This window comes from Musa acuminata, chromosome BXJ1-1 (genome assembly GCF_036884655.1).
Source record: "Musa acuminata AAA Group cultivar baxijiao chromosome BXJ1-1, Cavendish_Baxijiao_AAA, whole genome shotgun sequence".
NCBI classification, from domain to species: domain Eukaryota; kingdom Viridiplantae; phylum Streptophyta; class Magnoliopsida; order Zingiberales; family Musaceae; genus Musa; species Musa acuminata.
The window spans coordinates 34680914-34741861 of NC_088327.1; the positions used below are offsets into that span (position 1 = coordinate 34680914).

General features: G+C 36.0%; 2 protein-coding genes across 2 annotated transcripts in view; both read left to right on the plus strand.

Annotated features, from left to right (window-relative positions):
- LOC135581027 (beta-arabinofuranosyltransferase RAY1-like) overlaps positions 1–2204 on the plus strand; it is a 4295-nt gene extending 2091 nt beyond the window's left edge. Inside the window, exons 4-6 of the mRNA XM_065190473.1 lie at positions 1–34; positions 188–434; positions 968–2204. The exon at positions 1–34 is cut by the window's left edge and continues 794 nt beyond it. Coding sequence (XP_065046545.1) covers positions 1–34; positions 188–434; positions 968–1419 — 733 coding nt within the window. The 3' untranslated portion in view covers positions 1420–2204. The remainder of the gene's footprint in view (positions 35–187; positions 435–967) is intronic.
- A 40252-nt stretch (positions 2205–42456) lies between these two features.
- On the plus strand, positions 42457–60708 carry LOC104000077 (MA3 DOMAIN-CONTAINING TRANSLATION REGULATORY FACTOR 1). Its single transcript, XM_009422028.3, has 4 exons — positions 42457–42714; positions 42804–43052; positions 58391–58485; positions 58620–60708. Exons 2-4 carry the CDS (start codon positions 42827–42829, stop codon positions 60390–60392), a joined length of 2094 nt encoding a protein of 697 aa, XP_009420303.2. The 5' UTR covers positions 42457–42714; positions 42804–42826; the 3' UTR covers positions 60393–60708.
- The last annotated feature ends 240 nt before the right edge of the window (positions 60709–60948 follow it).

A 60948-nucleotide genomic window follows, 5' to 3' on the forward strand; every position in this document is an offset into this window, starting at 1 on the left:
TGATTCTGAAATTTACCATTTCTCGATATTGCAGGTATCTTGTCTCCATTCCTTTTTAATGTACTTTTGATGCTTACATCTTCCATTTCTTTCTTATGAGAAAAAACTTGTAATTTAAATCACAGTTCAGACAGATCATTATCAGTTCTTTTCTTATGCTTATTGCTGCAATGTTTCTGTGTTACAGGGACTACCAGTCTTCAAGAACCCACAGGCTCCAACCAATATCAGCTTCAATGATTGCCACTTTGGCACTGAGTGCTTTCGAAGAGTGACAAAAGTGAAATCCAGAATAGTTCTGCAGATTTTAAAACTGGGATATAATGTGCTAATGAGTGATGTTGATGTCTATTGGTTTAATAATCCATTGCCATTCCTTGTGTCATTTGGTCCTGGTACACTGGTGGCACAGTCTGATGAATATAATGAGACAGGTAGGTCTTTGATTGTCGAACTGCACGCATGAGTGAAGTCTTATGTCCTAACTTAACCTCTATGAAATGTTAGTTATGCAGTTTGGTAATTCATTGCTTTATGGTGTTGTGATGAATATGTGGATTAGTAAAGATCCTTGATTGATTAGCATCTTGTCATGCATCTTTTACATTAACATTTGTTGGAAGAGAATTATTATGTGGTTGCAGATTTATATTATTGACATGCAGATGTGCATTTCATTCTACTCGATCCAAGGATTGCATTATGGTTTATTAAAGCTAAATTTGATTTTCATCAAGTACACATGGTAACAACAGGATATTCTGTTCTTGTTAGTGGAATATAGAATTTATATCATGATACTTCGATTTTAAGTTGACGATAGCAGATTATATGATAGCGTCATTTGCTAAGAAATAGCTACTTAAGGATATGATTATTTGAATCCTTATTTTGAAATTTTATGTTTTATTTTATAGCCATGAAAGATTTTTCTTAAATTCTGCCTTCATTTATTTGTATATGGCAGGGCCTATAAACTTGCCACGGCGTTTAAATTCTGGTTTCTACTTTGCTCGCTCTGAGATGTCAACAATTGCTGCATTTGAGATGGTGGTGAAGCATGCATCTGCCTCAGGACTATCTGAACAACCAAGTTTCTATGATGTTCTATGTGGGGAAGGCGGTGTCAATCGCATGGGTGATGATAAGTGTCAAGAGCCCAATACAAATCTGACTGTGATTTTCCTGGACAGGAACCTATTTCCAAATGGAGCTTACAGAGGCCTATGGGAAAAACATGATGTTAGGTCTTCCTGTATGAAGTTGGGATGCTTAATACTTCATAACAATTGGATCAGTGGAAGGAAGAAAAAATTAGAACGTCAAGTGTTCTCTGGCCTTTGGGACTATGATCCTAGCTTGAGGATGTGCCTGCAGAAATGGCAAATCCCAAATCAGCTAATATTTCTCGATCACTAGTCTGATATATAAAAAAAGATCATGATTATACTGCAGCATGATTTTTCTTTTCTGGTAAATGATCATGCTGCATCAAGTTAAACAAAAATCGAGGTTCTTCTCATGGCTTTACTTAAGGTTCATTTGTACAAACTTTGCTGAGCTTTGCTGCTGTATCAGGGTGAGAATTGCTAGATGAACTTGGATATTTTGCCAGCTTCATCTTTGACTTCAATGATTCATTTACCTGAAGCATATCATCAAGATTTCATGGAGGATGATCTATGCTATCAGCATTTGAACTTTCACCAGTAATATTTTGTTTACACCGAACAGCGGAAACAGTCATGAAGTACCGTGACAATTACTGGCAGCAGGCTATCTTTTTGCATCTCTCTTAGTAATTACTTCATTATCGAGGACAAAACTACTCCAATGAAGGGTTGCCCGTGTAGTAGAAGGAAGAAATTGCTAGAAAGCTGGACATAACAAGAAGGTAGGAAAATTGTTAACACTACCTATTTTTTCACTGATGATATGGAGCTTGTGCTGTTACATCAATATCTTTATAGACAGTAATAATCAGATTGATTGTGCCGGAGAATACACTCATTGCATTTATGAATGCTGATGATAATGAGTTGATGTGCAAACCTAAGTAATTACTGCATCATCAGCATACAAATCTTAACATGCCAATGAGTTGTACGAGTGACAGTATTTTGTCAATCATTAACTTTTTACATGAAATTGATTTGTATAAAACATAGTATTTGAAAAGGTTTTTGTGGATGATAATTTCTTGATTGATGTGGGTTTGACCAACTCTTATCATGCCAAACGACATTCCATGACAGGTGTTTGAAACTAAGGTGAAAGAAAATGATGCTACCTATCCTCTATCTTAAAACCTTTTATCTCGCTTGTTGCAAAAATCGCTGATTTCATATAGGATTTTCTTTTGTCACCATGCAAAATTATCAGTTCATATTCTTTTCATATTTTAGGCACTCTCATAGACTGTTTATAATGGGATTGGGTAGAAAATAAAAAGGGTGATTTTTCTGGAAAAGCTCCAAGTTTTGGATTTTTTTCAAATAGCTCTATCGTTTCTATATTTTTCAATGTGAGCTCTTCCCCTTATGAAAAGACCAAAAAATACCCCTAAACAATAATTTTATGGCAAAATCTAGTTTGCTCTAAACTGATCCAATATTTTTTAATAGATTTGATAATATTTTAGGATGGAGTTATAGTCTTTTTCATTTACAGTATTTTTTTAATAAAGTTATAATTTTTTTTATTAATGAATACACCATAATTGAATGACATCTCATTTTTTAATTATCATTCACTCATAATAAATGATTATAAAATATTCTAAAGTTTTTAAAAATATTAGACCTAAATTTAAGATAAAATGAACAAAATTATAATTTTCATTATAGTTCACTTTGAAATATGTCAAGGCCTTCACAATTTCATCCTAAATCATTCCATTTCACATATTGATAATTTTATTATATCTCCAAACATATAGTAAAATTGATATTTATTGTTCATGAAAATTTTAATTAATTGAAATTGAGTTACATTGTTTTGGTTTTGTAACAAAGCATTGTAAGTCCACTAAAAATATTTTAACTAAAATATTTTGTCATCATTCTCCAATAAATTAAATAAATATAATAAGATTTTTAAAATTATAGTTTAAGGTTATGTAAAAATATAAGCACTTGTCATCCATTATTTTGAAAAATATTAAAATATTCTTAATTTTTATTTAAAATTACTTAATATCTCTCAAATAAAATATTTTTTGAAATCTTAATACATACAGCAAGGTTAATAATTATTGTTTATAAGAATTTGAATTAATTAAGATTAAGCAAGAGTGTTTTTGAATTGAGTTACAGTATTTTTTTTAATAGCGTTACAATGTATTTAGTAATCTATTAAAATAAAGACCTATTTAGAAGCTGAAATATCAAAAAACAATACATAGATCCATCATGTTTTGGTGGAATGAGAAAAAATAAAAAATAAAAAACTAAATTATTTTGATTTAAAAAATAAAATTATCAAAAAAATCTCTAAATTAGAAATTTTGTTATAGATGTCCATATGGTCAAAATTGAAAGCTTTCTTGAAAATTTGATAGCATTTAGATTATTCCTTGAGGTTGATACTCTAATTTTGAAATCAAACTAGAATCAAGGTATTATATATGATACCTGGATAATGAGAAATGAAATTTGAAGAGCTTAACACTTTTGGAACGAAGATAAATAGATTCATCAAGTTTAAAATCACAAAGAGATATAAAAACTCACTATTCTAAGGATAATTAAACAAGAATACATAACTTTAAAAAAAAAAACTCACCACTTAAGGAAATATCCAAGAGATACAAAGACTAAACCTACTCTATGATAAACCAAAGAGATACAGAGTTAAAAAAAAAAACTTAAAGAGTTTCTACAAATACAATCAGATTCTGCTCCTCATTATCCCAGTATCAATTTAGTATCAGAGCTAAAAGCTAGAGATCATAAGACGAAATGGAAAAGATGTAGTTAGTAAAGATAGTGGTTATGAAAATGATGTTAAATCCTTGAGATTGCAGCTACAAAGATTGTTACATAGTCTACAAGGGAGTTGGGAGGATATCGAGTAAGGTATAGAGACCAAGATAAGTAGCAAAACAAATATAACCCAAAGTTAGATATTCCAAAGTTTGAAGGTAAAATCAATATTAATGACTTTATTGATTGGTTTAACATGGTGAAAAAAATGTTTGAGTTTCATGAACCACCAAAACAAAAGAAAATAAAGCTTGTAGCACTCAAACTCGAAAGGAATATTATTTTTTTAGTGGGAAAACCTAAATAAGCAAAGAGAATGTGAGGGGAAGAGTAACATCGTAATGAGAGAAAATAAAAAGGGAGTTGAAGATAAAATACTTGCTTAACAACTATAGATAAGAGATCTTTTTCAAAACTTATGATTTCAAGTAAAAAAATCTTAGTGTGGAGGAGTACACAGTAGAGTATGATAATCTCATGTTAAAAGGAGAGCTCGTGGAACTAAAGGAGCAAATCATTGCAAGATATTTAGGAGGTCTGAAATATAAGATTGCTAAAGTGGTACAACTCTAGCCATATTAGTCTTTGAATGATATGAGCGAGTTAACTTTAAAAGTTGAGAAGCAATATAAATTTAAAAAGGATTCTCAATACGGGCCAAAAGAAGGTTATATAAGAGGAGGAAATTCTAAGCATACTCTCCAAAGTAAGGTGGTGTCAAAGGTGCAAGACAAGGGTGAAGGATCTGTTAGCAACAAACAAACACCTAATTTTTCTATACCAAGTAGTCGAAAATACTTCAAATGTTAAGGTTTTGGGCATATTACTTCAGATTGTCCAAATAGGAGGATTATTACTTTGGTTGAAGATCATAGTGATGGAGAAGGAGATGAAGCCAGTAACGAACTAGAATATGATGATGATGATAAGGAAGAGGTGACTTATGCTAATCATGCTATGTCTATTATGGTATAACGTAGCTTAAAAGTATCTTATGTAGCTGAGGTTGAAAGTTAGGTGAGAAAAAATATTTTTCACACCTAATGCACTTCTCACGACAAGGTGTGCTTAGTGATTACTGATAGTGGTAGCTTTAAGAATGTGGTATTTGCAGAGATGGTGTTAGGACCATTTCGACACTAAGAGGAGGGGTGAATTAGTGCTTTCGTAAAATTTTTGATGGTTTGAAAAATTTTATTCGATTCAAAATAAATCTCATTCAATGAAAACCGATATTGAGTACGCTTGACTTAAACTAAGTGCAAAGTGCAGTGAGCAATAAAATTAGTAAGCAATAGAGATAAATAGCAAAGAAGAGAGCACACCAGATTTATAGTGCTATGGTCATCGTGACTTACATTCACTCTCGATTCCTCCTCTATCGAGGCCACCGACTTCCACTATCGATATTCTTTCAATGGATGATGATCAACTACCCTCTTACAACCCTTTTCTCCTTTTCTCAAGTTTAGGAGATAACATTTACAAGCCACTCACTCTTCTCTTAAACTAAAACTGAAACTTAGAGCTAGAGGGGGATTCTTAAGGAATTATAGCAGAGTTTTCATACTATTTTTGTTCAAGATCTTGTCTTAACCGAGCAGGGATGAGTGGGGTATCTATAGACTCCAAATGGATTCAAATTTGGAGCCAAAATGGTCTCATCCTAGGTCTTTGGGGTACTGGTGATACCACCGCTAATATTGGGTAGTACCACTGCTTGCAGATTAATATTGGGCGATACCACCGCCCAATCTGGTGGTACCACCACCTGACAGCCTTGGAGACTAGGCTCTTAGAGACTGAGCGATTATATTGTCTGGTTTGGTGGTGTCACCGCCTAACCCAACTTTTAGATCACTGAATGGGCTACCTAATGGGCCCAATCTGCCCTAGATCAGGCCCAATGGGCTCTTAATTGAGTTAACCTAATTACGTTCAAAACTAACTCAATTATAACCTAGACTACTTCAATCAAGGCATAATTGATTACAATCATGAATCATATGTTGTCTGACATGTCGTCCGACCCTTCGGCGCTTCATCTGACCCTTCGACGCTTTATCCAACCTTTCGGTACTCTCCTTCAATGTATCCCAATCGGCATGTTGACCTCCGCAACATCCGATATCCTTGGTATAATTTCTGATCTTTTTAGCCCGATGCCTAAACTCATGGCACGAAGCCTTCTATTGACACATCGACCAGTCCTCTAGCCCAACGTCTAATCTTCTTATATGTTCCATTTTGGCCTAACATTTGATTCCATTACTTTAATTGATTTATCCTTCCCTTATTGAAGCTAGTCATGTGTCACTTAAATGCACATTAGATTATAACTTTATAAATTAGTTTTATCATCAAAATTCGAGATTCAACCATCTCTCCCTTTTTTATAATGATAATCAATTAATGATAGAGTTTAACTAAACTCCCCCTATCAATATACCATATTGATAGAACCTTTGGATTCATAAGTATTTCATCATTGCATACAAAATTTTAAACCATCATAATAATTTTGAAATATAAAATTTCATCGTACCGTACATGATCATCATCATAATTTCTCCCCCTTTGTCATAAAAAAAAAAGGAGAAAAGTTCAATTAGCAATATTTTGAAACATGCAAGCTAGCAATAATTTTGAGTTGTGTAAGTTAGCAATTTTTGCTATTCTTGAGATATCCAAGCTAGCAAATTCTTTCTTCTCTTTTGAGAAGTGCAAGCTAACAAGTTTTGCCTTTCTTTGCAATCTAATAATTTTACCTTTCTTGAGATGTGTAAGTTTAGCAATTTTTGTTATTCTTGAGATGTGCAAGCTAGCAAATTCTTTCTTCTCTTTTGAGAAGTGCAAGCTAGCATGTTTTTCCTTTCTTTGCAAGCTAGCAATGTTCCCTTTCTTGAGATGTTCAAGTTTAGTGATTTTTGCTTCTTCTTGAAGTGTGCAAGTTAGTAATTCTTTCTCCTTGAAATATGCAAGCTAGCAATTTTGTCTTTCTTTACGATGTGCAAGCTAGCAAGACTTTCTCCTCCTTTGTCATTGTTAAAAAGAATGAAAGAATACAATAGTACAAAATCTTTTTTTTTTACATCAATGATTTAATAATATAATGAGATACACAAATCATAAATGCAAGACAATTATATTTAATAAAATTCAAGTTATAAACATTAAGAAGTCTAGTGATATATCATGGTTTATCTCTTCTTTAGCAAATACCAAGAAGAATTGTAGGAGAACAATTAATGAAAAATCTTGATTCATATAAAATTTCAAGTTATAATTTTTAAAAATTAAAAGAAACATAGGAGAACTTGATTCATGCATAAGAAATCTCAAGTCATCAAGATCATGATTCATAAAAAAATAAATCTCAATTCATAAATATCAAGGTCATAGTTTGTTTGCATAAGTCTCTTCTTTAGTAAATGGTAAGAAGAAATAATCAAAGATAGATAAGATTTTGATTCTTATAAAAGATACCTCAAGTAAAGAAAACAAAAGAAAGTTCATGATTTGGTTGAAAAAATCTCATTCAAATTTAATTTGTCAACTCCAAACTCATCATCAAAGTCACTTTTCTTACATTTAGAAAATTCATTAAAAATAATATACATTGGTTCCTATGAGATTAAAAATAGTTAAAATTCTTTAGTTTCAATTTGTGTGATTGATTTTCTATTAGCATGTCCTAGTCTTCGATACAAAAGCATTGCATTAACGTTTAAAATCGAAAAGCAATATTAAAATCATCAAGATCAATAGATTATTGTTTGTGTAACCATAAACCATCTTCGATCAAAAGATTTATTATAAAAAAATCATCAAGTTTCAATCATGATCTTTCCTTTATTATTTTTTGTTGTAGTAATATATTTTTCTTCTTTTAAGTGAATCTAACTCTTCATAATTTAGTATAAGGAGTTAACATGCAATTGTCATGCTTAATTTTTTTAATTTTTTAAAATCAAAAGAAAGAAAAGCATGATTTTTATTTTGCATTTTATATTTCTTACTAATTTAAAAACAATTCATGAAATATATCAATTAATTTCATAATAAAGTAAAAGGGTTTTGGTTGAATCACTTACCTCATTGTCAAAAGCCATCAAAAGGTAGTTCGCCACTCATCCCATATCACATTGAGTGCTTTTTTCTTCTTTAATAGCTTCTTTGATGATTTATAGCATGTTTTTATGTCATTTTTAGGTTCATTTTTTAAATTAGTCTTTTTCATGAAATTTTTAAACTTTTTTGTCAAAAGTTCTATCTCATTATCACTTAAGCTTTCGCTCAAGTGATCTTCTTTTGTTCTCAGCGCCAAATCCTTAGGACTATCCAAATAAGGTGTGCAGGTTATTTAGATCCATTTATGAACTAAAGCAAGCTTTCTGAAGTTAGAACATAAGATTTGATGAGGCAATCAGATCTTATAACTTCATGAAGAACGAAGATAAGCCTTGTGTTTATAGGAAGGTAAGTAGGAGCGCTATCACCTTCTTGGTATTATATGTGGATAAAATCCTGATAATTGGGAATGACATAGAAATGCTATCCATAGTAAAGGTTTAGTTATCTGAACACTTCTCCATGAAGGACTTAGAGGAAGCATCATATATCTTGGGGATTCAGATCTATAGAGATAGATCCAAGAGGATGATTAGCTTATCTTAGTCCAGGTACATAGACATCATTGTCTAAAGGTTTGGCATGAAAAATTTCAAAAGATGTCTCATACTGATGAAACATAGGATATCGCTTTCTATGAGTATGTCCCCAAATACTCCTGAAGAAAGGGCGAACATGGATAGGATACTCTATACCTCAACAATAGGGCCTATCATATATCTATGTACCAGGCCTGATATAGCGTATGCTCTAAATGTCACGAGCATATATCAGGCGAATCCAAGCTTGGAGCACTAGAAAGCAGTAAAGTATATCCTTAAGTACTTAAGAATGACTAAGGATCTTTTGTTAGTATATGGAGGTAGTAGCCTCAGGGTTGAAGGCTACACAGACTCGAGTTTCTAGTTTGATGTCGATGATAGCAAGTCGAATTCGGGGTATGTGTACACACTAAATGGAGGAGCAGTATGCTAGAAGAATTTCAAGCAAGATACTACTACTAACTCGACTACAAAGGCAGAGTACATTATTGTAGTGGAGGCAGCAAAGGAGGGAGTCTGGATAAAGAAGTTCATCATAGATATAGGAGTTGTGTTGGGTAGCGAGGAGTCAATTCCCTTATATTGGGCCAACTACAAGGCGCTCAAATAAGAGAACCCAGGTCTCATCAGAAGTGTTCTAAGGAGGTTCCAACTTATCAGAGAGATCATAGTCCGAGAAGATGTAGTAGTGGAAAGAGTTCCATCCGAAGATAACATCATAGATCTACTAACAAAGCCATTGTCTCATATTGTCTTTGAGCATCACAGGGGTCTGATGGGGATCAGACACATAGTTGATTGACTTTAGGTCAAGTGAGAGATTGCTAGTTATAGATGTCCTAGAAGCCAATCACGTGAGTGATAGCACGTGTGACTTGACACTCAATCTTTTTGCTTAGTATTATTTATCATTTTATTACTTTATATTGCTTATTGCTTGAATATATTATGATGTTCATGGATCTGTGCAATGGGAATCGGATCATGATGAGATCACGATAATGAGACTAATTCGCCTTTAAACACAAATACTAAATAATCCCGGTCATAGGTTACTTGAGAGGGATATTGAGATAACCGGATAGACTGGTGTGCTGTATACCCATTCATATGATGGATGCAACTTGTCTCATAGCTACTCATATGGGGATACTAGGGAATAGTACAAGTGCTCATTAAAGAATGAGTTCATTTATTAATCTGCTTATGAAATACTGGATGGTTAATGATGCCTTATTGTCAGACAGTAATTCTGTAGTCCCAGTGGTGTATCTGGTCCTTAGACTTGAGACACCAAGGATCCTATATAAGTACTTCATTCTTTGATTCTGGACTTATAGGTTTGGAGGTTCTAGATCTAGTACAACCGGTCATCGGGAGTGGTAGCCAACCTTACAAGGACTATTGAGTGTCGATAGAGGATCATCCACTCTCGGTGTCATGAGAGGAATATCCCATGTGTTCTTGCTCAGACAAATCTCTGGCCATGGTCATTCGAATTGAGAGAGAAAAAGTTCTCTGGGATATTTAGAGTGAGACTTGAGCAGAAACCATATGGGTTTGATAGCACTATACTCGGTATATAGTCTCTGGGATATTAAATGGATGAGGGACTATAGGTATATGATAACTGAGGACAAATATGTCCAATGGATTGAATTCTCCTGTATCATCTAGGGATTGCGACGTAGTGGCCTAGTACGTCCGTAGTCGATAAGTCGAGTAAATTATTATGGAGATAATAATTCATTAAGCTACAAGGAGTTCTGATAGGTATGACTCACGATCAGCTCAATATTGGCCTAGAGAGTCATACATATATGGTAGGTGTTGCGATGAGTAGAGGTTCAAATATAAGATATCTATCGGAGCCCCTATCTTATTGGATATCCAATAAGCCCTTGAATTATTAGATCCTATGGATGGGATCAAATAAGAGCCAACGAGAGATTATTGGATAAATATCCTAATCTAAGAGGCTTGGGTAGTTGGATGTGTTAGGATCAAGAGTGGCACTAAGAGGGGGGGCGTGAATTAGTGGAGTGAAAAAATTACGTTGATTTGAAAATCTTCGTACGATGAAATTTGATTCTGACGAAAACCATTTCGTTTTGCTTGAATATGTAGAGAAGAGGGGATTAGATAGTTTATAATAAAGTAAAGTTTAATGCAGTAAAAAGATTAAGCAGTAAGGAATGAACACACCAAAATTTATAATGGTTCAGTCGTTGTGACCTACATCCACTTTTGATTCCTCCTCCGTCAAGGTCACCGATGTCCACTAATGGTCTTCCTTCAATAGGCGAAGACTAACCACATCTTTATAGTGCTTTCTTCTTTTCACGAGTTTAGGAGATAACCCTTACTAGCCTCACACCTCTTCTTGGATAATTACAAAGCTAAATAGAGGGAGGAGGAGGACTCTTCTCAAATTTACAACACTTTTAGCACCCCAACACTTAGAGTTTTTTTTCACACTTTGATTGCACTTTATCACTCTTTCATGCAGAAAAGGGTGGGGTATTTATAGGCCTCAATGACTTCAAAATTAGAGCAAAAAAGTGTCTCATCCTGGATTTCCGGGGTACTGGGTGGTACCACCGCCTGACACTCTGACATTGGGGGGTACCACCGCCCAATCTGGTAGTACCACCACTTGATAAAGTCTCGGATATGGAGCTCTAGTAGTACCACCACTTGATAGGGTAGTACCACCACCCAGACCACCTGGGAGATCATTCCTTTGGTGGTTCCACCGCCCTAGTTTGGTGGTGCCACCGCCATATAAGGTCTAGCAACCTTGTTGGGTCTTGAATCTGGCCCAAACCAGTCCAATTACGGGCCCAATTGGCCCCTAACTGAGTTATTAGGATTACCTCCTAAACCTAACCCTAATTATATGCTAACTATGATTCTTAAGGCATACACTAAGCAAAACAAATCCGGTTAGTTTAGGTTTCTTTCGACGAGCTTCCGACGATCTTTCGGCGAACTTCCGACGATCTCTTGATATTGTTCCAACAGACTCTCGGCAAGCTCCTGGACTTCACGATGATTTTCTTGGCAAGTTCTGATGAGCTTCTTTGGTAAGCTCCTAGACTTCTTGGTCAATTCTGGCAGAACTTCCGACGAACTCTCGAACTTCCGACAAAATCTCAATCTTGACTCTAGCACTTCGTTTTGCTTTATGCCTTGATTGCTATTGTACTTAATTCTGCATACTTTTCTCAACATATAGATTTGATCAAATAATTTACCAATTGATTTCAGTATCAAAATTTGAGATCCAACAATCTCCCCATTTTTTATGATGACAATCAATTGATGACGGAGTTAACCTTAACTCCCCCTCTCTATATGTCATACTTAAGAAAAGACATTCTTGAATTCAAAGCTTTTAAATTCAAGCATCAAACCGATAAGTTATATGCATTTAAATTTATCGACATACATATCATGATACCAATTATGATTTACCATCTCAAAATATGATACCACATATTTATCACAATTCAAATGATGTTAAGGCATGACATCCATTTTTAAGTCAAATGATGATAGACAATGATAATTTGTAAGTATGATATGAATTTCAAATATAAAATTTAGCAAGATGATAATTCTTGATAAAGGATGATAATTCATCATTCCGAGGCATGATATCAATTGTAAATAGCTTGATAAATCCGATACCTCATCATAATGATAAACATTTATCATTTTGATACAAAATCAAGCATGATTTTAAGAATAAACAATTTCAAGTATCCATGCCACATTACGATAGAAATTAATCATACATTTTGATATTTTTCAAGTATTTACGATGTATTTGACAAAATAAGTCATATTTTAAGCATTCACAATACATTCAAGCATTTATGATAAGATACATTTTACATATTATTTCAAACATTCATAATGCCAATTTATCATCAATTTGCCACATTTCTCTCCCTTTGTCATCAACAAAAAGGAGAACATTCAATAAGGCAAGTGTTTAAAAAGAACTATTCAAGTAAGTTCAACACTAATTTATTCAAGTTAACCAAAAATGAGAAGTTAAGCAAAAACTTTGTATGATAACTACTTTTGGATAAGCTTACATTTTTACTTTGGATATGCAAGCAAAAACTTTACGCAAAAGCTTTTTTGTTCTTCTTGAGATATCCAAGTTTCTTTGTTCCTTTGTCATAAAAATAAGAAGAAGAGGAAAAAGGGTAAGGAAGGAATTCATCAAGAACCAAATTCATGAAAGGATTTGAACCAAGTTAAATGAAAATAAATGAGTTTCATTGAATCCGGCTTCTAGTTCAACAAGGAGAAGGGATTCATGAAAAGGATCAAGATATCTATACGAAATCAAATCTCAATTCTTACAAGTGATCATCACATACTAAAAATTCATAAAATTCTTATTTCATAAGAAGAGTAAGAAAGAATTCATGGGAAAGGAATATTATATGAAGGAAAAAAAATGATGAATAAAACTTTATAAATCAAATCTGTTTCTCATTAAAAATTCACAATAATGAAATCCGTGAGAGATTTATTTGTCAATGAATTCCATGAATGAAGGGACTAAGTGTATTAAAAATTATTAAGTGATGGAGCAAGGGTATAAATTTGATACCAAGTAAATTGATATTCCGGATTTCATGAAAGCTTTAAAGAATTAAGAAAGTTTAGAAAATATGTACAACAAACTCATGCATTCGGACAATTTAACATTTCTAACTTTGAAAAATCACATGAGAATCAAGTTGTAAATACCAAAAGTCAAATCTTTTCATTTTGTAGATATCACGAGAAAAAAAAACGTTCTTGATTTAAAAAGAAAACTAAGAAATTTGAAGAATGTATCAAGGAATTTATACATTCAAAAGATTTATCATGTCTAATTCTTAGAGTGATGTAAGCTTTAAACCATCAACATAAAGTGCATAAGCATATGACGTCATAGAATGTAAGAAGTATAGTATATCAAAGAGTATAACTCATCATGGTACTTTTTAGTTCCCTACTCACTTTTATCAGCAAAAGAGAATACATAACCTATTCAGGTGGTGGTAAATCAAAATGCCTAAACAAAGTATTCAATTGCCGATGAATTTGCTATGTCTCAGTTAATATTTGATCTTGACATAGTTCAATTCGATCCAATCGAGTCACTATTAGATCAGCAGATGATGAGGGTGCTTGCTCTATTGAAAGTGCTACCTTAAGGGGACTAGTAGGAAGAGAATGACTGTCCCGTGTTTCTGGTTCTGGTTCAAGTGAGGGAGGTTCAATCCTCCTAGGTAATCTAGTCCAAATTTCATTTCTTACTACGTATCTTAATCTCCTTAATAGGTTTCCATTGATAATATTGAATCGATCTAGTTTTAAGGTTTCTTCATCAGATGGAATAGAATAACTATGTTATGTGCACACTTTAGTCTAGTGATTAAACCACCATAAGGAAGCATCATATCTTTTGTTGATAGTTTAATCATGTTTTTTTTTATCAGATATCCAAAATAGTTGTCGTGTCTTATCATAATCCAATACAATGTTCCTAATTCCATTTAACTAACTTCATCATGATGGTGTTGTTTTGGAAGTAGGATACTTATCACTATATGATGTAGTAATTTTGTGCTAAAGGGTAGCAAATGTTCATAATTTTTTGAAATGATGGAAAGATTTGGGTTATCAAAGATAGTTCCTAATGCCTCAGAATACGTAACCCCAACTGATTCTTCATCCCATAGCCCTCTAAAGTAACAATCTCTTTTTTTCTCAGGAATTCCTATAATGTTGCAATTTACACTATCCGTGATGGTTATGTGATGCCCTAAGAGATAAGTAGACACCCTATCGTTTTCATCTACTTGCAAGTTATTGTAAAACAACCGAACAAGTCTAGAATAAGTGAGTTCACTTATTTGGAGGATTGGAAGGGCATTTAAGTTGACAAATCATTAAATTGGTTCTAAATTACCCAATTCTTCTAAATCTACATAATTTCCCTTATGAATACTTCTAGATTCAAAGGTTGGAAATTTAAGAGCATGTTGGGGGGAATCAAAGAGTGTAGAGTCATAGGTTTAATCTCCTTTTCTCTTTCCTTTGTCCCTTAAGGATCTATCAATAAATTGAGAGAAAATTTTTAAGAATTATCCTTGTAGTGATCTCTTGAAAAGTTGAGATTGATCCTTAGATTTGTAGAAGAGAAGGGTTTTCTTCGGTTTCTAGAGGAAGAGCAAGGAGAATAAGAGGTGGTGAAGGGTTTAGAGGTGTGGGGAAGAGGTCTAGGAAGGCTTGGGGGCGGTTCTACCATCGGCCCTAAAAGCCCTTTCATAGGGTAAAGTTGTGGGTGGTGGTACCGCCAGTTGGGCGGTGCTACTGCCTATGGGTAGTGTGCTTTGGCAGTGCCACTGCTAGTCCAACGGTGCTACCGCTAATGCACAACCTTCAACCCATTTTCAAGCTGCAATTTTACCTTTCAACCTAGCAGCTATATTTAGTATTCCAGTCATCACTTTGTGCTTAAGGAAAGTGCAAGCTTTGTAGTACTTTTGCAGGTCAATACTTTTCTATCTATATGTACTAATGATTCAATCATACAAACCATAAATATCAGAAAATTCAAGTCACAAACATCAAGAAATAGTTTATTCATATAACTCCTTTCCTTAGTTAAAGCAGGGCAGAATCAGGTGAAAGAATCAAGATTTGTATTGAAGAATATCTTCGAGAAATAAGCAGATTATTTTATGTTTGGTACATCTCAAGTTGTAGATGGCGACATATCGTCTCAATAAATCCAAAGTCATCATCACTTTTTTGTGAAAAGCAATGTAGATGGTTTCCTAAGTATGCTCTAGTATTAAAAAATTATGCATCATCATTTAAAATTAAAAACCAAACAAAAATTTTCAAGATCAAATATGTAGCACATAATTTCAAAACATATGATTTCAAATCACATCATCAAGCATGATTTCATTGAATATAAAACATCTTCATTTAAATTTATTTTGTTACCGATAGTTCTAATTCTAATGATATTTCCTTTATTGTTTTGGCTAAAGAGCTTTATGAAGTATTTTGGATCTCTGGTCATAAGCCTTGAGCATATACTATCAAACTATCATTCTTGCTCCTAGCTTGTGATAGTAGACACTTCTACAAGAAAGGGTAATTTTTAAGCAACCATTTGACCTTTGGTGCCTTATAAATCGATCTACTCAACTTATCATATTGCATTGAGTCATTTGATGTTTCTTTAGGAACTCAAATCAGTTTATGTGGACTATATATCTTAAATGAACATTTATGAATAATATGTCCAAGTTTGCAATAAAAGTTGAATTTGGTGCGGGGTGATACATGCAAGGTAGGGCCTTTTATAAAGGTGGTTGGATTTTGGTAAGAGCTACTCACAAATCCGATTCCGTCTCTTCTATGAATATGATCCTTTTTGGCAAGGATCATGTTTAAGGACTTATAACCAACCTTAAACTTTTCTAAGGTTTCTTTGAGTAGCAAGTTTTCCTTCTCAAGTGCCTATAAGTGTTTACACTTAGTGCAAGGAGGCAAAGAAGGATTATCATGCTTAAATTTTTTAAAATCAATATTTAAAAGGGCATGCTCCATTTTTAAAGAATTATACTTTTTAATCCATATTCTACATTCATCAAACAATTTATGAAAAGCACTTAAAATCTAAACGAAAGATAAATTTGCATCTAATGAACTACTTACCTCATCTTTGATGGACATTAGTGCATAGTTGGTGATTTCCTTGTTGCTTTGTTCTTCGTCTTCGGAATCGCTTGAATCATCCCACGTTGCTTTAAGCATATTCTTTTTCTTTAGTTGTTTCTTCTTCACTTGGGGACATTCGCTTTTGAAATGTCCCGATTTCTTGCATTCGTAGCATATGACTTATTTTTTCTTGGGTTCAATTTTATTTTTAATATCATTTTTAGATTTATTTTTTTTTATGAATTTTTTGAACTTTCTTGTCAAAAGTGCTAAGTCATCATCATAGTCCTCATCACTTGAATTTTCTTTCAAGTGGTCTTTATGAGTTCTTAGTGACATATCTTTTCTGTTCTTTGGAAGGTTATTCTCAAGCTCTTCTTGAGCATTACAAGTCATCTCATACGTCATTAATGACCCGATAAGTTCTTCGAGAGAAAAATTATTCAAACCATTTGCCTCTTGAATGGTCATTATTTTAGGGTCCTAACTCTTTAGAAGGGATCTCAATATTTTATTAACAAGTTCAAAGTTCGAAAAATATTTACCAAGAACTTTTAAACTATTGACGACATTCATAAAACAAGTGTACATGTCAACAATAGTTTCACTTGGCTTCATCCGAAATAATTTATAAGTATGAACTAAAAGATTTATCTTGGACTCCTTTACTCTACTAGTGCTTTCGTGAGTGATTTCGAGTGTGTGCCAAATATCAAAAGCTGCTTCACAGATAGACATTCGATTGAACTCGTTTTTATCTAAAGCATAAAACAAGGCATTCAGAGCCCTTGTATTTAAAGAGAAAGTCTTCGTCTCTAACTTATTCCAATCATTCATTGGAAGAGAAGACTTTTGAAAGCCATTTTCCGCAATGTTCCATAACTCAAAGTCCATAGAAATTAGAAAATTCCTCATTTTAGTTTTCCAATAGGTGTAATCTGTCCCATTGAACATGAGTGGACGTGTAATTGAGTGACCCTCTTGGTTGCTGGCAAATATCATTTCTCTTGGGTTTCAAACAAAACCGAGAGTGACCTTGCTCTGATACCAATTGTTAGGATCAAGAGCGGCGCTAAGAGGGGGGGGGGGGGGGGGGGGGGGGTTGAATTAGTGCAGCAAAAAAATTACGTTGATTTGAAAATCATCGTACGATGAAATTCGATTCCGACAAAAACCATTTCATTTTTATTGAATGAGTAGAGAAGAGGGGATTGGATAGTTTATAATGAAGTAAAGTTTAATGTAGTAAAGAGATTAAGTAGTAAGGAATGAACACACTAGAATTTATATTGGTTCGGTCGTTGTGACCTACATCCACTTCCAATTCCTCCTACGTTGAGGTCACCGACGTCCACTAATGGTCTTCCTTCAATAGGCGAAGACCAACCACATCTTTATAGTACTTTATCCTTTTCACGGGTTTAGGAGATAACCCTTACCAGCCTCACACCTCTTCTTGGATGATTACAAAGCTAAAGAGAGGGAGGCGAAGGACTCTTCTCACTTTTACAACACTTTTAACACCCCAACACTAAGAGTTCTTCTCACACTTTGATTGCACTTAGTTACTCTATCATGCAGAAAAGGGTGGGGTATTTATAGGCCCTAGTGGCTTTAAAATTGGAGCTAAAAAGTGTCTCATCCTAGATTTTCAAGGTACTGACGACTGCTTGACAGAGTCTCGGATACTGAGCTCTAGCAGTACCACCGCCTGGCAGGTAATAACTGCTAGTGATACCACCACCTAGACCACCTAGGAGACTATTCCCTGGGCAGTTCCACCGCCCCAATCTGGTAGTGCCAACGCTATACAGGTCCAGCAATCTGGTTAGGCCTTGAATCCGGCCCAAACCAATCCAATTATGGGCACAGTTGGCCCCTAACTGAGTTAGTGGGATTACCTCTCAAACGTAACCCTAATTACGTGCTAACTATGATTCTTAAGGCATACACTAAGCAAAATATGTCCGGTTAATTTATGTTTCTTCCGGTGAACTTCCTGTGACCTTTCAGCAATGTTCTAGTGGACTACCGATAAGCTCCTGGACTTCACGACGAATCTTCTTGGCAAGTTCCAACAAGCTTTTTTGATAAGCTCCTGGACTTATCGATCAATTCTAGCAGAACTTCCGATGAACATCTAGAATTTCAACGAACTCTCGAACTTCCAACGAAATCTCGATCTTGACTCCGACACTTCGTTTTGCTTTATGCCTTGATTGTTATCATAGTTAATACTACACACTTTTCTCAATATATAGATTTGATCAAATAATTTACTAATTGGCTTCATCATCAAGATCCGAGATTCAGTAGGATGGAGATCCAATACCCAATAGGGTAGGATCTATTAGGATTATGTTAACAGAGGACCTCTATAAATAGGAGAGAACCAATGGTTCAAAGTTTAGAACCTCCTTGGGTTGCCATCTTCTATTCTCCTCCTCCTCAAATAGTAGGCTTGGAGATTTGAGGAGCATCATCATAGCCCTACTATGTGGATAACCGCTAGAGAGGAGGATGCTTGTCCTCCTTCACCCTCTCCTAGAGATCTATAGGGATTCAGGGATATACGATCTCCCTAGGTAACACAATCTATCTCATACGTGGCTTTGAAGTTTTATGGATTTTGTGCACTAATCTTCGCATGACAATAAACACATCTTTGGAAAATTTGAGGATTTTGTTTTATATTATTCTGATGTGCATGTGATGTCGCCCCTTAGATTTCCTTACAGCCTCAAGGTTGAGGGCTATATGGACTTGAGTTTCTAGTCCGATATTGATAATAGCAAGTCTAATTTAATGTATATGTTCACTCTAAATGGAGGAGCAATATACTAGAAGAGTTCCAAGCAAGATACTACTGCTAAGTCGACTATAGAGCTAGAGTACATTACTACGGTGGAAGCAGCAAAGGAGGGAGTTTGGATAAGAAGTTTATCACACATTCGGGAGTCATACTGAGCAACGAGGAATTGATTTCCTTATATTACGACAACAACAAGGCGATTGCTCAAGCAAAAAAACCAAAGTCTCATTAAAAGTCTAAGCATGTTATGAGAAGGTTCCATCTGATCAAAGAGATCGTGGCCCAAGGAGATGTAGCAGTAGAAAGAGTACCATCTGAAGATAACATTACAGATTCACTAATGATGCCATTATCTTAAATTGTCTTTGAGCATCACAGGGGTCTGATGGGGATTAAACATGTATGTAATTGGCTTTAGGTCAAGTAGAAGATTGCTAGTCATATGTATCTTTCAAGCCAATCACATGAGTGATGACATATGTGAAATGATGCGCACTCTTTTTGCTTATTATTTATTTAACATTTTATCATTTTATCTTGCATGATTGCATATATTGTGATGTACATGGATCTGTGTAATGGGAATTAGATCATGATGAGATCACAATAATGAGACCGATTTGCCTTTAAACATAAACTCTAAATAATCTCGGATATAGGTTACTTGAGGGAAACATCGAGATTGCTAGTCATGGGTGCCCTACAAGCTAATCACGAGAGTGATGGCACGTGTGATATAATATATATTCTGTTTGCTTATTATATTATTTAGTATTTTATCACTTTATTTTGCATGCTATATATATTGTGATATCCATGGATCTATGAAATGGGAATCGGATTGTGCAGAGGTCATGATAATGAGACTGATTCGTCTTTAAACATAAACCCTAAATAATCCTGATCGTAGGTTACTTAAGAGGGACATAGAGATAACTGGACAAACTGGTGTATTATATACCCGTCTATATGATGGAAGTGGCTTACTAGTTATAGGTGTCTTGCAAGCCAATCACGTGAGTGATGGCACATGTGACTTGGCACATAGTCTTTTTACTTATTATTATTATTTGGTATTTTATCACTTTATATTATCTATTGCATGAATATATTGTGATGTTCATGGATTTATGCAATGGGAATCAAATCGTGATGAGATCACGATAATAATACTGATTCGCCTTTAAATACAAATCCTAAATAATCTCGGTCATATGTTACTCGAGAGGGACATCGAGATAACCGGATAGACTGGTGTGCTATATACCCATCCATATGATGGATGTAGTTGGTCTCATAGCTGCTCGTGTGGGGAGATTAGGGATACAATGCAGGTGCTTATTAGAGAATGAGTTCACTGATTAATCCGCTCACAAAATGTTGGATGGTTGATGATGCCTTATTGTCAGACAGTGATTCTATCATCCTAGTGGTGTATTTGGTCCTTAGACTTGAGACACCAAGGATGTCCTGTATGAGTGCTCCACTCTTTGATACCAAACTTATATGTTTGGATGTCCCAAATCTAGCACAATCGATCATCGAGAGTGGTAGTCAACCTTATGAGAGCTATTGAGTGTCGATAGAGAATCATCCATCCTTAGTGTCATGAGATGAATATCCGATGTATTCTTACTCAAATAAATCCTTAGCCAAGGTCATTCAGATTGAGAGAGAAAGAGTTCTCCGGGAGATTCCAATTAGAGCGAGACTCGAGTAGAAATTGTATGAGCTTGATAGTACCATGCATGGTATATGGTCTTTGGGGTATTAGATGGATAAGGAACTATAGATACATGGTAATTGAGGATAGATATGTCCAAAGGATTGGATTTCCTTGTATCATATGGGGATTGCGACGTAGTGGCCTAGTACGTCTGAAGTCGATGAGTCGAGTGCATTATTATGGAAATAATAATTTACTAAGCCAGAATGAGTTCTGATAGGAATGACTCATGGCCAGCTCGATAATTGGCCTAAAGGATCACACACATATGGTAGGCGTTACGACGAGTAGAGGTTCAGATATCCGCCAAACCCCCTATCTTATTGGATATCCAATAAGCCCCTGAATTATTGGATCCTATGGATAAGATCTAATAAGAGCCAATAGGAGATTATTGGATAAAGATTCACTAATCTAAGAGGTTTGGATAGTTGGACGGAGATCTAATACCCAATAGGGCAGGATCCATTAGGGTTAATTTGATAGGGGGCCTCTATAAATATGAGGGAACCAAACACTCATAGGCCAAAGATTTTCTTAGTTGCCACCTCCTATTCTCCTCTCCCCTTCTCCTCCTCAGATAGCAGGCCTGGAGATTTGAGGAGTGTTATCGCAGCCCTACTATGTGGATCACCACTAGAGATGAGGACGCTTGACCTCCTTTATCCTCTCCTAGAGATTTGTAGGGATTCAGGGATATACGATTTTTTTAGGTAACACAACTATCTCACACGTGGTTTTTAAGTTTTGCAGATTTTGTGTACTAATTTTCACATGATGACGAACACATCTTTGAAAATTTTAGGAATTTTATCTTTCTATTCTTCCGTTGCACATGTGATGTCGCTCTTAGATATCCCAACATGGCTAGTCTCATAGTTGCTTGTGTGGGGATACTAGGGATACAATGTAGGTGTTTATTGGAGAATGAGTTCACTGATTGATTAGCTTACAAAATACTGGATGGTTGATTATGCCTCATTATCAAACAAGTGATTCTATTATTCTAGTGGTGTATCTGGTCCTTAGATTTGAGACACTAAGGATGTCTTGTATGAGTACTCTATTCTTTGATACTATACTTATAGGTTTGGAAGTTCCAAATCTAGCGCAGCCGGTCATTGAGAGTAGCAACTAACCTTATAAGGGCTAGTAATTATTAATAGAGGATCATCTACTCTTGGTGTCATAAGAGGAATGTCCCATATATTATTATTTAAGCAAGTCCCTAGCTAGGGTCATTCGGATTGAGAGAGATAGAGTCCTTCAAGAGAATCCGATTAGAGCTAGACTTGAGAAGAAACCGTATAAGCCTAACAGCACCATGCTTGAAATACAATCATTGGCATATTAAATAGATGATGGACTATAGGTATATGGTAACTAAAGATAGATAGGACCAGTGGATTGGATTCCCCTGTATCGTTTGGAGACAGCGGAATAGTGGCCTAGTACGTCCATAGTCGATGAGTCGAGTGAATTATTATAAAGATAATAATTCATTGAGCCAAAAAGAGTTCTGATAGGTATAACTCACGATTAGCTCGATATTAGGCCTAGAGGGTCACACACATATGGTATGTATTGTGAAGAGTAAAGGTCCAGATATGGTTAGTTGTTAACCTTAACTCCCCCTATCAATATGCCCTATTGATAGAACCTTGAATTCAAGCTGAATTCAAGTCATTGCAAATTTCATTATGAATATTTATAACATGTCATCATGCATAACATGATCATAATTCTCCCCCTTTTTCATCAACAAAAAGGAGAAATGTAACTTTCTAGTGTTTGGATATTAGTTCAAATCATCGCATACTAAGCATAATCTTCAGTTTTATCATCATGCAAGGTAGCAATAATTTTATAATAATGTAAAACAGACAAGCTAGCAATTTTGTGATGTTTAAGAAAGCAACTCTTACTTCTTAAAATATACAAATTTGTAAATTTTGCTAGATGTGCAAGTTAACATATTTTGCTACTTGAGATATGCAAGATAGCACTTCTTTCTCCATGCAATTTGTAAGCTAGCAAATTTTTGCTTCCTTTACAATGTTTAAGCTAGCAATTTTATTTCCTTTGCAAAGTGCAAGTTTCTAAATTTTGCAAGATGAGCTAGCGATATTTCTCCCCCTTTGTCAATGTCAAAAAGAAGAATACAATGTTGTAATTCTTTTCCTTTTACAATAATTTTCAAAGCATGACAAATGTAAACAACAAAAAGGAATGTCAAAAGATCATATATCATTTTTGACAAGAAAGCATGATAGGAAAAATAATCTTGATTCAAAAAGAAGATTCAAGTTTAAAATTTGAGAAATCAAGATCATGATCCGAAAAAGAATGTATAAGGAGAGTTTATGCATCTTTTGCAATTTGGCTAAATTTAACATTCAAACTAGCAATTTTCTTTCTCCCCTTTATTGTAATCAAGGAAGAAGTAGAGTAGAAGAATACAATTTTTACATCAATACTCTGCTAATAACATGAGGTTTAAAACCACAAATACAAAGAAATTTACACATCATGTCATGAAAGATAATAATATCAAATCATGAATGCCACAAGACATTATTTATTTCATCAAATCTCTTTTTTTTATAAATGGATAAAAGAAACATAAGAGATCTTGATTCATGCATAAGAAATCTCAAGTTATAAATTTTGAAAAATGGTTCAATTGGATATATTATCTTATTATTAAAACAAATCATATGAAAAGAAATCCAAAATCATCAAAATCTTTTACATAGTCCAAGAGATTCATAGATTCATTATGATAATTTTCTTCTTTAGACGGTAAAATCATATAAGAACAAAATGATTCATATAAAATACATCTCATGTCATAAACATGAATAAATTAAGTGTTTGGTTAAATATGAAAATAAATTATCAAATCCAAAATGATCATCAAAATCACTTTTCGGATAATTTAATGAAAGCACCATAGATATATTAAAAATAGCTCAAGTTCTTTTAGTTCCAAATTTTGTGATTGATTTCATGTTCAAGTATGCCATACTTCATTATTTATAATAAAAAAAATAATATAGAAATCATAGAAATCATCAAGTTCAATAAACCCAAAACTCATTATTACTTCAAATCACCATGCATAATTATAAAATCATCAAGCATGATACCAATACTTTTTAACATTTCCATTACATCATTACATCATTATGCATCATTAAATCATTAAGCATGATTTCATTAAACATGAAGCATCTTCAATCAAAATCGAGAAACAATATGGAAATAAACAAGATACACATTATTTCTTCTTGAAAAACATACATATGATTATCATTAGATTTAAATCTAATATTTTATTCCTTTAACATAAAATATGTAATTTTTATTATCATTCTAAAATTTACTAACATGATAAGCATGATTCCTTCTTCTTTTTTTGCATTTTTATTTATTAAATATATAATTTTTAAGAAAAATAACTATTCTAAACTAATTTAAGAACAACTCATGAAAAGCAGTATGTAATTTCGAAATAAATTAAAGAAGTTTCGTTTGAGTGGTTTACTTCGTTGTAGAAAGTCGTTAAAGCATAGTTTGCCACCCCGTCTTTGTTGATTTTCTCCTCATCTTCAGAGGAGCTCGATTCATTCCAAAGTATTTTCTTCTTCTTCAATTTGTTTTTATTTTTTTATTCTTGCTTTAAGTACTTTTTAAGTTTTATTATGAGAAGTTCAAGTTTACCATCATTTGAGTTTTCGCTCGAGTGGTCTTCTTTTGTTCGATGTCCGAAATCCTTCCTGTTCTTTGGAAGGTGGTTCTCAAGTTCTTCACGTGCATTGCACATCATTTCATAAGTCATTAGAGACCCAATAAATTCTTCAAACAAAAAAGTATTCAAAATTTTTTATTCTTGTATAGTCATTATTTTCGAATCCTAATTCTTAGAAAGTGATCATAAAATCTTATTAACGAGTTCAAAATTAGAAAAGCATTTGCCAAGAGCTTTTAAACCATTGACGACATCCGTAAAATGGGTGTACATGTCAACAATGGTTTCGCTAAGTTTAATTCGAAAAAGTTTAAAATCATACAATAAAAGATTTACTTTAGACTCTTTAACTCTATTCGTGCCTTTGTGTGTGATTTCGAGAATGTGTCAAATATCGAAAGTCATTTCGCACAAAGAAACTCAATTGAATTCATTTTTATCTAAGGTGCAAAATAGAGCATTCATAGCTCTAGCATTTTAAAAAAAAGTCCTCTTCTCCAAATCATTCCAATAATTCATTGGAAGAGAAGACCTTCGAAAACCGTTTTCCACAATACTCCATAAATTTAAATCCAAAGAAAGTAAGAAAACTCTCATTCGAGTTTTCCAATGTGTGTAGTTCATCCCATTGAACAAGGGTGGATGAATGAGAGAAAATCTCTCTTAAAAGCCGAAAAGAGTCATTTCTCTTGGGTGTTAAACCAAATGAGAAATAATGAGGCTCTGATACCAACTGTTCGGAATGAGTCGACACTAAGAGGGGGGGGTAGTGAATTAGTGCAGCGGTAAAATACTTCAGTTCCGAAAATTTTTCATACAATAAAAATCGATTTCAGAAACATAACTTGAAACACATGTTCATAAATGTATTAAAGGCAGTAAGCAAGTAAAATGGTTTGCAGTAAAGTAAATGGCAACAATAGAAATGCAAACCAGAGAACACGCCAATTTTATAGTGGTTCGGTCATCGTGACCTACATCCACTCCGCCGATTCCTCTTCCGTCGAGGCCACTGGTATCCACTATCAATCTTCGTTCAATAGGCGAAGACCAACCACCTTTTACACACTCTTCTCCTTTTTCACATGTTTAGGAGACAATATTTATAAGCACTCACTCCTTCTGAACAGAATTCTAAACTTAGACTAGAGGAGGAGATTTCTCAAGTGATTGCAACAGCGTTTCTTCAGTTTTAAACTCTTTGTGCTTATGTCTTTTAACCAGGGATGAGAGGGGTATTTATAAGCTTCAAGTTGATTCAAACTTGAAGCCTAAAAATATCTCATCCCGGGTTTCCTAAGTCCGGGTGGTACCACCACCTGTGCTGGGCAGTACCACCGCTTGTTTCAGTCTGACACTGACACTGCACTAGGCGGTACCACCACCCAATCTGACAGTACCACCTCTTGGCACTAGGCCACTAGGTGGTACCACCGCCTAGACTGGCAGTACCACCGTCTAACATAGTCTCGAAGATTGTGTCATGACGGTGCTACTTCTTGGGTCACTGTTTGGGCCTTTCATTGGGCCCAATGTAATCCTTATATGGGCCCAACTAGCCCCTAATTGGGTTGACCCAAATCCAATCCCAATTACGTGCTAACTATGAATTCTAAGACATTTCCGAAGTTAAACAAGTCCGTAAGTCTAGTTTCTTCCGGTGAACTTCCGATGATCTCTCGATAATGTTCTAGCGAACTCATGGTAAGCTCCTGGACTTCATGACGATCTTCTTAGCAAGTTCCGATGAGCTTCTCTAGTAAGCTCCGAGACTTCTTGGCCGGTTCCTACAGAACTTCCGACAAACATCCAGACTTCCGACGAACTCTCAAACTTCCAACGAAATCGCGTTCTTGACTCTAAGACTTCATTTTCCTTTATGCTTTGCTATCGTAGTTAATCCTGCACATATAAAAACACACTTCGATTTAGATAATTATTACTAAAATTGAATCATATTGTCCGACATATTATTGGTCCATCGACGCTTCATCCGATTCTTCGCCGCATCGTCCTCTCTTGCAGCCTATTGCCCAATCGACCAGTTGACTCCGCAACTCCGATATCCTTAGCGCAATATCCGTTCTTCTTGGCCCGATGCCCGAATCCATGGCTCGAAGCCTTCTGTCGATATGTCGACCGATCCTCTAGCCTGACGTCCAATCTTCTGACATGTTTTCCTCCGGCCTAACATGATTTTTCCTACTTTAATTGTCTCTCCCTGTTTGAAGCATCCTGCATCACTCAAAACGTAGATTAAATCATAAACACTTATCAATTGGTTTCATCAGCAAAATACGAGACTCAACAATCTTTCCGTTTTTGATGATGACAACCAATTGATGACGGAGTTAACCTTCCCTATCAATATGCCTTATTGATGGAACCTTAAATTCAAGCTGAATTCAAGTTATTGTAAATTTCATCATGAATATTTGTAACACATTATCATGCATAACATGATCATACTTCTCTCCCTTTTTTATCAACAAAAAGGAGAAATTTAACTTTCTAGTGTTTGGATATTAGTTCAAATCATCACATACTAAGCATAATCTTCAGTTTTATCATCATGCAAGCTAGTAATAATTTTATAATATTTTAAAACATGCAAGTTAGCAATTTTGAGATGTTCAAGAAAGTAACTCTTGCTTCTGGAAATATACAAATTTATAAATTTTACTATATGTGCAAGTTAGCATATTTTGCTTCTTGAGATAAACAAGATAGCACTTCTTTCTCCATGTAATTTGCAAGCTAGCAAATTTTTGCTTCCTTTGCAATGTTTGAGCTAGCAATTTTATTTCCTTTGCAAAGTGCATGTTTTTAAATTTTGCAAGATGAGCTAGCGATATTTCTCCCCCTTTGTCAATATCAAAAAGAAGAGAAGAATACAATGTTGTAATTCTTTTCCCTTTACAATAATTTTCAAAGCATGACAAAAGTAAACAACAAAAATGAATGTCAAAAGATCATAATGAATGTCAAAAGATCATATATCTTTTTTGACAAGAAAGCATGAGAGAAAAAATAATCTTGATTCAAAAAGAAGATTCGAGTTTAAAATTTGAGAAATCAATATCATGATCCGAAAAAGAATGTATAAGGAGAGTTTATGCATCTTTTGTAATTTGGCTAAATTTAACATTCAAACTAGCAATTTTCTTTCTCCCGTTTATTGTAATCAAGGAAGAAGTAGAGTGGAAGAATACAATTTTTACATCAATACTCTACTTATAACACGAGGTTTATAACCACAAATAGAAAGGAATTTACACATCATGTCATGAAAGATAATAATATCAAATCATGAATGCCACAAGACATAATTTATTTCATCAAAACTATTTTTTTATAAATGGATAAAAGAAACATCGGAGATCTTGATTCGTGCATAAGAAATCTCAAGTTATAAATTTCAAAAAATGACTCGATTGGATATATTATCTTATTATTAAAACGAATCATATGAAAAGAAATCCAAAATCATCAAAATCTTTTACATAGTCCAAGAGATTCATAGATTTATTATGATATTTTTCTTCTTTAGACGATAAAATCATATGAGAACAAAATGATTCATATAAAATACATATCATATCATAAACATGAATAAATTAAGTGTTTGGTTAAATATGAAAACAAATTGTCAAATCCAAAATGATCATCAAAATCACTTTTCGGATCATTTAATGAAAGCACCATAGATATATTAAAAATAGCTCAAGTTCTTTTAGTTCCAAATTTTGTGATTGATTTCATGTTCAAGTCTTTCGTACAAAGGCCATGCTTCATTATTTATAATCAAAAAATAATATGAAAATCATAGAAATCAACAAGTTCAATAAACCCAAAACTCATTATTACTTTAAATCACCATGCATAATTATAAAATCGTCAAGCATATGATACCAAGACTTTTTAACATTTCCATTACATCATTACATCATTATGTATCATTAAATCATTAAGCATGATTTCATTAAACATGAAGCATCTTCAATCGAAATCGAGAAACAATATGGAAATCAACATGATACACATTATTTCTTCTTGAAAAACATACATATGATTATCATTAGATTTAAATTTAATATTTTATTCTTTTAACATAAAACATGTAATTTTCATTATTATTTTCAAAATTACTAACATGATAAGCATGATTCCTTTTTTTTTGCATTTTCATTTATTAAACATGTAATTTTCAAGAAAAATAATTATTCTAAACTAATTTAAGAACAACTCGCGAAAAGCATTATGTAATTTTGAAATAAATTAAAGAAGTTTTTTTTTAGTTGTTTACCTTGTTGTAGAAAGCCGTTAAGGCGTAGTTTGCCACCTCGCCTTTGTTGATTTTCTTCTCATCTTCAGAAGAGCTCGATTCAACCCAAAGTGCTTTCTTCTTTTTCAATTTAGTTTTATTTTTTTATTCTTGCTTTAAGTACTTTTTAAGTTTTATTGTGAGAAGTTCAAGTTCATCATCACTTGAGCTTTCGCTCGAGTGGTCTTCTTTTGTTTGATTTACGAAATCCTTCCTATTCTTTGGAAGGTGGTTCTCAAGTACTTCATGTGCATTATACATCATTTCATAGGTCATTAGAGACCCGATAAGTTCTTCGATCAAAAAAGTATTCAAATTTTTTGATTCTTGTATAGCCGTTATTTTCGAATCCCAATTCTTAGAAAGCGATCATAAAATCTTGTTAACGAGTTCAAAATTAGAAAATCATTTGCCAAGAGCTTTTAAACTATTGACGACATCCGTAAAACGGGTTTACATGTCAACAATGGTTTCGCTAGGCTTCATTTGAAAAAGTTCAAAATCATGCAATAAAAGATTAACTTTAGACTCTTTAACTCTATTCGTGCCTTCATGTGTGATTTCGAGAATGTGCCAAATATCGAAAGCCATTTTGCACAAAGAAACTTGATTGAATTCATTTTTATCTAAGGCGCAAAATAGAGCATTCATAGCTCTAGCATTTAAAAAAAAAGTCCTCTTCTCCAAATCATTCCAATGGTTCATTGAAAGAGAAGACATTCGAAAATCATTTTCCATAATACTCCATAAATTTAAATCTAAAGAAAGTAAGAAAACTCTCATTCGAGTTTCCAATGTGTGTAGTCCATCCCATTGAACAAGGGAGGACGAATGAGAAAAAGTCTATCTTGAAAGCTGAAAAGAGTCATTTCTCTTAGGTGTTAAACCAAATGAGAAATAACGAGGCTCTGATATCAACTGTTAGGAACGAGTCAGCACTAAGAGGGGGGGGGGGGGTGAATTAGTGCAGCGGTAAAATACGTCAGTTCAGAAAACTTTTCGTACGATAAAAATCGATTTTAAAAACTTAACTTGAAACATGTATTTGTAAATATATTGAAGGCAATAACAAGTAAAATGGTTTGCAGCAAAGTAAATGGCAATAATAGAAATGCAAACTAGAGAACATGACAATTTTATAGAGGTTCGGTCGTCGTGACCCACATCCACTCCGTCGATTCCTCTTCCGTCGAGGCCACCGGCATCCACTATCGATCTTCCTTCAATAGGCGAAGACCAACCACCTTTTACACCCCTCTTCTCCTTTTCATAGGTTTAGAAGACAACTTTTACAAGTACTCACTCCTCCTAAATAGAATTCTAAACTTAGACTAGAGGAGGGGATTTCTCAAGTGATTGCAACAGCGTTTCTTCACTTTTAAACTCTTTGTATTTATATCTTTTAATCACGGATGAGAGGGGTATTTATAGGCTTCAAGTTGATTCAAACTTGGAGCCTAAAAACATCTCATCCTGGGTTTCCTGAGTTCGGGCGGTGCCACTACCTATGCTGGGGGGTACCACTGCCAATGTCAGTCTGACACTGACACTACACTAGGCAGTACCATCGCTTGGCACTGGGCCACTAGGCGGTACCACCGCCTGACATAGTCTCGAAGACTGTGCCACGATGGTGCTACTTCTTAGGTCACTGTTTGGGCCTTTTATTGGGCCCAACAAAGTCCTTACATAGGCCCAATGTTCGGATCAAGAGCGGCACTAAGAGGGGGGATGAATTAGCGCAGCAAAAATCTTTTCGATTCTCATATAAAGTATTTCGTACATTCAAAGAAAATCGATTCGGAAAGATAGTAACTTTAAAATGTAAGATAGTATAAGTGTAGTGAAAGCAAGATGAGGAGAAGAAGCACTTTGCTATGAAATGATTTACAGTTAAAGAAAATTGCTCAAAACAAAATGCAAACCAAATTTAGAGTGGTTCAGTCAACGTGACCTATATTCACTTTCGACTTCCTCCTCCGATGAGGTCTCCGGCATCCACTAAAGGCCTTCCTTCAATAGGTGAAGACCGAACACCTCTTTATAGTACTTTTTCCTTTTTCCGGGTTTAGGAGATAAACCCTTATAAGTCTCACTCCTCTTTCTTGGATAGTTACAAGGCTAAGAGATGAAGGAGGAGAACTATAACTTTTACAACACTTTGACTCAAGAATTTAAGATTAAGCCAATAGGTTTCGTGCCCTTTCATGTAGAAAAGGGTGGGGTTTTTATAGGCCCCAATGACTTCAAAAATGGAGCTAAAAAGTGTCTAATCCCAGATTTCTAGGGTCCTAGCGGTACCATCGCCATTATTGGGTGGTACTACCACCTAACACCTGACACTAGACGGTACTACCGCTCAGTCTGGGCAGTACCATCACTTGATAGAGCTTGTAGATCGAGCTCTGGTGGTACCACCGCCCAAAATTCCTAGGAGACCAAGTCTCCCAAGTGGTGCCACTATCGGCCAGGAATTTAGGGTCCTGGTTGGGCCTCGAATCTGGCCTAAACTAGTCTAACTTAGGGCCCAGTTGGCCCCAAATTTAGTTAGTGGGATTACCTCCCAATCCTAACTTAATTTACGCTCTAACTATGATAATTAAGACATGATTACTGTACTTCATGTTCCTATGCGTCAATTGCTCTTCCTGTGAGCTTCCGGTGTACTTCCGGTGAACATCCGATGAACTCTCAGCAATGCTCCGGCAGACTCCCGGCAAGCTCCTAGACTTTACGACGATCTTCTTGGCAAGTTCCGATAAGCTTCTTTGGCAAGCTCTTGGACTTCTTGGTTGGTTCCGATAGAACTTCCGATGAACGTTCGGACTTCCGAAGAACTCTCGAACTCCCAACGTGATCTTGATCTTGAGTCCAACATAATACCTGCTTTATGTCTTACTACTATCATAGTTAATCCTACACAGTTTTCTCAACACAGATTAGATCAAACAAATTACAATCGTCTTCGTCATCAAAATCCGAGATTCAATAATCTCCCCCTTTTTGATGATGACAATCAATTGATGACAGAGTTAACCTTAACTCTCCCTATCTATATGCCATACTTGAGAAAAGACACTCTTGAATTCAAGACCTTTGAATTCAAGAAACAATTTGATAAGTTAAGTTCATTTAAACTTATCAATACACACATCATGATTCCTATCATGATCTAACATTCTCAAAATGATGTCTAGGCATAACATCCATTTTCAAGTTTTAATATTTCAAATATGAATGATGACAAACATAGCAATTCATCATTCTATGGCAAAATATCAATTATAAAATTACAAGTTAAGCTATAGATATCTTATCATAATGAAGGAAATTTATCCAGCAAACATTTCAAGTATATATGATGAAATATATTGCATACATTTGTCATCAATTTACCACATTTTGGTATTATTTCTCCCCCTTTGTCATAACAAAAAGGAGAAAAATTCAACAATGTAAGTGCGGTAAAAATTCATGTCACATTTCAAATTGAAAAAAAAAGTCATACCAATCATATTTCAAGTATTCATAACATGGTATTATTCAAAAGTTCTCAACATTAAAAGTTATAATTATTAAAAAGATAGCTTCCATCAACTTCTCCCTTTTTTCTTTTTCACTAAAACTTTGCATGAAGGAGAGTAAAGAGGAAAATCCATTGAGAACCAACTTTGAATGAAGTTAAAAACGATAAAAAAGTTTCATTAAATCATGCTTCAATTCTCACAAGGATCAAGATATTCATGTGAAATCAAATCCTCATTCTTGCAAGTGTTCATCTCATAAAAAAGAATCATAAAAATTCTTCCTTCATTAAGAAAGAATTCATGTGAAAGAATCATCATATGAAGGATAAAAGAAATTCCATGAATGATCACATCAAATCCATTTCTCATTAAAAATTCACAAGAGTGAAATCCATGTGAGATGCATTTGTCAATTGATTCCATATATCAAAAATCATTAAGTGATGGAGCAAGGATATGGAATAAACTTGATATGACATAAACTCATGAAATCTCTATTCATAAAGATAGTCCGAAAAAGAAATATAACAACTCATGCATTCGGACAAATTAACATTCCTAACTCCGCAAATGATCATCAAATAATACATCAAGTCATAAATACCAACAAGTAATTTGTGTTAAATGTATCAAAGAAAGTAAGTGTTAAATGTATTAAGGAATTTATCCATTCAAAAGATATATCTAATTCTTAGAGTGATATATTCATTAAAGTAAGCTTAGAATTTAACCATCAAGGTAGTTAGCACAAAATTTTACTATCAAAGAAAGTAGCATTTTAGGCATCAAAGCACAGCATTGCGATCATTAAAGTAAATAGCATTTTAAGTTTACAACATTAAGGTAAATAACATAGGATTACAACATAATAAAGAGGAATTGTGTCCACTTCTCTCCAAATACATACACAGCTTTTTCAGGTGGTGAAAAGTTAAAATATCTAAAAAAAGTATTAAACTGTTGATGAATGTGCTGCAACTCAATTAAGATTTGATCTTAGCATTATTCAAGTCAATCTTGTCATTGTTCAAAACGATTCATCCGAGTCCCTATGTCGTAAATAGATAAGGGAGGTGCTTGCTCTACTGGAGGTGATTCCTCAAAGGGACCAATTGGAGGAGATTGGTTACCCCTAAATATTGGTGTTTCGGGTTCTGGTTCTGGTTGGAGGGGATCAATTCTTTTAGGCATTCTAGGCCATATACCATTTTTGAATGTATATATCATCTGTTGAAGTATATTTTTATTTATTATACTAAATCTGTCTAGTTTTATAACTTCTTCGTCGGGTGAAATCGTAATATCATAGGCATGGAGTAGTCTTGTGATTAAGCCACCATATGGAAGCATCATGACCTTTTTTGATATTTCAATTATGTTTTATTGGATTAGGTAACCAAAACAATTGTTATGTCCCTTCATAATCTAATACATGGTACCTAGTTCCATTTGGCTTATTTCATCATGATGATATTGCTTTGGGAGAATGATACTTATTAGGATTTTGGTGCTTAAAGGTAGTAAATGTTCACAGCTTTTTGAAAGTGTCGTTAAGTTAGGATTGTCAAAAATTATTCCTAATGCATCAACGTAAGTGGTCCCAACTATTTCATCATCCCATTGTCCTCTAAAATAATACCCTCTTTCTTTTACCGGGATTCCTATGATGTCACAAATTGATCTATCCATAATAGATATATGATGTCCTAATAGATAGGTAGATACCCTTTCTTCTTCATCTATATGTAAATTATTGTAAAATAGCTTAACAAGTCTAGGGTAGATAGGTTCACTTATTTGAAGAATTGGGAGAATGTTTAGAATTGCAAATCATGTTCCAAATCACTTAATTCGTCTAAATCAATATATTTTCCCTCATGAACATGTCTAGATTCTATAAATGAAAATTTTAGGACATGTTGATTAGAATCGAAAAATAGGGAGTCATAATTTTCTTCTAATCTCCTCTTCCCTTTATCCCTAGATGATCTTCTAGAACCTATAAAGACTGTTATTATGAAGATAGATAATGAGCAAGAGTAGATAATATAAAAGAGAAATTAATGTCATTTAGAGAATACCTTAGTTGTGATCTTCAAGAGGATGTAGGAGATTAATCTTTGATCTAGTAAGAAATAGGGATTTTTTTTTTTGGCAGCTAGGGGGAGAGAATGGTGTTCATATGGGGTTTGAAGTTGTTTGGGGGAGTGGAGAATGAGTTGGGGTCGGTTCTACTGTCGACCCTAGCTTGGATTTATAAAGGGGTAGGTTGTGGGCGGTGGCACCGCTGGCTGGGCGGTACTACCGCCTACAACACTTGTTTACTGGTGGTGCTACCGCCAACTGGGCGGTGCTACCACCTACAATAGGTTCCAACTGGGCAGTGCTACCACCAGTTGAGGCGGTGCCACCGCCTACATGCAGTGAGCACTGCTCACAAAATTTACTCATTCACATTCATATCAAAATGTAACATAAGGGGAGTGGATTCATGTCAACACACAAATGCATACCACACGTGCATGATTCATATTAACGCAATGATTCATCACAACGATTCATATCTAAACCTCATATAGAACTCGTAAATACATATGATTTATATCAACTCATCAAAACTCGTAAAAATACATATTATAAGTTCATGATTCATTATTTGTATGCAAACATTGTAAAAACTCGTATGAAAAAATGCATATGGCTCATTGCGCACACTATAAGATCATGATTCAGGTGAGTGATCAAGAAAGTCCGAAAGCAAAAAATTTAACACATTCATGATCTTGTTAGACAGAATTTGATTCGAAAAAAAATTAAGAGGGATTGTATCCTAGAAATTTAGAAATCAGGAAGAAGTTAGAAAGGGAACTTGTGCATAAGAATTTTCAAGTTTGAGAGATCAAGATCAAGTATTTATTACACAAAATTTCAAATAATTATTGCATCATGATCTTATAAGTATTATTTTGTAACTAACAGTTTTAATTATTATGATCCCCTTTTTATTATTTTAGCTAGAGATCTTTATGAATTATTTTGGATCTTTGGTCATAAGCCTTGAGCATCCAAAATCAAAGTATCATCTCTTACTCCTAGCTTATGATGTTTCTACAAAAAGGATGATTTTTACGTACCCATTTGACCTTGAGTGCCTCAAAAATCGATCGATTTAACTTATCATTTTGCATGGAATTCTTTACGGTTCCTTTAGGAACCTAAATCAACTTGTGTGGACTACACCTCTTAAATGGACAATGATAAGCTATATGTCCAAGTTTGCAATAAAAGTTGCATTTGTTCTGGGGTGAAATATGCAAGATAGGGCCTTTAACAAAGGTGGTTGGATTTTGGAGAGAGCTACTCACAAATCCGATTTCGCCTTTCCTATGAACGCGACCCTTGTTGGCAAGGATCATATTCAAGGACTTGCTACCAACCTCAATTTTCTTCAAGGTATCTTTGAGTAGCAAGTTTTTCTTTTGAAGTATTTCTAAATCATGACATTTTGTGCAGGGAGCTAAGTTATTTTCATGCTTAATCTTTACTTTATCAAAATTGCTAATAAGCGAAGCATGTTCCTTTTTTAAAGAATTGTACTTTTTACTCAAAATTCTATATACATCAAATAATTCATGAAAAGCACTTGAAAGCTCATCAAAAGTTAAATTTGCTTCTAATAAACTTATTATCTCATCTCCAGTAGCAATTAGCGCATAGTGATCAACTTGCTTGGTGTTGGTTGGCTCATCTTCTTCGGAAGCACTTGAGTAATCCCATATAGCTTTGAGCGCCTTCTTCTTTGGTTACCTCCTCTTTGCTTGGGGACATTCACTCTTGAAGTGTCCCGACTTCTTGCATTTATAACATATCACTTGTTCTTTTTTAGGTTCGAATTTATTTTTAGTATCATTTTTAAATTTATTTCTTTTTATAAATCTTTTGAACTCCTTTGTTAAGAGTGTCAAGTCCTCATCACTTGAGTTTTTTTTCAAGTGGTCTTTAGAATGGTATCCTCCCTGTTCTTTAGAATGGTATCCTCAAGCTCTTCATAAGCTTTACATGTCATTTCATAGGTTATTAGTGACTCAATTAGTTCTTCAAGAGAAAAATTATTTAGATCTTTGGCCTCTTGAATGGTCGTTACTTTAGGATCCCAACTTTTTGAAAGGGATCTTAAAATCTTATTAACGAGTTCAAAATCCGAGAAACCTTTACCAAGTCCTTTTAGATCATTGATGACATCCATAAATCGAGTGTACATGTCTCCAATGATCTCACTTGGTTTCATTCGAAACAACTCATAAGAATGTACTAAAAAATTAATTTTTGACCCTTCACTCTACTAGTGCCTTCATGAGTTACTTCGAGTATATGTTAAATGTCAAAAGTCATTTCACAAATCGATATTCGATTAAACTCGTTTTTATCTAATGCACAAACTAAGGTATTCATAGCCTTGGTATTTAAAGTAAAAGTCTTCTTCTCCAACTCATTCAAATTATTCATCGGAAGAGAAGACTTTTGAAAACCGTTTTTGATAACGTTTCGAAGCTCAAAATCCATTGAAATTAGGAAGATTCTCATTTTAGTCTTCCAATATATGTAATCCATCCTATTGAACATGGGCAGACGTATAATTGAATAGCCCTTTAGGTTATCGGCAAATGTCATCTCTCTTGGATTTAAAACCAAATGAGAATGAACCTTGCTTTGATACCAATTGTTAGGATCAAGAGCGGCACTAAGAGGGAGGGTGAATTAGTGCAGTGAAAAACTTTTCGATTCTCGTATAAAATATTTTATATGTTTGAAGAAAATCGATTCGGAAAGATAGTAACTTTAAAATATAAGAGAACGTAAGTGTAATGAAAGCAAGATGAGGAGAAGAAGCACTTTGCTATGAAATGATTTGTAGTTAAAGAAAATTGCTCAAAATGAAATGCAAACTAGATTTAAAGTGGTTCGATCAACGTGACCTATATCTACTTTCGAATTCCTCCTTCGACGAGGTTTCCGGCATCCACTAAAGGTCTTCCTTCAATATGTGAAGACCGAACACCTCTTTACAGCACTTTTGACTTTACCCAGGTTTAGGAGATGAACCCTTATAAGTCTCACTCATCTTTCTTGGATAGTTACAAGGCTAAGTGATGGAGGAGAACTCTAACTTTTACAACACTTTAAGACTCAAGAATTCAAGATTAAGCCAATAGGTTTCATGCCCTTTCATGCAGAAAAGGGTGGGGTTTTTATAGGCTTCAATGACTTCAAAAATGAAGCCAAAAAGTGTCTAATCCTGGATTTCAAGGGTCCTGTTGGTACCACTGTCATTATTGGGCGCGACTACCGCTCAGCCTAAGCGGTACTACCACTCAGTTTGGGCAGTACCATCGCTTGACAGGGGTAGCACCACCGTTGGTAGCAATAGCTGCCGGCGGTGCCACCACCTGACAGGGGCGGTACCACCACCCAGAATTCCTGGGAGACCGAGTCTCCCAGGCGGTGCCACCACTGGCCAGGAATTCAGGGTCCTGGTTGGGCCTTGAATCCGACCCAAACCAGCCCAACTTAGGGCCCAGTTGGCCCCAAATTAAGTTAGTAGGATTACCTCCCAATCCTAACTTAATTTACGCTCTAACTACGATAATTAAGACATGATTACTACACTTCATATTCTGGTGCATCAATTGCTCTTCCGGCAAGCTTCCGGCGTACTTCTGGTAAACATCTAACGAACTCTCGATAATGCTCAGGTGGACTCCCAGAAAGCTCCTAGACTTTACGACGATCTTCTTAGCAAGTTCCGACGAGTTTCTTTGGCAAGCTCCTAGACTTCTCGGTTGGTTCCGGTAAAACTTTCGACGAATGTCCGGACTTTCGATGAACTCTCGAACTCCCAATGTGATCTTGATCTTGACTCCGGCACAACACTTGCATTGTGTTTTGTTGCTATCGTAGTTAATCCTGCACACTTTTCTCAACATATAGATTAAATCAAACAAATTACAATTGACTTCATCATTAAAATTCGAGATTCAACACCCAACTAGCCCCTAATTGGGTTGGCCTAAATCTAGTCCCAACTATGTGCTAACTACAAATTCTAAGACATTTCCTAAGCTAAACAAGTCCGTAAGTCTAGTTTCTTCCGATGAGCTTCCGGTGAACTTCCGACGATCTTTCGGCAATGTTTTAACGGACTCCCGGCAAGCTCCTGAACTTCACGATAATCTTCTTGGCGAGTTCCGACAAGCTTCTCTGGCAAGCTCTGAGACTTCTCGGCTGGTTCCTGTAGAACTTTCGACGAACGTCCGGACTTCCGACGAACTCTCGAACTCCCAACGAAATCACAATCTTGACTTTGGAACTTCATTTTGCTTTATGCCTTGCTATCGTAGTTAATCCTACACATGTAAAAACACACTTTGATCTAGACAATTGTTACTAAGCTTGAATCATGTTGTCCTGCATATCATTGGTCCATCGACGCTTCGTCCGATTCTTCGGCACATCGTCCTTTCTTGTGGCTTATTGCCCAATCGACCAGTTGACTCCACAACTCCGATATCCTTGGAGCAATATATGCTCTTCTTGGCCCGATGCTCGAATCCATGGCTCAAAGCCTTCTATCGATACGTCGACCGATCCTCTGGCCCAACGTCCAATCTTCTGATATGTTTTCCTCATGCCCAACATGATTTTTTCTGCTTTAATTGTCTCTCCCTGATCAAAGCATCCTGCGTCACTCAAAACGTAGATTAAATCATAAACACTTATCAATTTATTTCATCATCAAAATACGAGATTCAACAATATCCGCTGGAGCTCCTATCTTATTGGATATCTAATAAGCTATTGAATTATTGGATCTTATGGATGTGGTCTAATAAGAGCCAATGAGAGATTATTAGATAGAGATCCACTAATCTAAGAGGCTTGGGTAGTTGGATGGAGATCTAGTACCAATAAGGTAGGATCTATTAGGGTTAAGTTGATAGGGGGCCTCTATAAATAGGATGGAACCAAAGAGCCATAGGCAAGGCCTTTTTGACTGTCATCTCTTATTCTCTTCTCCCCTTCTCCTCCTCATCCAACAGGTGTGGAGATTTGGGTGGTGATTCAATGAGCATCTTCGCAGCCCCTACCGTGTGGATCGCCATTATATAGGAGGATAGTTGACCTTTTTAATCCTCTTCCATAGATTTACAGGAATTCAAGGATATACGATCTCCCTATATAACACAACTATCTCACATATGATTTTTAATTTTATGGGTTTTTGCACTGATCTTCGCATGGTGATGAAACCTTTTATGTGAAAATTTAGGATTTTTATTTTCTATTCTTCTGCTACGTATATGATGTCGTCCTTAGATTTCCTAATAAAGATAACCGGATAGACTGGTGTGTTGTATACTCATCCATATGATGGAAGTAATTGGTCTCATAGTTGCTCATATAGGGACACTAGAGATATAGTGCAAGTGCTCATTAGAGAATGAGTTTACTAATTGATCCGCTCATGGAATGCTAGATGGTTGATGATACCTCATTGTCAGATAGTGATTTCATCATCCTAGTAGTGTATATGATCCTTAGACTTGAGACACCAAGGATGTTCTGTATGAGTACTCCACTTTTTGATACCAGACTTATAGGTCTGGAAGTTTCAGATCTAGCATAACTGATCATCGGGAGTGACAACCAAACTTACGATTGCTATTGAGTGTCAATAGAGAATTATTTTCTCTTGGTGTCATAAGAGAAATATCTCATGTGTTATTACTCAAGCAAATTCATAGCTATGATCATTCAGATTGAGAGAAAAAGAGTCCATCGGGAGTATCCGATTAGAGCGATACTCGAGTAGAAACTGTATGGGCCTGACAACACCATGCTCGAAATATAACCTTTAGATATTAGATGGATGAGGGACTATATAACTTAGTAACTAAGGACATATAGGTCCAATGAATTGGATTCCTCTGTATTATCTGGAGATTGTGGCATAGTGGCATAGTACATCCGTAGTAGATGAGTTGAATGAATTATTATAGAGATAATAATTCACTGGGCCATAAGAAGTTTTGACAGGTATAACTCACGACCAACTCGATATTAGGCCTAGAGAGTCACACATATATGATAGGTGCTATGACAAGTAGATGTTCGGATATGAGATATCCGTTGGAGCCCCTATCTTATTAGATATCCAATAAACCCTTGAATTATTGGATCCTACAAATGAGATCCAATAAGAGCCAATGAGATATTATTGGATAGAGATCCACTAATATAAAAGACTTGGGTAGTTGGATATAGATCTAATACCCAATCGGGTAGGATCCATTAGGGTTAAGTTGACAAGGGGCCTCTATAAATAGGAGGAAACCAAAAGGCCATAGGCTTGACCCCTTTTGGCTGGCACCTCCTATTCTCATTTCTCTCTCTCCTCCTCAACCAGCAACCCTTATTTAGGGTGTGTGGATAGCAAGAAGGGATGACTCCTTGACTACGTGGTGCACAGTGATGAATTTGAGTAGCGATTTGAAGATCATCTTTGCAGCTCCTACCATGTGGATCACCACTAAAGAGGAGGACAGTTGACCTCTTTTATCGTCTCATACAGATCTACATGAATTCATGGATATACGATCTCCCTAGGTTTAAGTTGATAGGGAATCAAAGGACCATAGACTAAACTTATTTTGGCTGTCGCATCCTATTCTCCTCTCTCTCTCTCCCTTCCTCATCCAATAGCCCATGTTTGGGGCATGTGGATAGCAAGAAGAAGGGTTGACTCCTTCTTGATTGCGTGGTGCATAGTGAAGAATTTGAGCAGCGATTTGAGGATCGTCTTTGCGGTTCCTACCATGTGGATCATCATTAAAGAGGAGGACAATCGACCTCCTCCATTGTCTCCTATAGATATACAATTTCCCTATGTAACATAATTTTTTTTATATGCATAGTTTTTTGGTTTTATGGGTTTTTACACACCAATCTTCGCATGATGACAAAAGACCATTTTATGTAAAAATATAAAATTTTTATTTCTATTATTCCGCTATACATATACATATGATGTTATCTCAAATTTTTTAATATTTTTTAATATTTTTTATATAAAAATAATTATCGATTGAAGATTCCACGAACGTTATTCAGTCACACTTGGTTTCAAGTTTGAAACCAATCATAGTTTTGCACAATTAGGCTAAATCGTTATGATTATTAACTCTTGTAAAATAACAGAATAGAAAAATATCATTTCGTATTATTATCTTTTGAGTATTTTGGAAGGAACGACACACCTATGAATTTACTTGACCTTTATTGAAATTTGAACTTGCTTGTATATCTACATTTCTATCAGAATTCATTAACAAATCATTTCATACCTACTTTTGTATCTAAATTTATTCAAATATCAATTTAAAACTATTCGTATTCGAAAAAGAAACTTTCGTGCTTGATTATAAGGACGTCTTTGTTACATAACTTTTACAAATTTAATATGAATCCAGAACAATCGTTAGTCTAGAAGTAGATTGCTAATATGAATTTTGAAGACAGCTCATTCTGATCCCTAATTTGAATCTTAGCATACTTGGAAAAGCACTCACCCACATGAACTTTGACAAAAGATGGTTGAAGACAAAGGCACTCGATTAAATCAAACTTCCATGCTTCCTCCTACCAACAAAGATGAAATTTAAATAAAATCCACGAGACATAATATATCAAATATCGAGAGGAGATAGAAGAATGTGGAATCCCTAATCATAGTTGATAGTTGGGATTTATGTGATAATTTGATGCCAAATTTGATTTAACTATATATATATATTTCTGAATTCGTCGAAAATATGTGATTTGGTATATTCGAAAACCCGACATCCTCAATTCTAAACTTGGGGCAGCAAAACCCTAAAATTTCGCGGCGCCGCAAAACCGAGTGCGCCACGTGTGAGTCGGCCGCTGCCCACTCCTTGCCCTGACGTGTGATCACAATCCGGAAGCGCTTCCCTCAAAATCCTCATCTCCTCACGCTCGCTCTCACTCGCTGCCCCCGTTTCGACCAACACCACTGCGAATACCCCTCTTTCTCGAAATCTCTCTCTTCCGTTTCTTTTTGGAATCTTCGATTCCCTCCTCCTCCGACGGTAGACTTTGCGGGAGGCGCGGATTCCTTCTTGATTGACTGACTCGGGTTCTCATTTGAGCGACATTTGTGGTTTGTTCGTTGTTCCAGATCGGCCGGGGCTGTCGGGGAAGATGGCATCGCCGAAGGAGGGGTTCTTGACGGACGAACAGAGGGAGGTGCTGAGGATAGCGGTGCAGAACGCGGAGGTACTGTCCTCGTCGCCGAAGTCACGGACTTCCTTGCTGCTTCCGGAACTTAAGAGCAAGGTCGGGTGTGGCGGGAAGTCTACCGCGGTTGGAGGCGGCGTGAGGCATGTCCGGCGCTCGCATTCGGGGAAGCCAGTGCGAGTGAAGAAGGGTGAGTTTGCGTAATGCTGATGATTGCCTTACTGAACAACCATTTTTCCGCAATCGCGTGTTTCTTTTCGTTTTCAGTAATTCATACTTAGATGATTAACAGAATCCTTTGCAACATTACTTTGATTTTGTTCCACATTTATCTGGACAGAATAAGATGTAAAGTCAAAAGTTTTCGTTTATTAAGTTATGATGTCTAAAATTACATATAAAAGACAACAGTTTCAAAGGTATTCTCTATTAAGTTATAGTGTCTGAAGTTGCATCCAAAGTGAAAACTGATAGGTCACTGCACATGATATGATGACCTGTGCATTGTCTATGGCATTATCTGTTGGTGCCTCAGACAGATATGGGTTCATCATCCTATGCATTTTATGCTTCTTTCAAGTACCAAAGTTGAGAAGATTCGTAGTAATTGAAGTCAAGGGCCCATGTTCATTTAAGATGTCATTGAGCTCCATTTTGATAATATGTATATACATAGATATGACTAAATTGTGTGTGTGTGTGTATATATATATATATGTGCCTTGCTAAAGTTATGAATTTTACATTTGCCTCTCTAGAGTTAAGTTTTGCATATATTCCTCTGAGTGGTCTTTCATTTGTTTGCTAGTTGGCACTCTAATTAAACATCAATGCCTTTTAAAATCCCTTCTCAAATAGTAAGAAATTAAAGGATATTTAAATATTTTTATATCATATATATATATATATATATATATATAATTTAGTGAGTAAGATCTTAAAACCCCTTAATATATATATATATAATTATATATATGTATGTATATATATATATATAATTATATATATATATACATATATGTATATATATATACATATATATGTATATTATATATATATATATGCTAATCTTCGTTGGTCTCTCTAACCCCCTTGATGAAGGAAAAAGGTCTGTCGAGTTGTGCTAATCTTTGTTGGTCCCTCAGATCCCATTGATGAAGGAAAATGGCCTTCCCTATTACGTGTAATCCCTTGAATGTCTTGCTTGAAGGTTAACTAGCATGGCCGTACAGAATTTGAAATTTTGAGGCCTTATTCTCCGTCAAATTTGTCCAATGATTCCACTTTTTCTTAGCCATCACATCCAAGTAGGTCCCTACATCACCTCCATCTTTTGATTATCACTACATTAGGAAATGAAGCAGACAAGCTACCTTTGGTAGAACATATCACAATTGGTGTGGATTTGTTGACTTGTCCTATTCTAAGTACTCTTCGAAGGTTATTTAAAAACGTGTCGAGCTCCTTTGTTCGATAACTAATAGGACTAATGTACTTGGTGCCACCTATTCTTTCAAAACTTGAGAAGGTACTTAACTTCGTTTGTGGTTGTGCTTTATGCATTAAGCTGGTTATTAGCCTTTGCTTGTTTTTTTGCTCACACTTCTAAAACACTCAAAATGTTATATTTGTGCTAAGTTAGCTAGTGAACTTCGCCTTTTCGTTGCCATTAAAATTCCAGAATACAAGAAGTATTGCTAGGAGTAAAATTTTGCCTCGATTAGAGCAAATCTTTGATAGATTTGGTCATCTCTATAGGATTGTACGAACTTCTTTATCATTTTTGTCACCTACTCTCATAAGTAGAATAGGTACCACACCGCATGTTGCCTACTCTGTTCCTTGGTCGATCACTACTACATCGACTCAAAGACCCCTCATTTTTGGCTATTGATGAGAAGTCTTTCGACAAAGGTCTCATAAAGTTCCCTGGTTATTGCCCCTTTATCTTGTCTTGTTACTAGGAGCAAGCACTACATTCTCCACTTTCCCTGCCCCTTTCCACAACCATTATGCTATCCCCCCATAAGAGTGAGGAATCAGGGGCTCCAGGGAAATCCCGTCTTCACGATACAGTGATGTGTGCTCCTGCACACGATCCTACTATCCTTCATCTCAAAATTGTGTCCCTTCTCTTCTCTTTGCAATTCAAAATATTTAGACATTGTGACACTCCCTTCCAAGTCTATCTTCGTTTTGACCATATTTGATTTTGACTAGTTAAGTCTCTTTGGACTCATTGTCGCTACTTTACCCGTTTTGACCACTTCAACACCTTTGTGCTATCCAAGTAGTTCTCCCTTAGTTGATGGAAAGTCGATTGCAACTCCTACACATGGCTTTTGCCATCATGTTGTAATGCTCGTGTCGATTTTTTTCTCTTTGTGTCCTTGGTAACAATATTTGCTTACTTGGTCTTGTTTATTGACTTGTTAGGCTTGCAATATAAGCTTTGGAGAAGCCCACCATTGAGTATATACTATCGTACCTTAGTATGATTAAGTCCCTCATAGAACTTAGTGGTTGCACTCAAAAGATCCATCCTTGTGGTATTGCGCCTCCATCGTAGATGTCCAAGCTTTCATCTGATGCAAATTTGGTGCATGCACTACAGTGATTTAAAAGGGCGCTCGGGCGCTCGCCTAGGCGCTCGGGCGAGGCGAGGCCCGAGCGCCTCGCTAAACTTCCAGGCGGCGCGCTTCAAGGAGGCGTCGCTTGGGCACTCGCCCGAGCCCAGGTGCTGGGCGCTTCGAGCTGTTAGGATCGGAGCAGCACTAAGAGGGGGGGGTGAATTAGTGCAGCGGATTAAAACTTGTAAGTTTGAAACCGAATTCGTAAATACGAGGAGATTTCGTTTCGATAGTAACTTGAGTAGATGAAAACCGAAAACTAGCAGTAGTGTAAATAATAATTTCAGGAAAGTAAGAACTCACACATTCAAGGAACACACCAATTTAAAGTGGTTCGGTCAAAATGATCTACATCCACTTGCGAAGCCTTCTTCGAAGAGGCTCCCAACTTCCACTAGCAAATCATTTTGAAGGGGAAGGACAAATACCCCTTTTACAACCTTTTACAAGTGGTTCACACTCTTACAAATTTTCAAAGAGAAAGAGGGAGGTGAACACTCAAGCTATTGAAAACAAAAACTTGCTTAAGGCTTTGCTAAGACTTTTATTTCAATCTTTTGCTTCTCAAAGGTTGTAAGCTCAACTGAGAATTGAGGGGTATTTATAGGCTCCAAGAGGATTCAAATTTGGGCTCCAAATTTTGAATTCTCTTGGGTTTCCGAGGTTGGCGGTGCCACCGCCTGTCTATGTCTGACACAGACAGTGTACTGGCGGTGCCACCGCCGGACCTCTCGAGTGCTGGGCGGTGCCACTGCCCAGTCCGGCGGTACCACTGCCCGATCCTATGGTTCTGGGCAGTGCCACCGCCTAGTCTGGCGGTGCCACCGCCTGGACTGTTCCAGCTCACTGGTTGGGCTCCAAACTTGGCCCAAACCAGTCCGATGTCGGGCCTAATTGGCCCTTAACCAGGATATAGGATTATCCCTTAATCCTAACCCTAATTACATACTACGTAACTAAAAACATAATCCTAAGCAAGTTTTTAACCGGCAAATGTCGAGTCTTGTTCCGGCGAGCTTTCTGGCGATCTTCAGGCGGACTTCCGATACGCCCTTGGATTTCTTCCGGTGGACTCCCAGCAGGCTCCTGATCGTGTGACGAATTCGACGAGTAGCTGAGCCTTCTCGGTGATCTCTGCGAACCTCTGACGATCTCTTCGGCGGACTTCCGAAAGTTCCGACAAGTCTCCGATTTCTTCTTGGTTGGTTCCGGCAGCATTTCCGACGAATCTTCGGACTCTCAAACGTCTATCGAACTTGACTTCGGTATCCTTGCTTTATGTTTTCAGGCTATTGTAGTTAATCTTGCACACTTAACTTCAATAATATGGATTAGATCAATTAACCCATCAATTGATTTTATCATCAAAATTCGAGATTCAACAATCTCCCCCTTTTTTTTTTATGACAATCAATTGATGACGAAGTTAAACATAACTCCCCCTATCTATATGTCATATTATGAGAAGATAAAAACACTTGAATTCCATCCCTTTGAATTCAAGCATAAACCGATAAGTTCTAACCGTTGAACTTATCGTTATTCTCATTAAGCATGAGAAAATACGAAACTTTGTATTTCTCATATTTTCTAGCTATGAAAATCATTTTCAAGTCGAATGAGAAGAGAATTTTCACTACGATGATAGATAAAAATTTTCAACATGAATTTCATGATATAAATGTGAGGCATGATTTCATATGATCAACCAATCTGAGAACTTACGATATACTCAAAGATTTTGCAAGGCATATAAGACATTTGTATTACACAAGCTTTTGCAATTCATATAAGTCATGCTATCGATGTGCATAAGACATTTTCATTAAGTAATGCTATCGAAATGGTACAAGTCATCACTTCTCCCCCTTTGTCATCAACAAAAAGGAGATGAGACTCGAAGCACACAACTGTGATCATAAAATCATTAGAAAAAGAATTCAGCATTAAGATTAATCATACAAAATTCATTCAAAATTAATCTCGCTAAAAATATTTATCCAGAATTCATCTAAAAAATTCAGCATTCATCCAGAACAAATCAGCATTTATCCAGAATTTTAAAATACATCTCAAAAGAAGGTTCAGTTTTCGTTTAAAAGAAGATGACAAACTTCTAACTTGACATTAAGAGAAATCAGAACAGAATAAGAAGGTACATCGATTAATCCTTAGGAGGTAATCCATAGTGCTGATACATGACATTTATTTTTGATTCATTTGTCGTAGTTCCTTCAAATTTCAATTTGCTGGATTTGAATTTGTTCTTGCTGCGATTTGAGTTGGTCTTGTTGTGATTTGATTTGATACAATTATGCCATAATGAGTTCTTTAGAGGATGAAACAGGAGCTGAAGGTGCTGCGCCAAAGGGACTAGGAGAGGAGATTCATTTCCCCTAAGAATTGGTGTTTCGGGGTGTTCTACTAGTGGGAGAATTGGATCAGTCCTTCTAGGTTGCCTAACCCATATACCATTGCTAAATGTGCACCTATGTCTTTTAAGTAGATTTCTATTGATGATGAATTGTTTCTTCATCGGGTGGGATACAAATGTCATGGGTAAGTAGAAGTCGAGTAATTAACCCCTCATATGGCAACATAGTGTCTCTAGCTATAATACCCTGCATGTGTTGCCGGATTGAGTATCCAAAACAGTTATGCTGACCGGTCATAATCCAATACATGGTGCTTATCTCTATTTGACTCATTTCATCAAGATGAAATTGCTTAGGGAATAGTATGCTTGTTATGATATGATGAAGAATTTTATAGTTAAAGGACAGTAAGTGCTCGCAACTCTTGGGTATTATGCCGAGGTCCGGATTTGCAAAAATAGTTTCGACGGTTTCGGAGTAAGTTGCTCCGATTATATTGACATCCCATTTACCTCTAAAATAACAGCCCCTATTTTTTTCAGTGATTCCAATTAGTTCACAAATAGTACTATAAAAAATTCTAATTTGTGTTCCTAGTAGGTAAGTACTTAGGCTATCGTTATCCACACATAAGTTTGCATAAAATAGCCTAACTAACCTAGGATAAATTGGTTCATTTATTTGTAGGAGAGGTAGGGCATCTAGATGTGCAAACCACCTAATGGGTTCTAGGTTTTCTAGTTCATTGAGATCAACGTGTTTACCCTTATGGATACATCTTGTTTCGAAATTTGGAAACCTAAGAGCTACTTCTTTGGATCTAAAAAGATCTTGGTCATATGAATCTCCTTTAACCCTTTTCCCTTTTTGATCTCTTAGGAGTCATTATCTAGACAAGATGATAGATGAAACTGTAAAGAGTAGGTAAACTAATGAGAACAGAGGGAAGATGGAGAGCTTGGAGAATTTTACCTTATGGAGAATTTACCTTATGGAGAATTTCTTGGAAGATGGAGAGCTTGGACCAACAAGAATTCCTCTCCAAGGCTTCTAAAGGTTGAAATGAGAGTTTAGAGAGGTTGTGGGAGAGCTTGAGCCAGTTTCTCACGGGTTGGGGGCGGTGTCACCATCGGCCCTAACCCTTCGGCTTATAAAGGGGCTCTAGGGCGGTGCCACCGCCAAAACGAGCGGTGCCACCGCTGGCATATTACGGAAGAGAAGAAAAAAAAAAAAATCTTTCTTCCCCCCTTTTATTTTTCAGAGGTGTTTGACTCAAGATAGGTTAAGATATTGGGTTGTACTTTAATATGTCATTTGGAATCGAAAGAGAAGGATGAAATCAAATCCATAAAAGAACGGAAAAAGGATGAGACATTTTTCGGAAAATGCATTTAAAGAAGCTTATTTTCAGGGACAATTTAACATGCTTAGTTCCCTTTGGCGCAGCACCTTCAGCTTTTGTTTCATCCTCTGAAGAACTCATTATGGCAGAATTGTATCAGATCAAATCACAGCAAGACCAACTCAAATCGCAGCAAGAACAAATTCAAATCCAGCAAATTGAAATTTTGAAGGAACTACGACAAATGAATCAAAAAATAAATGTCATATATCAGCACTATGGATTACCTCCTAAGGATTAATCGATGTATCTTCTTATTCTGTTCTGATTTCTCTTAATGTCAAGTTAGAAGTTTGTCATCTTCTTTTGAACGAAAACTGAACCTTCTTTTGAGTTGTATTTTAAAATTTTGGATAAATGCTAATTTGTTCTGGATGAATGCTGAATTTTTTAGATGAATTCTGGATAAATATTTTTAGCGAGATTAATTTTGAATGAATTTTGTATGATTAATCTTAATGCTGAATTCTTTTTCTAATGATTTTATGATCACAGTTGTGTGCTTCGAGTCTCATCTCCTTTTTGTTGATGACAAAGGGGGAGAAGTGATGACTTGTACCATTTCGATAGCATGACTTAATGAAAATGTCTTATGCGCATCGATAGCATGACTTGTATGAATTGCAAAAGCTTGTGTAATACAAATGTCTTATATGCCTTGCAAAATCTTTGAGTATATCGTAAGTTCTCAGATTGGTTGATCATATGAAATCATGCCTCACATTTATATCATGAAATTCATGTTGAAAATTTTTAATTTTTCAATGATGCTAAAAAGAAAAACATGATATAATTTTTGAAAAATAATTTTTTTTATTTCCTATTCCTACTATCTAAATTAAGCACTCATGAAAAACTTCAAGTGATTTCAAAATAATTCAAGAGAGTTAAGTTACTTGTAGTCGAAGCCCATCAAAGCCCAATTCGTCGTTTCACCTTTGGAAGTTCTTGATTCATCCTTGGTTGCCTTCCTCTTCTTTGGCCTCTTCCTCCGTTCAAGTTCATTGTTTATTTTAGATTTTTGTTTAATGAACTTATTAAGATTTAGTGTTCGAAGTTCAAGTTCATCATTGTCCTCATCACTTGAGTCATCGCTCAAGTGGTATTCATTTGTCCGGAGTTCCAAATCCTTCCTATTCTTTGGAAGGTGGTTTAAGTGCTCATCGGGTTCAAAATGTTCTAAAAGTGTCATTTCATAGGTCATTAATGACCCGATTAATTCTTCTAATGGAAAATCATTTAAATTTTTTATCTCTTGTATTGCGGTTATTTTAGGATCCCACCTTTTTGGAAGGGATCTTAAGATCTTGCTTACGAGATCAAAATTCGAAAAAGATTTACCAAGAACTCTTAGATTATTGACGACATCCGTGAAACGGGTGTACATGTCGCCTATAGTCTCGCTTGGTTGCATTCGAAAAAGCTCAAAATCATGCAATAAAATGTTAACTTTCGAGTCTTTGACTCTACTAGTTCCCTCGTGCGTGATTTCAAGTGTTCGCCAAATATCAAAAGCCGTTTTGCACGTAGAAATCCGATTGAACTCATTTTTGTCCAAAGCGCAAAATAAGGCATTCATAGCCTTTGCATTTAAAGAAAAATACTTCTTCTCCAAATTCAACCATTCATTCATCGGTTTAGAGGGAAGTTGAAAACCGTTTTCAACAATATTCCATAAATCCAAATTCATAGAAATCAAGAAAACTCTCATTCGAGTTTTCCAATAAGTGTAGTCCAATCCGTTAAACAAAGGTGGACGAACAACCGAAAAGCCCTCTTGAAAGCCATGAAGAGCCATTTCTCTTGGGTGTAAATACGAAATGAGAAATACTAGGCTCTGATACCAATTGTTAGGATCGGAGCGGCACTAAGAGGGGGGGGGGGGTGAATTAGTGCAGCGGATTAAAACTTGTAAGTTTGAAACCGAATTCCTAAATACGAGGAGATTTCGTTTCGATAGTAACTTGAGTAGATTAAAACCGAAAACTAGCAGTAGTGTAAATAACAATTTCAGGAAAGTAAGAACTCACACATTCAAGGAACACACTAATTTAAAGTGGTTCGGTCAAAATGACCTACATCCACTTGCGAAGTCTTCTTCGAAGAGGCTCCCAACTTCCACTAGCAAATCACTTTGAAGGGGAAGGACAAATACCCCTCTTACAACCTTTTACAAGTGGTTCACACTCTTACAAATTTTCAAAGAGAAAGAGGGAGGTGAACACTCAAGCTATTGAAAACAAAAACTTGCTAAAGGCTTTGCTAAGACTTTTATCTCAATCTCTTGCTTCTCAAAGGTTGTAAGCTCAGCTGAGAATTGAGGGGTATTTATAGGCCCCAAGAGGATTCAAATTTGGGCTCCAAATTTTGAATTCTCTTGGGTTTCCGAGGTTGGCGGTGCCACCGCCTGTCTGTGTCTGACATAGACAGTGTACTGGCGGTGCCACCGCCGGACCTCTCGAGTGCTGGGCGGTGCCACCGCCCGATCCTCGGGTTCTGGGCGGTGCCACCGTCTGGACTGTTCCAGCTCACTGGTTGGGCTCCAAACTTGGCCCAAACTAGTCCGATGTCGAGCCCAATTGGCCCTTAACCAGGATATAGGATTATCCCTTAATCCTAACCCTAATTACATACTACGTAACTAAAAACATAATCCTAAGCAAGTTTTTAATCGGCAAATGTCGAGTCTTGTTCCGGCGAGCTTTCCGGCGATCTTTAGGCGGACTTCCGATACGCCCTCGGATTGCTTCCGGCGGACTCCCAGCAGGCTCCCGATCTTGTGACGAATTCGACGAGTAGCCAAGCCTTCTCGGTGATCTCCGCGAACCTCTGACGATCTCGTCGGCGGACTTCCGAAAGTTCCGACAAGTCTCCGATTTCTTCTTGGTTGGTTCCGGCAGCATCTCCGACGAATCTTCGGACTCTCAAACGTCCATCGAACTTGACTCCGGTGTCCTTGCTTTATGTTTTCAGGCTATCGTAGTTAATCCTGCACACTTAACTTCAATAATATGGATTAGATCAATTAACCCATCAATTGATTTCATCATCAAAATCCGAGATTCAACACGAGCGAGCGCCTAGGTTAAACCAGGCGACCGAACCAGGATTTTAGGTCTGGTTCGGTCTCTGGTGGTTGGTTGGTTCAATCGAACCAACTAAAACCGATATCAACTATCGCTGCCCAACCCTAACCCGGCTCGTTGCCGCTGCCGCTGCCGCTCCCGTTCTCGATGCTCGACGTTGTCGCTACTCGCAACCGCAGCCGCCGTCACCGCTTGCCTCTCCCGCTCCTGCTCCCGCTGCTGCTGCTGCTGTCGTCGCTCCCGCTCCCGCTGCCGCTTCCTCTTTTCTCAATCAGTACCCCCTTACACTCTTCCTTCTTCTTCTTCAGTATAATATTAACAGTATACTGTATACTGTTAATATTGTTAAGTTTATTTGAAATTATTAATTTTCAATACTGTTAATATTGTTAATATAACAGTATACAACAGTATACTGTTAGGTTTCAACAGTATACTATTAATTTTCAATAATATTAATTATGAAGAATGACTTTGATGTAAAATTTTATTGTTTTGAATTTTGAAACTTTTTGTTAATGTGACATTATGATTTTGTATCTTAGATTTTCATAATTTAATAGCATATTTTTATTTATTAATTATATTATATATTTTTATATTTTAGTGCCTCGCTTCGCTAGGGCATTTTTGGACCTTAGCGCATTTTGGCGCCTAGCGCTTTTTAAATCACTGATGCACGGAAGACCTACCTCTATGTTACCTTGGAATTCACTCATTGAATCCTTAGGCCTTGTTACCATCGTGTTGCCCAATGAAACCAGAGCTCTCAATAGCTTCAACCATGCCTTCATGGGACTTGCTTGTGTGTTGTATTACCTCGAACTATTCCACAAACAACCTACTGCACCACATCGCCTCCTAGCGATATCTCCATTGCCCTATGATCTTGGTGTTGAAAATTCAGATTGGCGATCTTTCCTTGTGTAGCCTCTACCAACACATTGCAAGGCCTTCGTCACCTTTCAATTATAATCGCTTTTTCTTTGGCAATTGAATTTTGTCCACTTGATTAGTCCCCATAGCATTTGGTCATTGACGGAAGTTCAACTCTAAGCTAGTCCATTGCCCAATAGCTCTTGGAGTCCACTAAAGTGTGTTAGTGTTTGGATCTTGGGCCTATGCCTCCAACACAATCTATGTTGCCCATCGCTTCCCTTTTAACAACTCAAATGACAACACTTTCGCATATTCTTTAAGAGCGCTAGACTTCGTGGCTCCTTGCCTCATGCTAAGGCCTTTCTACTCCACCTTCATCGCTGTAAGTTGAGTCGATCTCTAGCCTTAGTCCTACCATCTATTTCCTTACTAAGATAACATGCATGTGCCCCCTTCGACTTTGGTACCATACGAGATGAGTCTACCCCATTAAATGAGGAAACTAAGGAATGACATGATACTGCCTTGCCTTAACAAGCTTTCATGTCTTTGATCTCCATCCAATGAAAGCTCTATAAAGTTGGTGTTTCTATTGCATATTCTGCCTTCTAAGTCGATTCCCTTCGTGGGTTTCAAGTACTTCACCGAGTCCCACCTAAGTTGCTTTGATCGAATAGCACTGAGATGATGTTGCATGCACCATTGCAATTGTCGGTCATAGTTGGAATTCAGTTATCCTAACCTTTGTGTACTATGCATTCTTCATAGCTTACTTGTCCTCGTAGTGTCTTTTGTGCCAAGGTTTAGTTGTGCCTCTGAATGCCAATTTCGGATGCGCGCTTTACTGAGCAACTATATTCCCTACTCTATGCTTATTTCCCCTAAAAGATCGTATGTGCAGACTACCTTCCATACCACTTAACTAGGTTCCCACAATGCACACATAGTGTTTGCAAGTGTGCTTATCCTGTTACCATATAAGATCGTATGTGTAGACTACCTTCCATACAGCTTAACTAGGTTCCCACAATGCACACATAGTGTTTGCAAGTGTGCTTATGCTGTTACCATATGTTACAGGCTTAATTGGTTTTATCTAAATCGTGTAGTACCCTTGGGAGACTGTATGTCTTTCTCTCTTTTCTTCTCTATCTCTATGCTCTAAACCCTATGTTGATGTCTTTGGTACAACACCCAAGTGTTGATGAGGCATGACTGCAATTCTTTTTGATTTCATCTTTTAGTGAATTGTATAATTATTCTTCAAGGGAACATGAGCAATCTTGAAAATCCAGATGTTGTTACCAGGTATCTATCTGAATTTTCATTGTTCTTTCTTGCTTACCCTCATAATACATTATTAAATGTATACAGAACTTTGTCTACTCACGTACAATTCCTGATTGGATGTTTTGGTCCATGAACTAATCTGTAGACTATTTGACAGTATATCTTCTGAAATATGCTGCTTATTTCTAAGCATTCTATTATGTTATAAACTTTCTATAAATATAGCCAATTCCACCTCTTTTTGTTTATCCTCCATGCATTTCTATTTTTTTCTCCTTTTAATTGATCTTTTTAGTTAGATCCACATTGTGAAATAGTTGTTGCCTTTTAAATAATTGGCACTGTTCTTTATTAGCTTCAATTGCCAAAATTGCATACATCAGTCCGTGCTCTCTTAGATCTCAAATTAAAACATAGTTCGGCCATAATAAAAGACAATAAATGCATCTATCTCTACATTGATTTTGCTTACGTTTTATGGAATCTCATCCTTAAGATATTTATGATTACACCAGTGGAAAGCGACCATATATATTGTGATGTAATCTGTTATTTTCAAGACAACAAATTGAAACAAACCATGCATTCCTCTTTGCTTGAACCATGATTGACTTTTCTTTTCCTTTTTGATTTCATGGATCATATTTTCAGGATTGACCATGATAGTTTTCTTTTGAATGAATTTAGAAGGTTTCTATCATTCTCGATGATTGTTGGGGAACATTAGTAACTTGGCAAAAGTTGAGGAAGAGCACATAGAGAATGAAGCAGGTCAGCGGAGCGAGAAAGTAATGTGAACAATTGAATCTAAGTGTGGTAGAGAATGAAGAAGAAGAGGAAGTAGAGAATGCAAAAGAAAAAAAAAAGAAATGCAGGCATAAGACAAATTGAAAATTGGAATGGCAATAGAGGAAGGGGTGGTAGTAGGTACAAAGGAATGAAGGAAGAAAAAGCAGCGGAAAAAAGCAAAAGCATAAGAATATTTTTAGTGTTTAAACTAATGTCTTTACACTTTTCCTTTCTCAGCATAGAAAACCTTCCCAAAGGACACAAATATTGGGCTTTGCCATAAATGAATATATTTATAAAGTCCAGTCACCTAGATCTATGGTGAGTGGTAACTGGTAAGGTCTTAAAATATATGCATCATCACTATGTGCTTCTTTTAGGTGCATTGTATGGACTGCAGTATGACTCAATTAAGCTTGGGTTCAAAATTTAAGCCACAGTTGACATGCTCATTCAGCTTTCCTTGATAACATTGGAAACATCTTCACACCATGGATCTTCTCTATTCTCTTTTTGTCAATTTATAATTATTCTCCAATGTAGCGTTCCTTTTTTCTTCTTTTGATTTGAATCTTCAAGAAATCTTGACTAGTGGCATTTAGAAGCTTAGTAATACTCTTTAATTACTTTTTGGTCTTTACTTACACATTTGGTGTTTCTTTAGAGTGCTTATTATGTCTACACAAGCATTCGTTGCAAAGGGTTTAGTACATATCTGTCTATTCTTTTTTTGATAATCACTTCTTAGACCCATGGAACTATTCATTGTAAAAATAAGATATTTGTTATGTTAGCACAATTTAAATTATCTAACAAAAAGTGTATATATGATTTTAAATATTCACTTTTGACTCAAAAGTTTAAAACATTTTATTATTGTTGTCTTTATTATATACTTTCAAGAGTTATTTGGTCTGATTAACTTCAACTCTCATGAAGTGTTGGTTTCCTTAAAACGTTCTACGACTATAACTCATTTTTTGGCCAAAGAAGTTCCATTTTACTATATAACGATCCTCTCTTAACTTGTGAGGGAGCAAACTTGTTTAAAAGGTTTTGCTGTCAGGATGTGTCTCCTATATAGCACTGTGTTTATTTTTCTTAAAACATGCCCTTATGTTTTTATGGCTTGTCGGTGAAACATTAAAACTTGTTTTTGATACTTGGTTGTTTTTGTTGTTTTCTTGCTTGATTTTCATTTGTTTCTTTAAGGAACTGAAGTGATAGTAACACTGATAGTGGCATATATATCTTATGATGTCCTGGATTATCGCCAGGACATTAACAATGGCCTTGATGTTTAAAACTTGTTCCACTTTGGTTGCTTGTTGTATGAATACAACTTATCAATGTGGTTGGTATATTAGTATTCTGATCTGAATCTAGACCAATTGTTTTGCCAGCATAATTACAATAGCAATAATAAATAGAATATGCAGAGGTAAAGAAGGGAGGGTAAAGAGTAATTGCAGTCCTTTTATTTGTTTTTGATCACATAGAATTATGCCTTGAGAAAACAGAAAAAATGAGGCGATTAGCAAGAGAAGCAGGAAAAAAAGGAGTATCAAGGAAAATGTATGAGAGGGAGGGAGCAGAGAATGAAAAGGTTACCTTCCCTGAGGAAACAAGCTTTCATTAAAGCAGCATATTATAGCTCAACCTATAATTTGTACACTGATAAATGGATCACCAGGGGCCTCTTCTGACACTGCCAGGACACGTTATAGGCAATCAGTAAAATTGATTTTCAAAAGGGACCAGCTGATGCTTCATCTGATTTAATGCTTTCTTAGGAGAAATTATACAAGATATTATTCCCCAACTGAATACTATCTTAATTTTAATTTCAAGCATTTAAAACAGCAAATATGCAGTCATAATATTTTTCTTAAATGGTAGGTCTCTAATGGTGGAAATCGATCTTGTCTTCTTTAATACAATCGAGAGATTTTACCCTGTGTGCTATGTCGGGTTCTTTAGTAAATCCATCAGTTGATGCAAATGAACTCATCAATCCATGTATTAGGCATAAATAAAATTTATGTTTTGTCATCACTTCACTGATAAGGTTTATCATTCACACCATATTTGTCATGTAGCACTTATTCCCACTTTTCCTTTTTTCTCAAAATGTGATCTTTGTAACCATCAGGTATCTCACAAGATACTGACCCATTAGTTTTTCAACTTTTCACAGAAACTTCATAATCTAGATTCCTGAAAAATTAATTTCAATTTGGCATTAGATTCTTTACATTTTGAGATTATACTTGTCGAAGCAGATTGGTGGATGTTCTCTACTTAAACAGGGAGTAGAGAAGGCTTTAAGGCTACAGCATTTATAATTTGCAAAGTGTTGTTTAATAAAAAGGAGTAATCTAAGTTGGAGGAGTGGTATTAGTAAAATTTCAATACTCATAAACCTGTTAGTTTGGAAAGAGTCCTTTTCCACTTGCTTGGAGCAGCTATGAGTCAAATAAAAACTATGCACTTTGTGCTTATTAATGCTTATGCATGTGTAAGGAGATTTGTAGATCAAATTATCATAGTTTAGTCCAATTATTTAAATGTCACATCTGTTTAATGCTTAAGTATCATCCAGCTCTGGCAAAAGTTCTGATAAATATGAGTTTGAAAATAATATTTGAAATTCTGACAATGTGGAGACTCTAGCCTTTTAAATTTTAACATTTTTTTTATCATAATCAGAACTCCATATTTCTGGGCTGTAGAGTAATAGGGTAGTCTATGTTTGCTGAAGTCTAGGATTATGAATGTACATCGCATAATCCTGACTTTTCAGTTAATAGAAATCACTTGTGCTAAAGAAAATGGTTTTGGATTTATTAAACTTTGCATATCAGATTTGTTAGAAGTTTAAGAGATCAATAAATCTTTCTGTTTTTTCTATTTTTTTCTACTTGCTTGGTCATTGATCTTTTTTGATGATATCACTAGTGCAACTTTACAATCTGTGACAGTTTATTCTGATAAATTCTATTATACTTATCCTATTCTGCTGAGCACATTTTGTGTCATATTTTTTCACACTTTTTGTCATCTGAATTTGCCTCTAGATGGTGCTGGTGGTAAAGGCACATGGGGTAAGCTCCTTGACACTGAAGCAGCTTCATGTCTTGACCGAAATGACCCAAATTATGATAGTGGAGAGGTACGAGTCTTGGTCTCTTTCTCTCTCACACATGAATTTTGTTGATGTGCATATTTCTGTGTTCTAGTAGAGGATACAGCAAATGCAGTTCAGGCCGCTTTCATTTTCTAATTATTCTTTGTTGTAAATATTAGGAACCATATGAGCTGGTAGGTACCACTGTTTCAGACCCTGTAGATGATTACAAGAAGTCTGTGGTGACAATCGTTGAGGAGTATTTTAGCACAGGTGACGTACAATTGGCTGCTACTGATCTTGGAGACCTTGGTTCTGATGAGTACCATCACTTCTTTGTCAAAAAACTCATTTCTATGGCAATGGACCGACATGACAAAGAAAAAGAGATGGCGTCAGTTTTACTTTCTTCTCTTTATGCTGATGTAACAAGTCCAGCTCAGATTAGCCATGGATTTGTAATGCTACTTGAATCTGTTGATGATTTGGCGGTTGACATACCTGATGCAGTTGATGTCCTAGCTTTGTTTATTGCCCGTGCAGTTGTTGATGATATCTTACCTCCTGCCTTCCTTACTAGAGCAAAGAGAACTCTTTCTGAATCCTCTAAAGGATTTCAGGTTATACAAATTGCTGAAAAGAGCTATCTGTCTGCTCCACACCATGCTGAGTTAGTTGAACAACGATGGGGTGGTACTGTGCACATTACAGTCGAAGAGATTAAGAAGAAGATCACAGATTTGTTAAGGGAATATATAGAGAGTGGAGAGACAGCGGAGGCATGCAGGTGCATAAGGGAGCTGGGGGTCTCTTTCTTTCATCATGAGGTTGTGAAGCGGGCTCTGGTTCTGGCGATGGAGATCCAAACATCAGAGCATGCAATTTTAAAGCTTTTGAAAGAAGCAGCAGAAGAATGCCTGATCAGTTCTAGTCAAATGATCAAAGGCTTTTCTAGGGTTGCCGAGAGTCTTGACGATCTTTCTCTTGATATTCCAACTGCTAAATCCTTGTTCCAGATACTAGTTCCTAAAGCAATTTCTGAGGGATGGTTAGACCCTTCCTTTCTCAAGTCTGAAGGTGCTGTTGAGGATGGCAATAATGAAAGTTCTGAGAAGTTAAGGCGGTACAAGGAAGAAGCTGTTACTATAATACATGAATATTTTCTCTCAGATGACATAACTGAGCTCATTCGAAGCCTTCAGGACCTTGCTGTTCCAGAGTACAATCCTGTTTTTATCAAAAAACTGATCACACTTTCCATGGAAAGGAAAAACCGGGAAAGGGAGATGGCATCTGTTCTGCTATCCACACTAAGTACGGAAATATTCTCAAGAGATGATATTGTTAATGGATTCATAATGCTTTTGGAATCTGCTGAGGATACTGCGTTGGATATTTTGGATGCCTCAAATGAGCTAGCTCTTTTTCTTTCTAGAGCTGTGATTGATGACGTACTAGCACCCCTAAATTTGGAGGAGATCAGCAACAAGCTCACTCCCAATTGCAGTGGAAGTGAAACTGTGCATATGGCTCGGTCTCTTATTTCTGCCCGCCATGCTGGTGAGAGGCTACTGAGGTGCTGGGGTGGTGGCACCGGTTGGGCAGTGGAAGATGCGAAAGACAAGATAGTAAAGCTTCTGGAGGAGTACGAGAGTGGAGGTGATGTCAGGGAAGCATGCCAGTGTATTCGTGACTTGGGTATGCCTTTCTTCAATCATGAGGTAGTGAAAAAAACCTTGATTATGGCTATGGAGAAGAGTGATAGACTCCTGGACTTTCTACATGAATGTTTTGGTGAAGGGTTGATCACGATCAATCAAATGACGAAAGGATTCTCTAGAGTTAGAGATGGTCTTGATGATTTGGCCCTTGATATACCCAATGCAGAGGAGAAGTTCCAAACATTTGTAGAGCACGCCAAGAAATATGGTTGGCTACTGTTGTCCTTTTAAACAGCTAATCAAGTCCCAGACACTGCAGGCAGTTGGGCAGGCTCTCAGTTCTCATCAGAAATTTCTTTAGTTTCCTCCAACTGTCATGCTGTTATTTCTTCTGGTAATCTGGTAAGAATGAGCCTCTTTTGGTCTCTGGTGAATTTTCATGGATGTGGCATCTATATCAGGTTAGAAAGTAGCACCTTTTTGGTTTTGATTTTCAAGATAATCTGTGTTGGATAGATTTCTGACAAGGACTAATTAGGAAAGGAACAGTGATACACATTATTTGGTCTTTGTATGATTGGTAATGAATAGTCTCACTTTTTTGTTTCGTGGAGCTCTGAGATCAGTACTAATATTTTTGGAGTATTATTCACTACTGATAGTTTATTTTACGTCATCATGGTTTAGCAACATTAAGAACTCTACTACAAGTTGAGTTTATGGCAATATCTTCAGCTTGTGTTTGACATATCATCACATTCACTTTCTTTGATTTGGTACTTTGTTTGCATATGCAAGGAATTGTGTTATTCTAATGTCCTTTATATGTTAGTTATTCTACTTGTTC

Bases quoted from the DNA above. Each gene is read 5' to 3' on its own strand.
- LOC104000077 (XM_009422028.3), top strand. From the start codon at position 42,827: ATGGCATCGCCGAAGGAGGGGTTCTTGACGGACGAACAGAGGGAGGTG. The intron at 43,053-58,390 runs GTGAGTTTGCGT...ATTTGCCTCTAG, and splicing joins GCCAGTGCGAGTGAAGAAGG to ATGGTGCTGGTGGTAAAGGC. The intron at 58,486-58,619 runs GTACGAGTCTTG...TGTAAATATTAG, and splicing joins CAAATTATGATAGTGGAGAG to GAACCATATGAGCTGGTAGG.